The sequence below is a fragment of the Oncorhynchus kisutch genome, unplaced genomic scaffold, assembly GCF_002021735.2.
Source record: "Oncorhynchus kisutch isolate 150728-3 unplaced genomic scaffold, Okis_V2 Okis09a-Okis19a_hom, whole genome shotgun sequence".
Lineage (NCBI taxonomy): Eukaryota > Metazoa > Chordata > Actinopteri > Salmoniformes > Salmonidae > Oncorhynchus > Oncorhynchus kisutch.
In genome coordinates this window covers 14,010,122-14,071,069 of record NW_022261985.1, presented here as the reverse complement: position 1 = coordinate 14,071,069, position 60,948 = coordinate 14,010,122, and the positions used below count along the sequence as shown (strand labels likewise).

Genomic DNA, 60,948 nt, shown 5'->3' with positions numbered 1-60,948 from the left:
TGTTCTATCTGTGTTCAGATAATTTGATTGATTTGCCTGAAATATCCTGCTGCTCTGGCGTGCCCTCTGACGGTAGGTCGGTGCATGGGCTTCATTACAGGTCACATGCAGAGAAACAGTAGCAGCGTCGATTTTCCGAAGATCCCCGATTCGGAGCTCGACTTTCCGGAAGATCCGGGTACTGGGCTTCATTCCGTTACAGGTCACATGAAGAGAAACAGCAGCAGCGTCGATTTTCCGAAGATTCCCGATTCGGAGCTCGACTTTCCGGAAGATACGGGTACTCGGCTTCATTACATTACAGGTCACATGAAGAGAAACAGCAGCAGCGTCGATTTTCCGAAGATTCCCGATTCGGAGCTCGACTTTCCGGGAAGATCCGGGTACTGGGCTTCAACCTCAACATAACAGCAATGGCGGAGGCAGCAGCTACAGCGGCTCCAGCAATACCAGGAGCCTGGACCAAACACGTCACCTGCAGGTAACGACAAGACCCGGGAATCAATTTAGCACCACTATGTTGATGTTGCCCATGGTTTGTAACCAAAACGCCGGGGGTTTTGGCCGTTTGTTAAGCGACTTTACAACGCCGTCTTTTGTGCTCCGGTAGCAAGCCCAGCTGTGTTTTGTTGTGATACAGGCAGCCGATGGTAAAACTGGTTCGTCCTGCAGTTGAGACATTATTAACTAGAGAGATATTCCCCCATACGATTCAAAGTGATACACAGTGACATCCGCAATGGCAACACAAAAGGAAAACGCATGGAGACCCAGCGGCAAACAGACACTGAATTCAATATAATTAAAATCAGAAAATGGTTTAATATGATAATATTTATCAGCCAAACACTGAAATGATTCCGGGGGGGGGATGTGTAAATATGGTTGGATATTTCGCAGAGCTCTCATTCCTCGACCAAAGCTAAAATGCGGTAGAGACAACCAGCTAACTAGCTAGAATTATATAAGTCAGTGTTTTACTGTTTTACTGAACGCCAGTTCTGTAATAGTGCTACTGTGTTTACTAGCTATCCACTGGTCTTTTAATTCCGCTGGATATTACTTGTAGTTACACCAATGGAGTATTGAGTCAAAGCTCCTGAAATATTGGTATAATTTAGGCCTTTATTTTGTCGCAAGTGATAAAAAAAATAATAATATTGATAAACAGGAAGAATTGTTTCTAGTCTTCATATTCCCACAGTAACGTTTTACAACGAGCATCATCGTTTGGTTCAAAAGCTACATTCAGGCAGTTTGTTTGAACACCTCTGTTGTAATCGATGTGAAATAACTTTAGCAGACATTTTTCTATTTTGTCTTTCCATTTCGCAGGTATTTCAACAGAGCAGATTTCAAATCATTTGTGTGATTTTTGTTTTGTTTTTTGTCTTTGGTTTCTTCGCAGGTATTTCATGCATGGGCTTTGCAAAGAAGGCATCAACTGTCGATATTCTCATGATCTCAACACCAGTCAACCAGCTGCAGCTATGATTTGCAAGTTCTTTCAGAAAGGAAACTGTGTGTTCGGCGACCGGTGCAGGTAAACCTTATTTAAAGTTTAATATGTTCCTTGTGGGTGGTGGGCCGCAGCAAGCTGCCTTGTAGGTGGTGGGCCATAGCAAGCTGCCTTGTAGGTGGTGGGCCGTAGCAAGCTGCCTTGTAGGTGGTGAGCCGTAGCACGCTGCCTTGTAGGTGGTGGGCCATAGCAAGCTGCCTTGTAGGTGGTGGGCCGTAGCAAGCTGCCTTGTAGGTGGTGGGCCGTAGCACGCTGCCTTGTAGGTGGTGGGCCGTAGCAAGCTGCCTTGTAGGTGGTGGGCCGTAGCAAGCTGCCTTGGAGGTGGTGGGCCACAGCAAGCTGCCTTGTAGGTGGTGAGCCTTAGCACGCTGCCTTGGAGGTGGTGGGCCACAGCAAGCTGCCTTGGAGGTGGTGGGCCGTAGCAAGCTGCCTTGTAGGTGGTGGGCCGTAGCAAGCTGCCTTGTAGGTGGTGGGCCGTAGCACGCTGCCTTGTAGGTGGTGGGCCGTAGCACGCTGCCTTGTAGGTGGTGGGCCGTAGCACGCTGCCTTGTAGGTGGTGGGCCGTAGCAAGCTGCCTTGTAGGTGGTGGGCCGTAGCACGCTGCCTTGGAGGTGGTGGGCCACAGCAAGCTGCCTTGTAGGTGGTGAGCCGTAGCACGCTGCCTTGGAGGTGGTGGGCCACAGCAAGCTGCCTTGTAGGTGGTGAGCCGTAGCACGCTGCCTTGGAGGTGGTGGGCCACAGCAAGCTGCCTTGGAGGTGGTGGGCCGTAGCAAGCTGCCTTGTAGGTGGTGGGCCGTAGCAAGCTGCCTTGTAGGTGGTGGGCCGCAGCAAGCTGCCTTGTAGGTGGTGGGCCGTAGCATGCTGCCTTGTAGGTGGTGGGCCGCAGAAAGCTGCCTTGGAGGTGGTGGGCTATAGCATGCTATCTGCTTTAGTTTTTGAGATTATAGAACTCTGCCAAGTTGTGCTGAGAGATTTGGTGCTTTTTGACGTCGGGTTCAGATATTTACATGAAATATAATTATAAAATAATGGCGTTAGAATTATATTAGAGCTTTTTAATGGAAATTCCAAAGCCCAAAATAGTGAACATTCAATTGCCAAAACATTACAAATATTCCATTGTCTCTAAGTTCCACATTGGGAAGACGTCAATGAAATTATAAATATTTCAGTTTTGTATATTACTTAGTTGTCTTTTAATGACTTATTTTTCCTTAAAGTAGCCTGATCACCTCATCTCTGTTCAGGCAGTAGCAGCCAGCCAGGCCGTCTAACTTTGTCCTGCCCACACTGCACACACTGCACTGTCTGTAGTCTGTACTCATTCTACTTAGCTAGCCTGCCCACACTGCACTGTCTGTAGTCTGTACTCATTCTACTTAGCTAGCCTGCCCACACTGTACTGTCTGTAGTCTGTACTCATTCTACTTAGCTAGCCTGCCCACACTGTACTGTCTGTAGTCTGTACTCATTTTACTTAGCTAGCCTGCCCACACTGTACTGTCTGTAGTCTGTACTCATTCTACTTAGCTAGCCTGCCCACACTGTACTGTCTGTAGTCTGTACTCATTCTACTTAGCTAGCCTGCCCACACTGTACTGTCTGTAGTCTGTACTCATTCTACTTAGCTAGCCTGCCCACACTGCACTGTCTGTAGTCTGTACTCATTCTACTTAGCTAGCCTGCCCACACTGTACTGCCTGTAGTCTGTACTCATTCTACTTAGCTAGCCTGCCCACACTGTACTGCCTGTAGTCTGTACTCATTCTACTTAGCTAGCCTGCCCACACTGCACTGTCTGTAGTCTGTACTCATTCTACTTAGCTAGCCTGCCCACACTGCACTGTCTGTAGTCTGTACTCATTCTACTTAGCTAGCCTGTCCACACTGTACTGCCTGTAGTCTGTACTCATTCTACTTAGCTAGCCTGCCCACACTGCACTGTCTGTAGTCTGTACTCATTCTACTTAGCTAGCCTGTCCACACTGTACTGTCTGTAGTCTGTACTCATTCTACTTAGCTAGCCTGCCCACACTGCACTGTCTGTAGTCTGTACTCATTCTACTTAGCTAGCCTGTCCACACTGTACTGTCTGTAGTCTGTACTCATTCTACTTAGCTAGCCTGTCCACACTGTACTGTCTGTACTCATTCTACTTAGCTAGCCTGCCCAAGTATGGCTGCAGAGTTGTCTGAAAATCATTTTACTAGTTCTTCATAGTAGATCAGTTATATTTTCACAAAGTGTCTCTGTCCCTGTCGTTGTTGTAAGTTTCTCTCTCATGTGCTCTGAGTGTATCTAGCCCAACGTAGCAGGTGTAGAAAGTGTATCCCGTCCAAAGATCTGTAAATAATGATGAGATGCTCATGTCCCCTGGCCCTAACAATGGCAGTCATTGTCCCAAAGGCAGGAAGGCAAGCTGACAAGCTTAGATCCAAAATAAGCCCATAGAAAGTCATTATTTTGCCAAGAGTAAAACCTCTCGCTTCGCCTCTTTCTCTCTGATCACTCTCTGAGTCGGGAAAAAAAAATGGAGCAATGAATTATGGTCATTGTAGGTAATTAACACATTTCTGCGCTGAACTAGGTTGGATATTTGCTTAATGAAAACTACCACTTCCTACATCGTTCCTAACTTGATTTCCCGGATTTTTCTCAAATGATTTGATTTCTCTCTAGAGAAACTGCGTGTTGGGCTCACAAACACCAGAACGAAATGGAATTCAAGTCATTGAATCAATGTCGGTCAATTTGTTTAAAAAAAATAAAAAAGAATGAAAACGTCATGTTGGTTAACCACTCAGCACTACTGTGGAGGGAGGAGCTTGTTTTGACATTTTGTGTATATTTATTTATTCTGAACACATTTCTGTTTGGCAAAGTCCATTTTTGCAAATTATTTCAAAGTACTTAAGTTCGCTAGCTGGACAGGCAAACGCCGCGGAGTACTAAACTTTAAACCAATCAGAACTTGTGTACTTTCCATGGTACTACGTCTACCAATCACGGAAGGTGGTATCGAGGTCTTGGATGGCAGGGAGCTCTGTCCCAGTGATGTACTGGGCTGTATACACTACCCTCTGACACCGCCTGGTATAGAGGTCCTGGGTGGCAGGGAGCTCTGCCCCAGTGATGTACTGGGCTGTATACACTACCCTCTGACACCGCCTGGTATAGAGGTCCTGGATGGCAGGAAGCTCGGTCCCAGTGATGTACTGGGCTGTATACACTACCCTCTGACACCGCCTGGTATAGAGGTCCTGGGTGGCAGGGAGCTCTGCCCCAGTGATGTACTGGGCTGTATACACTACCCTCTGACACCGCGCCTTGCGGTCGGATGCCAAGAATTATATAGACCGTTCGTATTGCATTCTGCATACTTCAAGTGCACTCAAACCGATATCTTATTTCAGTCTTTGGGAGCTTCAGTTAACACACTGACAGCCGATCAAAGGCTGTGTTTACATCTTAGATGCAGGCCGTAGGATACAGTATGTTTAGTATTGACTGAGACGGCAGTAGGATACAGAATGTTTAGTATTGACTGAGACGGCAGTAGGATACAGAATGTTTAGTATTGACTGAGACGGCAGTAGGATACAGTATGTTTAGTATTGACGGCAGTAGGATACACTATGTTTAGTATTGACTGAGACGGCAGTATGTTTAGTATTGACGGAGACGGCAGTAGGATACAATATGTTTTAGTATTGACGGAGACAGCAGTAGGATACAGTATGTTTAGTATTGACGGCAGTAGGATACAGTATGTTTTAGTATTGACTGAGACTGGTCAGTCAGCTTTTCTTCTGAGAACAGTTAGCAGGCTATATAGTGGAATTCTCTTCCCGGGGAATCATCTGACACCTAAGAACGCAACGCCACGAAACGCCACAGCGGTTTCCTAATGTCAACATGTTATTCACGTTGCTTGCACGCGCACACACACCCATACGGGGGATCAGCCAGGCTAGAGATCATTAAGGGCCCTAGTAATGGGACAACATCTGCCGTCATATCAGCCTATATTGCCCTGATGGAGACATGGATTACCCAGAGCGCACTGCGCCTCCAGCTGCTGTTTCTTCATCTGACTATGTCATGGCGGTTTTGGCACAGGGCTACTCATTTCTCCTAAGTGGAGATTCTCTCACCTGTCCATCTCCTCCTCATTTTAAATGCCATCACTGTCACTTGTCCTCTGAAGCTTGACATTATCTATCGCCCCCCTGAGGGGTATCCCAGGAAGCCATATAGAGCTACTTAGAAAACCTTCCCAGCTTCAGTGACCTTCACATTCCAGGCCAGGATCCATCCGTACTACGACAGTTACCTTCACGTTCCAGGTCAGGCTTCACCCGTACTACGACAGTTACCTTCACGTTCCAGGTCAGGCTCCATCCGTACTACGACAGTTACCTTCACGTTCCAGGTCAGGCTTCATCCGTACTACGACAGTTACCTTCACGTTCCAGGTCAGGCTTCATCCGTACTACGACAGTTACCTTCACGTTCCAGGTCAGGCTTCATCCGTACTACGACAGTTACCTTCACGTTCCAGGTCAGGCTTCATCCGTACTACGACAGTTACCTTCACGTTCCAGGTCAGGCTTCATCCGTACTACGACAGTTACCTTCACGTTCCAGGTCAGGCTTCATCCGTACTACGACAGTTACCTTCACGTTCCAGGTCAGGCTCCATCCGTACTACGACAGTGACCTTCACGTTCCAGGTCAGGCTCCATCCGTACTACGACAGTTACCTTCACGTTCCAGGTCAGGCTCCATCCGTACTACGACAGTTACCTTCACGTTCCAGGTCAGGCTCCATCCGTACTACGACAGTTACCTTCACGTTCCAGGTCAGGCTCCATCCGTACTACGACGGCCTGCCGCTAAACTCTCCCAGCAGGCTTGTAACTACGTCCATGTGGCACGTGGCGAGTCGAACGCCAAACGATGCTGAGACAGCCAATCCATGGGTGGGTGGCACGTTTTTCATTTGTGCCGAAAGTAAAAAGTTATTGTTAATTCAGCAGGCTATGGTGTGAGGCAGGCTATGGTGTGAGGCAGGCTATGGTGTGAGGCAGGCTATGGTGTGAGGCAGGCTATGGTGTGAGGCAGGCTATGGTGTGAGGCAGGCTATGGTGTGAGGCAGGCTATGGTGTGAGGCAGGCTATGGTGTGAGGCAGGCTATGGTGTGAGGCAGGCTATGGTGTGAGGCAGGCTATGGTGTGAGGCAGGCTATGGTGTGAGGCAGGCTATGGTGTGAGGCAGGCTATGGTGTGAGGCAGGCTATGGTGTGAGGCAGGCTATGGTGTGAGGCAGGCTATGGTGTGAGGCAGGCTATGGTGTGAGGCAGGCGTGAATCAGGCTATGGTGTGAAGCAGGCTTTGGTGTGAGGCAGGCTATGGTGTGAGGCAGGCTATGGTGTGAGGCAGGCTATGGTGTGAGGCAGGCTATGGTGTGAAGCAGGCTATGGTGTGAAGCAGGCTATGGTGTGAAGCAGGCTATGGTGTGAGGCAGGCTATGGTGTGAGGCAGGCTATGGTGTGAGGCAGGCTATGGTGTGAGGCAGGCTATGGTGTGAGACAGGCGATGGTGTGAAGCAGGCTATGGTGTGAAGCAGGCTATGGTGTGAAGCAGGCTATGGTGTGAAGCAGGCTATGGTGTGAAGCAGGCTATGGTGTGAAGCGGGCTCTTAGAAGTGGCATCTTTATTGTCGGTACTGCTATCTTTGGTGTGCTTATCTTATCCATGTACAAGCGCTTCTTTTCCTACACCTTTTCCGATATTAAGTCATGCAAAAGTGTTAGATTGCATGAAGTTTTAAAATGTGTTCTGTCATTACAAAATGTGTGATGTTATATATTATTCATGACTAACACCAAAAAAAAAATTAAGGGGATGCAATCTTGCAATCTTTGCAAGCGGGAGGTAATCAGATTTGAATTGGTCCTCAACTCGCGGGTCAGTCATTTTATTCAGGGTAAGTGGAGTTAGCCGTGTGTTAACCTGCCCCAGAGCAGGTTAGATCTGAAGAATACGTTTCTATGGCAACGCTAAAAGTTAAGACACTTTCGGATGACCGGTTATCCTGAGTTGAACTCCGTTGCCTCGCTAACTCCTCAAACCTGCTTCGTAGGATACCCCTCTGGTGCTCTTGCCGAGTTCCTCAATGAGCTTGACATCTTGATGAGCTCATTTCCTGACGATGGCTCACCACTGGCGGCAGTGTAGCCTAGTGGTTAGACCGTTGGACTTAACATTATCTGAGTATTGAGTTCAAACCCCCGAGCTGACAAGGTACAAATCTGTCGTTCTGCCCCTGAACAGGCAGTTAACCCACTGTTCCTAGGCCGTCATTGAAAATAAGAATTTGTTCTTAACTGACTTGCCTGGTTAAATAAAGGTTAAATCAAAATAAAACTCATCGTACTTGGTAACTTCAACCCTTCCGACGGCTGACTTCAATTCATTTCCTTCCCCCGGTTTCTTTCCAGTCCTTTCCTCTTTGACGTCACCCTTTCCCAGTCACCTCCCAGTCACCTCCCAGTCACCTCCCAGTCACCTCCCAGTCACCTCCCACTCACAAGGCCGGCAATACACTCTTGACCTCATCTTCACTAGAGGCTGATCGCCTGCTAATCTCACTGCAACCCCCCTCCGATATGTCTGATCACCACTACTTTGTCTCCTTTCCATCTCTCCCCCAGCCACTACCCATTCAGACCCATATGGTCATGCAATGCCACATCTCCTATACTCTCTTCCTTCTGCTAAATGCTTCTCCCTCTTGTCTCCTGACTCTGACTCTTCGGCCCTACTCTTCTTTGTTAGACTCTCTGTCCCCTTTCTTCCTGGCCCGACCACCGGCTGAGTGACTCACTGCGCGCAGCTGAGCGGAAATGGTGGAAAATTGACCTTCTGGAGGGCCTATCATCCTTCCACTCTACTTTCTCCTCCTCTGTTTACGCTGCTAAAGCTGCTTTTTATCACTCTACATTTCAAGCTTCTTCCTTCAACCCTGAAACTCTTCTCCACTTTCTCCTCCCTCTCTGTGGAGGACTTTGTCAACCACTTTGAAAAAAAATGGTTGACAACATCCGCTCCTCATTCACTCAGCCTGCTGAGTCCAGTGGTCCTACTCACATAGATCTCCCCTCAAGAAACCAACACTCGTCAGGACAGTGGGATAAATGTGACGTGTTGTCTCACCTAACTATCTGGAGATGAATGTACTGACTATGACTGAGATATGTGGTTGACCCATCTAGCTATCTGGAGATGAATGCACTGACTAGGACTGGTCCACCTAGCTATCTGGAGATGAATGTACTGACTGACTGGTCCACCTAGCTACCTGGAGATGAATGCACTGACTGTGACTGGTCCACCTAGCTATCTGAAGGTGAATGTACTGACTATGACTGGTCCACCTAGCTATCTGGAGATGAATGCACTGACTATGACTGGTCCACCTAGCTATCTGAAGGTGAACGCACTGACTATGACTGGTCCACCTAGCTATCTGAAGGTGAATGCACTGACTATGACTGGTCCACCTAGCTATCTGAAGGTGAATGCACTGACTATGACTGGTCCACCTAGCTATCTGGAGGTGAATGCACTGACTATGACTGGTCCACCTAGCTATCTGAAGGTGAATGCACTGACTATGACTGGTCCACCTAGCTATCTGAAGGTGAATGTACTGACTATGACTGGTCCACCTAGCTATCTGGAGATGAATGTACTGACTATGACTGGTCCACCTAGCTATCTGGAGATGAATGCACTGACTATGACTGGTCCACCCTAGCTATCTGGAGATGAATGTACTGACTAGGACTGGTCCACATAGCTATCTGGGGATGAATGTATTGACTAGGACTGAGATATGTGGTTGTCTCACCTAGCTATCTGGAGATGAATGCACTGACTATGACTGGTCCACCTAGCTATCTGGAGATGAATGTACTGACTATGACTGGTCCACCTAGCTACCTGGAGATGAATGCACTGACTGTGACTGGTCCACCTAGCTATCTGAAGGTGAATGTACTGACTATGACTGGTCCACCTAGCTATCTGGAGATGAATGCACTGACTATGACTGGTCCACCTAGCTATCTGAAGGTGAACGCACTGACTATGACTGGTCCACCTAGCTATCTGAAGGTGAATGCACTGACTATGACTGGTCCACCTAGCTATCTGAAGGTGAATGCACTGACTATGACTGGTCCACCTAGCTATCTGGAGGTGAATGCACTGACTATGACTGGTCCACCTAGCTATCTGAAGGTGAATGCACTGACTATGACTGGTCCACCTAGCTATCTGAAGGTGAATGTACTGACTATGACTGGTCCACCTAGCTATCTGGAGATGAATGTACTGACTATGACTGGTCCACCTAGCTATCTGGAGATGAATGCACTGACTATGACTGGTCCACCCTAGCTATCTGGAGATGAATGCACTGACTAGGACTGGTCCACCTAGCTATCTGGAGATGAATGTACTGACTATGACTGAGATATGTGGCTGTCCCACCTAGCTATCTGAAGATGAATGTACTGACTATGACTGTGATATGTGGTTGTCCCACCTAGCTATCTGGAGATGAATGCACTGACTATGACTGGTCCACCTAGCTATCTGAAGGTGAATGTACTGACTATGACTGGTCCACCTAGCTATCTGGAGATTAATGTACTGACTAGGACTGTGATATGTGGTTGTCCCACCTAGCTATCTGAAGGTGAATGTACTGACTATGACTGGTCCACCTAGCTATCTGAAGGTGAATGTACTGACTATGACTGGTCCACCTAGCTATCTGAAGGTGAATGTACTGACTATGACTGGTCCACCTAGCTATCTGAAGGTGAATGTACTGACTATGACTGGTCCACCTAGCTATCTGAAGGTGAATGTACTGACTATGACTGGTCCACCTAGCTATCTGAAGGTGAATGTACTGACTATGACTGGTCCACCTAGCTATCTGAATGTGAATGTACTGACTATGACTGGTCCACCTAGCTATCTGAAGGTGAATGTACTGACTATGACTGGTCCACCTAGCTATCTGAAGGTGAATGTACTGACTATGACTGGTCCACCTAGCTATCTGAAGGTGAATGTACTGACTATGACTGGTCCACCTAGCTATCTGAAGGTGAATGTACTGACTATGACTGGTCCACCTAGCTATCTGAAGGTGAATGTACTGACTATGACTGGTCCACCTAGCTATCTGAAGGTGAATGTACTGACTATGACTGGTCCACCTAGCTATCTGAAGGTGAATGTACTGACTATGACTGGTCCACCTAGCTATCTGAAGGTGAATGTACTGACTATGACTGGTCCACCTAGCTATCTGAAGGTGAATGTACTGACTATGACTGGTCCACCTAGCTATCTGAAGGTGAATGTACTGACTATGACTGGTCCACCTAGCTATCTGAAGGTGAATGTACTGACTATGACTGGTCCACCTAGCTATCTGGAGGTGAATGTACTGACTATGACTGGTCCACCTAGCTATCTGGAGGTGAATGTACTGACTATGACTGGTCCACCTAGCTATCTGGAGGTGAATGTACTGACTATGACTGGTCCACCTAGCTATCTGGAGATGAATGTACTGACTAGGACTGGTCCACATAGCTATCTGGGGATGAATGTATTGACTAGGACTGAGATATGTGGTTGTCTCACCTAGCTATCTGGAGATGAATGTACTGACTAGGACTGGTCCACCTCGCTATCTGAAGATGAATGTACTGACTATGACTGTGATATGTGGTTGTCCCACCAAGCTATCTGGAGATGAATGTACTGACTATGACTGGTCCACCTAGCTATCTGAAGGTGAACGTACTGACTATGACTGGTCCACCTAGCTATCTGGAGATGAATGTACTGACTAGGACTGGTCCACATAGCTATCTGGGGATGAATGTATTGACTAGGACTGAGATATGTGGTTGTCTCACCTAGCTATCTGGAGATGAATGTACTGACTAGGACTGGTCCACCTCGCTATCTGAAGGTGAATGTACTGACTATGACTGGTCCACCTAGCTATCTGAATGTGAATGTACTGACTATGACTGGTCCACCTAGCTATCTGAAGGTGAATGTACTGACTATGACTGGTCCACCTAGCTATCTGAAGGTGAATGTACTGACTATGACTGGTCCACCTAGCTATCTGAAGGTGAATGTACTGACTATGACTGGTCCACCTAGCTATCTGAAGGTGAATGTACTGACTATGACTGGTCCACCTAGCTATCTGAAGGTGAATGTACTGACTATGACTGGTCCACCTAGCTATCTGAAGGTGAATGTACTGACTATGACTGGTCCACCTAGCTATCTGAAGGTGAATGTACTGACTATGACTGGTCCACCTAGCTATCTGAAGGTGAATGTACTGACTATGACTGGTCCACCTAGCTATCTGAAGGTGAATGTACTGACTATGACTGGTCCACCTAGCTATCTGAAGGTGAATGTACTGACTATGACTGGTCCACCTAGCTATCTGAAGGTGAATGTACTGACTATGACTGGTCCACCTAGCTATCTGAAGGTGAATGTACTGACTATGACTGGTCCACCTAGCTATCTGAAGGTGAATGTACTGACTATGACTGGTCCACCTAGCTATCTGGAGGTGAATGTACTGACTATGACTGGTCCACCTAGCTATCTGGAGGTGAATGTACTGACTATGACTGGTCCACCTAGCTATCTGGAGATGAATGTACTGACTAGGACTGGTCCACATAGCTATCTGGGGATGAATGTATTGACTAGGACTGAGATATGTGGTTGTCTCACCTAGCTATCTGGAGATGAATGTACTGACTAGGACTGGTCCACCTCGCTATCTGAAGATGAATGTACTGACTATGACTGTGATATGTGGTTGTCCCACCAAGCTATCTGGAGATGAATGTACTGACTATGACTGGTCCACCTAGCTATCTGAAGGTGAACGTACTGACTATGACTGGTCCACCTAGCTATCTGAAGGTGAATGTACTGACTGGAAGCCTCTCTAGATAAGAGGGATGACTAAAATGTAAAACATTAGCCTGGTCCCAGATGTTTGAGGTCTTGCCAACTCCTATGGTTTGTCGTTACAATGACCGTTGGAGTGGGCAGGATTGTCCAAACCGACCAGGCTAGCTAGGTCAACATGACAATTACCCAACAACTCAAAAACACTCCATCAAATCAAACACCCATATTTACATTGTGTTCTGAGGAAGTCAGACTGCCCTACAATGTCTCTTACTGTGTAAATAATCTTGGGTTGTAATTCTATGCGGCGTTGTTGTGTTACTCCTAGGAATGTTTGCCCAAGCAAGGCCTTTCCTGGTGTTATCTGTTTTAAAAACAAAATGGCAGGCTTGGAAATGGGATTGAGACTGAAATGGCGCAGAGTAAACATGTTTAATTGTGCCGAGTTGAGATACTCCTTTGAGTAATCGTATGTATTATGTCAAGTGAGTTTTGTAATGGGCTAGCAGGTACGAGTAAACATTTTAAATGGACTACTATTTGCATATATATATTTTTTTAAACAATAGGCTAAATCAATGATATCCAGGAGCCACGATGCTGTCAAGTGTGGGAGTCCTAGCCTACGTCACATCCTAAGAAATCTCACTGAAAACTCATTCCCACCACAGTTGTTTGTAGACTTCTCATTGAGTCTTTAAACCAGAACACGAGTTCAACCAGTTCATTCAGACAGCGTCTCTCTCCTATTGGTCTGCTTTTAGCAGCATCCCCATAGTTACCATCCCATAGTTACCACTGCTAGCATTCTCCCAGGTCAACTGTCTGTTTAGGGAATTGTCTGTGTCCCCAAAAAGGCTCCCTTTTCCCCTATTAAGTGCACTACTTTTGACCCAGGGTCCTTATCAAATGTAGTGCACTATATCGGGATTAAGGGTGTTCTATTTGGGATGCACTCAATTTGCTTTTGTTAGCCGTCTAGCCTAGATGGTAATAACAAGGATTTACATAGGCTGCTATGTATGGACTGACTCTGTGAGCATTTACCTTCTAGCCTTCCCACTGAGACGGCTTAGACCAGAACCGGTGTGGCATTGACCTGTTGTTGTTATGTAACTAGACCCACTGAGACGGCTTAGACCAGAACCGGTGTAGCATTGACCTGTTGTTATGTAACTAGACCCACTGAGAGGACTTAGACCAGAACCGGTGTGGCATTGACCTGTTGTTGTTATGTAACTAGACCCACTGAGATGGCTTAGACCAGAACCGGTGTGGCATTGACCTGTTGTTATGTAACTAGACCCACTGAGACGGCTTAGACCAGAACCGGTGTGGCATTTACCTTCTAGCCTTCCCCCTGAGACGGCTTAGACCAGAACCGGTGTGGCATTTACCTTCTAGCCTTCCCCCTGAGACGGCTTAGACCAGAACCGGTGTAGCATTGACCTGTTGTTATGTAACTAGACCCCCTGAGACGGCTTAGACCAGAACCGGTGTAGCATTGACCTGTTGTTGTTATGTAACTAGACACACTGAGAGGACTTAGACAAGAACCGGTGTAGCATTTACCTTCTAGCCTTCCCCCTGAGACGGCTTAGACCAGAACCGGTGTAGCATTTACCTTCTAGCCTTCCCCCTGAGACGGCTTAGACCAGAACCGGTGTAGCATTGACCTGTTGTTATGTAACTAGACCCACTGAGACGGCTTAGACCAGAACCGGTGTGGCATTGACCTGTTGTTGTTATGTAACTAGACCCACTGAGACGGCTTAGACCAGAACCGGTGTGGCATTGACCTGTTGTTGTTATGTAACTAGACCCACTGAGACGGCTTAGACCAGAACCGGTGTGGCATTGACCTGTTGTTATGTAACTAGACCCACTGAGACGGCTTAGACCAGAACCGGTGTGGCATTGACCTGTTGTTATGTAACTAGACCCACTGAGACGGCTTAGACCAGAACCGGTGTGGCATTGACCTGTTGTTATGTAACTAGACCCACTGAGACGGCTTAGACCAGAACCGGTGTGGCATTGTGCTGCTGCTGTTGGTATGTGAAGGAATATTACTCCGCCAGTCGGTCCATATGATGGGGGTGTTGGGGATGTATCAGCCCTCATTATTCCATAGGGGGGCTAGAGGAGGGATGAAGAAGATGGAGGAACGGGAGGGGGGGGTGGAGGGAGGGAGGAAGGGGAGGGGGGGGTGGAGGAGGGAAGAAGTGGAAGGGGGGTTTAGGAGGGAGGAAGAAGAGGGGTAGTGGAGGGAGGGAGGAAGGAGAGGGGTAGTGGAGGGAGGAAGGAAGGAGAGGGGTAGTGGAGGGAGGAAGGAAGGAGAGGGGTAGTGGAGGGAGGAAGGAAGGAAGGAGAGGGGTACTGGAGGGAGGAAGGAAGGAGAGGGATAGTGGAGGAAGGAGAGGGGTAGTGGAGGAAGGAGAGGGGTAGTGGAGGAAGGAGAGGGGTAGTGGAGGAAGTAGAGGGGAGGGAGGAAGGAGAGGGGTAGTGGAGGGAGGAGAGGGGTAGTGGAGGGAGGAAGGAAGGAAGGAAGGAGAGGGGTACTGGAGGGAGGAAGGAAGGAGAGGGGTAGTGGAGGAAGGAGAGGGGTGAGTGGAGGAAGGAGAGGGGTAGGGAGGAAGGAGAGGGGTAGTGGAGGGAGGAGAGGGGTAGTGGAGGGAGGAGAGGGGTAGTGGAGGGAGGAAGGAAGGAAGAAGGGGTAGTGGAGGGGAGGAAGAAGGAAGGAGAGGGGTAGTGGAGGGGGGAGAAGAGGAAGGAATGGAGGAGGGGTATGTAGGTGGAGGAAGGAAGGAAGGAAGGAGAGGGGTAGTGGAGGGAGGAAGGAAGGAAGGAAGGANCCCCCTGAGGGGTATCCCAGGAAGCCATATAGAGCTACTTAGAAAACCTTCCCAGCTTCAGTGACCTTCACATTCCAGGCCAGGATCCATCCGTACTACGACAGTTACCTTCACGTTCCAGGTCAGGCTTCACCGTACTACGACAGTTACCTTCACGTTCCAGGTCAGGCTCCATCCGTACTACGACAGTTACCTTCACGTTCCAGTCGCGGCTTCCATCCGTACTACGACAGTTACCTTCACGTTCCAGGTCAGGCTCATCCGTACTACGACAGTTACCTTCACGTTCCAGGTCAGGCTTCATCCGTACTACGACAGTTACCTTCACGTTCCAGGTCAGGCTTCATCCGTACTACGACAGTTACCTTCACGTTCCAGGTCAGGCTTCATCCGTACTACGACAGTTACCTTCACGTTCCAGGTCAGGCTTCATCCGTACTACGACAGTTACCTTCACGTTCCAGGTCAGGCTCCATCCGTACTACGACAGTGACCTTCACGTTCCAGGTCAGGCTCCATCCGTCTACGACAGTTACCTTCACGTTCCAGGTCAGGCTCTCCGTCTACGACAGTTACCTTCACTTTGTTTCCAGTCAGGCTCCATCCGTACTACGACAGTTACCTTCACGTTCCAGGTCAGGCTCCATCCGTACTACGACGGCCTGCCGCTAAACTCTCCGCAGGCTTGTAACTACGTCCATGTGGCACGTGGCGAGTCGAACGCCAAACGATGCTGAGACAGCCAATCCATGGGTGGGTGGCACGTTTTTCATTTGTGCGAAAGTAAAAGTTATTGTTAATTCAGCAGGCTATGGTGTGAGGCAGGCTATGGTGTGAGGCAGGCTATGGTGTGAGGCAGGCTATGGTGTGAGGCAGGCTATGGTGTGAGGCAGGCTATGGTGTGAGGCAGGCTATGTTGAGGCAGGCATATGGGGTAGGCAGGCTTATGTGTGAGGCAAGGCTTATGATGTGAGGCCAGGCTATGGTGTGAGGCAGGCTAATGATGTAGGCAGGCTATGGTGTGAGGGCAGGCTATGGGTGTGAATCAGGCTATGTGTGAGGCAGGCTATGGTGTGAAGCAGCTATGGTGTGAAGCAGGCTATGTGTGAAGCAGGCTATGGTGTGAAGCGGCTATGGTGTAAGCGGGCTCTTAGAAGTGGCATCTTTATTGTCGGTACTGCTATCTTTGGTGTGCTTATCTTATCCATGTACAAGCGCTTCTTTTCCTACACCTTTTCCGATATTAAGTCATGCAAAAGTGTTAGATTGCATGAAGTTTTAAAATGTGTTCTGTCATTACAAAATGTGTGATGTTATATATTAATGATGTTATATATTAAAAAAAATTTTATCAGTCATCTTCCTCAAATTAAGGGGATGCAATCTTGCAATCTTTGCAAGCGGGAGGTAATCAGATTTGAATTGGTCCTCAACTCGCGGGTCAGTCATTTTATTCAGGGTAAGTGGAGTTAGCCGTGTGTAACCTGCCCCAGAGCAGGTTAGATCTGAAGAATACGTTTCTATGGCAACGCTAAAGTTAAGACACTTTCGGATGACCGGTTATCCTGAGTTGAACTCCGTTGCCTCGCTAACTCCTCAAACCTGCTTCGTAGGATACCCCTCTGGTGCTCTTGCCGAGTTCCTCAATGAGCTTGACATCTTGATGAGCTCATTTCCTGACGATGGCTCACCACTGGCGGCAGTGTAGCCTAGTGGTTAGACCGTTGGACTTAACATTATCTGAGTATGGAGTTCAAACCCCCGAGCTGACAAGGTACAAATCTGTCGTTCTGCCCCTGAACAGGCAGTTAACCCACTGTTCCTAGGCCGTCATTGAAAATAAGAATTTGTTCTTAACGACTTGCCTGGTTAAATAAAGGTTAAATCAAAAAAAACTCATCGTACTTGGTAACTTCAACCCTTCCGACGGCTGACTTCAATTCATTTCCTTCCCCCGCTTTCTTTCCAGTCCTTTCCTCTTTGACGTCACCCTTTCCCAGTCACCTCCCAGTCACCTCCCAGTCACCTCCCACTCACAAGGCCGGCAATACACTCTTGACCTCATCTTCACTAGAGGCTGATCGCCTGCTAATCTCACTGCAACCCCCTCCGATATGTCTGATCACCACTACTTTGTCTCCTTTCCATCTCTCCCCCAGCCACTACCCATTCAGACCCATATGGTCATGCAATGCCACATTCTTCGCCCTCTCTCTCTATCCCACTACTCTCTCCTTTTCTCTCCTATACTCTCTTCCTTCTGCTAAATGCTTCTCCCTCTTGTCTCCTGACTCTGACTCTTCGGCCCTACTCTTCTTTGTTAGACTCTCTGTCCCCTTTCTTCCTGGCCCGACCACCGGCTGAGTGACTCACTGCGCGCAGCTGAGCGGAAATGGTGGAAAAATTGACCTTCTGGAGGGCCTATCATCCTTCCACTCTACTTTCTCCTCCTCTGTTTACGCTGCTAAGCTGCTTTTTATCACTCTACATTTCAAGCTTCTTCCTTCAACCCTGAAACTCTTCTCCACTTTCTCCTCCCTCTCTGTGGAGGACTTTGTCAACCACTTTGAAAAAAAATGGTTGACAACATCCGCTCCTCATTCACTCAGCCTGCTGAGTCCAGTGGTCCTACTCACATAGATCTCCCCTCAAGAAACCAACACTCGTCAGGACAGTGGGATAAATGTGACGTGTTGTCTCACCTAACTATCTGGAGATGAATGTACTGACTATGACTGAGATATGTGGTTGACCCATCTAGCTATCTGGAGATGAATGCACTGACTAGGACTGGTCCACCTAGCTATCTGGAGATGAATGTACTGACTGACTGGTCCACCTAGCTACCTGGAGATGAATGCACTGACTGTGACTGGTCCACCTAGCTATCTGAAGGTGAATGTACTGACTATGACTGGTCCACCTAGCTATCTGGAGATGAATGCACTGACTATGACTGGTCCACCTAGCTATCTGAAGGTGAACGCACTGACTATGACTGGTCCACCTAGCTATCTGAAGGTGAATGCACTGACTATGACTGGTCCACCTAGCTATCTGAGGTGAATGCACTGACTATGACTGGTCCACCTAGCTATCTGGAGGTGAATGCACTGACTATGACTGGTCCACCTAGCTATCTGAAGGTGAATGCACTGACTATGACTGGTCCACCTAGCTATCTGAAGGTGAATGTACTGACTATGACTGGTCCACCTAGCTATCTGGAGATGAATGTACTGACTATGACTGGTCCACCTAGCTATCTGGAGATGAATGCACTGACTATGACTGGTCCACCCTAGCTATCTGGAGATGAATGTACTGACTAGGACTGGTCCACATAGCTATCTGGGGATGAATGTATTGACTAGGACTGAGATATGTGGTTGTCTCACCTAGCTATCTGGAGATGAATGCACTGACTATGACTGGTCCACCTAGCTATCTGGAGATGAATGTACTGACTATGACTGGTCCACCTAGCTACCTGGAGATGAATGCACTGACTGTGACTGGTCCACCTAGCTATCTGAAGGTGAATGTACTGACTATGACTGGTCCACCTAGCTATCTGGAGATGAATGCACTGACTATGACTGGTCCACCTAGCTATCTGAAGGTGAACGCACTGACTATGACTGGTCCCACCTAGCTATCTGAAGGTGAATGCACTGACTATGACTGGTCCCACCTAGCTATCTGAAGGTGAATGCACTGACTATGACTGGTCCACCTAGCTATCTGGAGGTGAATGCACTGACTATGACTGGTCCACCTAGCTATCTGAAGGTGAATGCACTGACTATGACTGGTCCACCTAGCTATCTGAAGGTGAATGTACTGACTATGACTGGTCCACCTAGCTATCTGGAGATGAATGTACTGACTATGACTGGTCCACCTAGCTATCTGGAGATGAATGCACTGACTATGACTGGTCCACCCTAGCTATCTGGAGATGAATGCACTGACTAGGACTGGTCCACCTAGCTATCTGGAGATGAATGTACTGACTATGACTGAGATATGTGGCTGTCCCACCTAGCTATCTGAAGATGAATGTACTGACTATGACTGTGATATGTGGTTGTCCCACCTAGCTATCTGGAGATGATTGACTATGACTGGTCCACCTAGCTATCTGAGGTGAATGTCTGACTATGACTGGTCCACCTAGCTATCTGAAGGTGAATGTACTGACTATGACTGGTCCACCTAGCTATCTGAAGGTGAATGTACTGACTATGACTGGTCCACCTAGCTATCTGAAGGTGAATGTACTGACTATGACTGGTCCACCTAGCTATCTGAAGGTGAATGTACTGACTATGACTGGTCCACCTAGCTATCTGAAGGTGAATGTACTGACTATGACTGGTCCACCTAGCTATCTGAAGGTGAATGTACTGACTATGACTGGTCCACCTAGCTATCTGAAGGTGAATGTACTGACTATGACTGGTCCACCTAGCTATCTGAAGGTGAATGTACTGACTATGACTGGTCCACCTAGCTATCTGAAGGTGAATGTACTGACTATGACTGGTCCACCTAGCTATCTGAAGGTGAATGTACTGACTATGACTGTGCTTCTCCACCTGCATTGCTTGCTGTTTGGGGTTTTAGGCTGGGTTTCTGTACAGCACTTTGAGATATCAGCTGATGTACGAAGGGCTATATAAATAAATTTGATTTGATTTGACTGGTCCACCTAGCTATCTGAAGGTGAATGTACTGACTATGACTGGTCCACCTAGCTATCTGAAGGTGAATGTACTGACTATGACTGGTCCACCTAGCTATCTGAAGGTGAATGTACTGACTATGACTGGTCCACCTAGCTATCTGGAGGTGAATGTACTGACTATGACTGGTCCACCTAGCTATCTGGAGGTGAATGTACTGACTATGACTGGTCCACCTAGCTATCTGGAGGTGAATGTACTGACTATGACTGGTCCACCTAGCTATCTGGAGATGAATGTACTGACTAGGACTGGTCCACATAGCTATCTGGGGATGAATGTATTGACTAGGACTGAGATATGTGGTTGTCTCACCTAGCTATCTGGAGATGAATGTACTGACTAGGACTGGTCCACCTCGCTATCTGAAGATGAATGTACTGACTATGACTGTGATATGTGGTTGTCCCACCAAGCTATCTGGAGATGAATGTACTGACTATGACTGGTCCACCTAGCTATCTGAAGGTGAACGTACTGACTATGACTGGTCCACCTAGCTATCTGAAGGTGAATGTACTGACTGGAAGCCTCTCTAGATAAGAGGGATGACTAAAATGTAAAACATTAGCCTGGTCCCAGATGTTTGAGGTCTTGCCAACTCCTATGGTTTGTCGTTACAATGACCGTTGGAGTGGGCAGGATTGTCCAAACCGACCAGGCTAGCTAGGTCAACATGACAATTACCCAACAACTCAAAAACACTCCATCAAATCAAACACCCATATTTACATTGTGTTCTGAGGAAGTCAGACTGCCCTACAATGTCTCTTACTGTGTAAATAATCTTGGGTTGTAATTCTATGCGGCGTTGTTGTGTTACTCCTAGGAATGTTTGCCCAAGCAAGGCCTTTCCTGGTGTTATCTGTTTTAAAAACAAAATGGCAGGCTTGGAAATGGGATTGAGACTGAAATGGCGCAGAGTAAACATGTTTAATTGTGCCGAGTTGAGATACTCCTTTGAGTAATCGTATGTATTATGTCAAGTGAGTTTTGTAATGGGCTAGCAGGTACGAGTAAACATTTTTAAATGGACTACTATTTGCATATATATATTTTTTAAACAATAGGCTAAATCAATGATATCCAGGAGCCACGATGCTGTCAAGTGTGGGAGTCCTAGCCTACGTCACATCCTAAGAAATCTCACTGAAAACTCATTCCCACCACAGTTGTTTGTAGACTTCTCATTGAGTCTTTAAACCAGAACACGAGTTCAACCAGTTCATTCAGACAGCGTCTCTCTCCTATTGGTCTGCTTTTAGCAGCATCCCCATAGTTACCATCCCATAGTTACCACTGCTAGCATTCTCCCAGGTCAACTGTCTGTTTTAGGGAATTGTCTGTGTCCCCAAAAAGGCTCCCTTTTCCCCTATTAAGTGCACTACTTTTGACCCAGGGTCCTTATCAAATGTAGTGCACTATATCGGGATTAAGGGTGCTATTTGGGATGCACTCAATTTGCTTTTGTTAGCCGTCTAGCCTAGATGGTAATAACAAGGATTTACATAGGCTGCTATGTATGGACTGACTCTGTGAGCATTTACCTTCTAGCCTTCCCACTGAGACGGCTTAGACCAGAACCGGTGTGGCATTGACCTGTTGTTATGTAACTAGACCCACTGAGATGGTTTAGACCAGAACCGGTGTGGCATTGACCTGTTGTTATGTAACTAGACCCACTGAGACGGCTTAGACCAGAACCGGTGTGGCATTGACCTGTTGTTATGTAACTAGACCCACTGAGACGGCTTAGACCAGAACCGGTGTGGCATTGACCTGTTGTTATGTAACTAGACCCCTGAGACGGCTTAGACCAGAACCGGTGTGGCATTTACCTTCTAGCCTTCCCCCTGAGACGGCTTAGACCAGAACCGGTGTAGCATTTACCTTCTAGCCTTCCCCCTGAGACGGCTTAGACCAGAACCGGTGTAGCATTGACCTGTTGTTATGTAACTAGACCCCCTGAGACGGCTTAGACCAGAACCGGTGTGGCATTTACCTTCTAGCCTTCCCCCTGAGACGGCTTAGACCAGAACCGGTGTGGCATTTACCTTCTAGCCTTCCCCTGAGACGGCTTAGACCAGAACCGGTGTAGCATTGACCTGTTGTTATGTAACTAGACCCCCTGAGACTGCTTAGACCAGAACCGGTGTAGCATTGACCTGTTGTTGTTATGTAACTAGACACACTGAGAGGACTTAGACAAGAACCGGTGTAGCATTTACCTTCTAGCCTTCCCCCTGAGACGGCTTAGACCAGAACCGGTGTAGGCATTTACCTTCTAGCCTTCCCCCTGAGACGGCTTAGACCAGAACCGGTGTGGCATTGACCTGTTGTTGTTATGTAACTAGACCCACTGAGACGGCTTAGACCAAGAACCGGTGTGGCATTGACCTGTTGTTGTTATGTAACTAGACCCACTGAGACGGCTTAGACCAGAACCGGTGTGGCATTGACTGTTGTTGTTATGTAACTAGACCACTGAGACTGCTTAGACCAGAACCGGTGTGGCATTGACCTGTTGTTGTTATGTAACTAGACCCACTGAGACGGCTTAGACCAGAAACCGGTGTGGCATTGACCTGTTGTTATGTAACTAGACCCACTGAGACGGCTTAGACCAGAACCGGTGTGGCATTGACCTGTTGTTATGTAACTAGACCCACTGAGACGGCTTAGACCAGAACCGGTGTGGCATTGACCTGTTGTTATGTAACTAGACCCACTGAGACGGCTTAGACCAGAAACCGGTGTGGCATTGTGCTGCTGCTGTTGGTATGTGAAGGAACATTACTCCGCCAGTCGGTCCATATGATGGGGTGTTGGGGATGTATCAAGCCCTCATTATTCCATATGGGGGCTAGAGGAGGGAGGAAGAAGAGGGAGGGAGGAAGGGGGAGGGGGGTGGAGGGAGGGAAGAAGTGGAAGGGGGGTTTAGGAGGGAGGAAGAAGAGGGGTTTAGGAGGGAGGAAGGAAGGAGAGGGGTAGTGGAGGGAGGAAGGAAGGAGAGGGGTAGTGGAGGGAGGAAGGAAGGAGAGGGGTAGTGGAGGAGGAAGGAAGGAGAGGGGTAGTGGAGGGAGGAAGGAAGGAGAGGGGTAGTGAGGGAGGAAGGAAGGAGAGGGGTAGTGGAGGGAGGAAGGAAGAGAGGGGTAGTGGAGGGAGGAAGGAAGGAGAGGGGTAGTGGAGGGAGGAAGGAAGGGAGGAGGGGGGTAGGAGGGAGGAAGGAAGGAGAGGGGTAGTGGAGGGAGGAAGGAAGGAAGGAGAGGGGTAGTGGAGGGGAAGGAAGGAGAGGGGTAGTGGAGGAGGAAGGAAGGAGAGGGTAGTGGAGGGAGGAAGGAAGGAGAGGGGTAGTGGAGGGAAGGAAGGAAGAGAGGGGTAGTGGAGGGAGGAAGGAAGGAGAGGGTTAGTGGAGGAGGAAGGAAGGAGAGGGGTAGTGGAGGGAGGAAGGAAGGAGAGGGGTAGTGGAGGGAGGGAGGAAGGAAGGAGAGGGGTAGTGGAGGGAGAAGGAAGGAGAGGGGTAGTGGAGGGAGGAAGGAAGGAGAGGGTAGTGGAGGGAGGAAGGAAGGAGAGGGGGGTAGTGGAGGGAGGAAGGAAGGAGAGGGGTAGTGGAGGGAGGAAGGAAGGAGAGGGGTAGTGGAGGGAGGAAGGAAGGAGAGGGGTAGTGGAGGGAGGAAGGGAAAGGAGAGGGTAGTGGAGGGAGGAAGGAAGGAAGGAAGGAAGGAAGGAGAGGGGTAGTGGAGGAGGAGAAGGAAGGAGAAGGAAGGAGAGGGGTAGTGGAGGGAGGAAAAAGGAAGGAAGGAAGGAAGGAGAGGGGGAGTGGAGGGAGGGAGGAAGGAAGGAAGGAGAGGGGTAGTGGAGGGAGGAAGGAAGGAAGGAGGAAGGAAGGAGAGAGGGTAGTGGAGGGAGGAAGGAAGGAAGGAAGGAAGGAAGAGAGGGGTAGTGGAGGAAGGAAGGAAGGAAGGAGAGGGTAGTGGAGGGAGGAAGGAAGGAAGGAAGGAAGAAGGAAGGGGTAGTGGAGGAGGAAGGAAGGAAGGAAGGAAGGAGAGGGGTAGTGGAGGGAGGAAGGAAGGAAGAAGGAAGGAAGGAGAGGGGTAGTGGAGGGAGGAAGGAAGGAGAGGGTAGTGGAGGGAGGGAAGGAAGGAAGGAAGGAAGGAGAGGGGTAGTGGAGGGAGGAAGGAAGGAAGGAAGGAAGGAGAGGGGTAGTGGAGGGAGGAGGAAGGAAGGAAGGAGAGGGTAGTGGAGGGAGGGAGGAAGGAAGGAAGGAAGGAAGGAGGGAGGGAGGAAGGAAGGAAGGAAGGAAGGAGAGGGTAGTGGAGGGAGGAAGGAAGGAAGGAAGGAAGGAGAGGGGTAGTGGAGGGAGGAGGAAGGAAGGAAGGAAGGAGAGGGGGTAGTGGAGGAGGAAGGAAGGAGAGGGGTAGTGGAGGAAGGAAGGAAGAAGGAGAGGGGTAGTGGAGGAAGGAAGGAAGGAGAGGGGTAGTGGAGGGAGGAAGGAAGGAAGGAAGGAGAGGGGTAGTGAAGGAAGGAGAGGGGTAGTGGAGGGAGGGAGGGAGAAGGAAGGAAGGAGAGGGGTAGTGGAGGGAGGAAGGAAGGAAGGAAGGAGAGGGGTAGTGGAGGGAGGAAGGAAGGAGAGGGGAGTGGAGGGAGGAAGGAAGGAAGGAAGGAAGGAGGGGGGGAGTGGAGGGAGGGAAGGAAGGAGAGGGGGGTAATGAAGGAAGGAAGGAAGGAAGGAAGGAAGGAGGGAAGGAAGAAGGAGAGAGGTGTAGTGGAGGGAGGGAGGAAGGAAGGAGAGGGGTAGTGGAGGAAGGAAGGAAGGAGAGGGGTAGTGGAGGGAGGGAGGAAGGAGGAAGAAGAGGGGTAATGAAGGGTCTGTACAGTGGTCTGTACACTCTGTTTTTAATGTTGACATCTTGACACTTCCTTCATAGCAGTGGTCTGTACTCTCTCTCTTTTTAATGTTGACATCTTGACACTTCCTTCATAGCAGTGGTCTGTACACTCTCTGTTTTTAATGTTGACATCTGAAAACATGCTAGTCTGAGAACATGTTATGTAAACGTTAGTTATAGTCTACACAGATGTATATAGGATCCCAACTGAGTAGTATAGTGTGTCGACTGTTACTATATTTATAGGGGACAATGCACACGAATCAATTTTACAATAATATAACATCCATGTAAGTGTGCCCGGGGTTAGCCAAAAGCTAATTAGCATCCGTAGTCCCTGGGCAGGTAAGGGCCTTTACACAGCCACAATACAACATACCATTACATCCAATAATATATCATTCTAACGACATCAACAACAACAAGAGTCGTCCTACGTATGAGGAACCACAGCACAGGTTTGGATTGATGTTGAGCTATGTTTTCAATATAACAACAAACACAATAATCAATGCAGCTTCTCAAGTCCATGGGCATCGCATTCTACATATTGTAGCTCTAACAGAGAATACCCATGTTTACCGTGTGGAAAAGGGACAAGGCGATCCCCTCTAGTTACTGCCCTTGTATTCCTGGTGGGGCTTTCCTTCAGCATGATATACTGGCATAGAGGTGGAGGGGGCAAACACCATGCAGGATCTAGAAGACGAGGGCTTTCCTTCAGCGTGCAGGATCTAAAAGACAAGGGCTTTCCTTGATATGGCAGGATCTAGAAGACGAGGGCTTTCCTTCAGCGTGCAGGATCTACAAGACAAGGGCTTTCCTTCAGAGTGCAGCAGATCTAGAGACAAGGGCTTTCCTTCAGCGTGATATAGAGGTGGAGGGGCCAACACCATGCAGGATCTAAAAGACGAGGGCTTTTCCATCAGCGTGATATAGAGGTGGAGGGGGCAACACCATGCAGGATCTAAAAGACAAGGGCTTTCGTTCAGCATGCAGGATCTAAAAGACAAGGGCTTTCGTTCAGCGTGATATACCGGCATAGAGGTGGAGGGGGCAACACCATGCAGGATCTAAAAGACAAGGGCTTTCGTTCAGCGTGATATACCGGCATAGAGGTGGAGGGGCAAAACCATGCAGGATCTTAAAGAGGCTTTCATCTAATCTATATACTGCTTATTAAAGCTATCCAGACATATACCAATTATGTTTGTAAATGTTATGACAATAGTGGTAACTGTTTTTGGTTTGTGATCAAAAATCTGAAGTGTTTTGTTTCTGTAGAGTGATTCAATTGGTTGTCACATGCTGGTCACAAGCAGAAACATCACAGCAGGCCGAAGGAAAGGCAGAGGAAGGAAAGGCCTTTTTATTCGAACCTAAAGTTGGATAATCCGTAACCGTGTTGACCACCACCTTCGTCACATGTTTCTTACAAGTCGGAGTCCAAAAGGACGGCGAGAGAAGTTAGACTTTCAGGTTCTTCCCCCATCTCAACCAGAACGTCCGGTCTTGTCGATTTTTATTAAAATGGCGGTTAAGAATTAGTCATCCATTTTTTTATATATTTTTTAGAAACATGTACCATAGCTTTAGTTAACTTGTTAACAACTAGTTTTTTTTTTGTGTACATACAGAACTGTATCGTCACATACATCTGCATGTTAAGAACAAATTCTTATTTACAATGACGGCCTACCTACCTTGTCAGCTCGGGGGATTCGATCTAGCAACCTTTCGGTTACTAGACCAACCTGCCGCCCCTATATACCGGTGTGTAGACTACTACTACATTGATGCTAGTCATTTAGCAGACGCTCTTATCCAATTTACAGTAGAGGGCTTTACATTATCATACTGGCCCCCCACCGTGGGAACCGAACCCACAACCCTGGCATTGCAAGCGCTATGCTCTTCCAACTGAGCTACACGGGACCACCTCCTCTGTTGGGATTCTATATAGCTGTGTGTAGACTAGTACTCTGTTGGGATTCTATATAGCTGTGTGTAGACGAGTCCCCTGTTGGGATTCTACACACAGGTGTATAGACTACTTCTGAGCAGTAGTAGCAGTCTACACAGGTATATAGAATCCCAATGTAGTAATAGTTATAACATTGGGGTCCCACAAGGGTCAATATTAGGCCCCCTTCTGTTTACCATCTATATAAAATGATCTCCAACAAGTTAACTAGTTATATTTTAATATTTTGTATTTATTTCAAATGTATGTCAATAGTGAAAGGTTCTGAGGGAGCTACGGTGAAGCTTTGTCTTCAATTAAAAGTTGTTTGTAAAGATGAGTTCAGTTCCCTGCAAGAGAACCTTAACATTGAATCATTTAAATTATTATTTTCTCTCGTCTTTCTCTGCCTCTGACCTGTCTCATTTGCTCTCTGACCTCCCTTTCTCCCACTTCTCCCACTTCTTCCCTCTCTCCCACTTCTTCCCTCTCTCCCACTTCTCCCTCTCTCCCCCTTCTCCCTCTCTCTCCCTTCTCCCTCTCTCCCTTCTCTCTCCCTTCTCCCTCCCTTCTCCCTCCCTCCCCCCTTTCTCTCTCTCTCTCTCTCTCTCTCTCTCCAGGTTTGAACACTCTAAAGAAGAAGTGCCTGGGCCCAAGCTGTTGCTGCCACCCCCTGCCTCCGCCCTTCTCACTCCTACGTCCCTCGCCGCCAGCGCTCCAGCCCCCGTTCCCAGTGGATCGGCGGGTGGTGAGTCGGCAGACGGCCCAGAGAACCCTCATGGATCAGGCGCAGGGGACTGGGTTATGGCGGCAGAGTTTGTACCAGGCCAGCCATACTATTGTGGAAGGGGTAAGTGTGTCTAGGAACCTTGTGACAGAGCCTACTTGTACATAATTACACATTATTATTCTTATTGAAATGATTAAGTTAATGTGCCTTAACATGTAACACGTACCGATAGCAAGGTGCAGCCTGTCTGGTCCAGTCATTCAACGCGGTGATCTTTACCACGTCGTGATTGTTGTCACACTGGCTGGTCCTCATTCAGGACCCAGGCTGCTAAAGCTTCTCTTAACCCCAGAGCCATGTTGTCTCAATGTGATCAATTAATCGTGCAGCCCTACTGGCTTCTACAAGGTTCGAAAGCGTTCCACAGGGATGCTGGTCCATGTTGACTCCAATGCTTCCCACAGTTGTGTCAAGTTGGCGGATGGTCCTTTGGGTGGGTGGACCGTTCTTGACACACATGGAAACTGTTGAGCTTGGAAAAACCCAGCAGCGTTGCAGTTCTTGACACAAACCGGTGCGTCTGGCACCGACCATACACCCTGTTCCAAAGGCACATAAAATATGTTGTCTTGCCCCATTCACCCTCTGAATGGCACACACACAATCCGTCTCAATTGTCTCAAGGCTTAAAAAAAATAGTTCTTTAACCTTTCTCCTCCCCTTCATCTACATCGATTTGAAGTGGATTAACAAGTGACATCAATAAGGGATCGTAGCTTTCACCTGGATTCACCTGGTCAGTCTATGTCATGGAAAGAGCAGGTGTTCATAATGTTTTGTACAGTGTGTATAGGGAATAGGATGCTGTTTGGGACTGGTGTCCTTAGCTAGCTCAACTGTGGAAGTGGAGGGGAGAGCAACGCTACGGTCAAAAANGGAAGGAAGGAAGGAAGGAGAGGGGTAGTGGAGGGAGGAAGGAAGGAAGGAAGGAGGGAGGGGGGTTGGTCGGTGGAGGAGGAAGGAAGGAGAGGGGGTAGTGATAGGAAGGAAGGAAGGAAGGAAGGAAGGAGAGGGTAGTGGGGGGGGAGGGAGGGGAAGAAGGAGAGGGGTAGTGGAGGAAGGAAGGAAGGAGAGGGGTAGTGGAGGGAGGGAGGAAGGAGGAAGAAGAGGGGTATGAAGGGTCTGTACAGTGGTCTGTACACTCTGTTTTTAATGTTGACATCTTGACACTTCCTTCATAGCAGTGGTCTGTACATTCTCTCTTTTTACTGTTGAAATCTTCGACACTTCCTTCATGAGCAGTGGTCTGTTACAACTCTGTTTTTAATGTTGACATCTGAAAACATGCTAGTCTGAGAAACTGTTATGTAAACGTTAGTTTATAGTCTACACAGATGTATATAGGATCCCAACTGAGTAGTTAGTATAGTGTGTCGACTGTTACTATATTTATAGGGACAATGCAACACGAATCACTTTTACAATAATATAACATCCATGTAAAGTGTGCCCGGGGTTAGCCAAAAGCTAATTATCATCCGTAGTCCCTGGGCAGTAAGGGCCTTTACACAGCCACAAACAACATACCATTACATCCAATAATATATCATTCTAACGACATCAACAACAACAAGGAGTCGTCCTACGTATGAGGAACCACAGCCACAGGTTTGGATTGATGTTGAGCTATGTTTTCAATATAACAAAAACACAATAATCAATGCAGCTTCTCAAGTCCATGGGCATGCATTCTACATATTGTAGCTCTAACAGAGAATACCCATGTCTACCGTGTGGAAAAGCGGACAAGGCGATTCCCCTCTAGTTACTGCCCTTGTATTCCTGGTGGGGCTTTCCTTCAGCATGATATACTGGCATAGAGGTGGAGGGGGCAACACCATGCAGGATCTAGAAGACGAGGGCTTTCCTTCAGCGTGCAGGATCTAGAAGACGAGGGCTTTCCTTCAGCGTGATATAGAGGTGGAGGGGGCAACACCATGCAGGATCTAAAGACAAGGGCTTTCCTTCAGCGTGCAGGATCTACAAGACAAGGGCTTTCCTTCAGAGTGCAGGATCTAGAAGACAAGGGCTTTCCTTCAGCGTGATATAGAGGTGGAGGGGGCAAACACCATGCAGGATCTAAAAGCTGAGGGCTTTCCTTCAGCGTGATATAGAGGTGGAGGGGCAACACCATGCAGGATCTAAAAGACGAGGGCTTTCCTTCAGCGTGATATAGAGGTGGAGGGGGGCAACACCATGCAGGATCTAAAAGACAAGTGGCTTTCGTTCAGCATGCAGGATCTAAAGACAAGGGCTTTCGTTCAGCGTGATATACCGGCATAGAGGTGGAGGGGGCAACACCATGCAGGATCTTAAAGAGGCTTTCATCTAATCTATATACTGCTTATTAAAGCTATCCAGACATATATCAATTATGTTTGTAAATGTTATGACAATAGTGGTAACTGTTTTTGGTTTGTGATCAAAAATCTGAAGTGTTTTGTTTCTGTAGAGTGATTCAATTGGTTGTCACATGCTGGTCACAAGCAGAAACATCACAGCAGGCCTCCAGAGGAAGGAAAGGCCTTTTTATTCGAACCTAAAGTTGGATAATCCGTAACCGTGTTGACCACCACCTTCGTCACATGTTTCTTACAAGTCGGAGTCCAAAAGGACGGCGAGAGAAGTTAGACTTTCAGGTTCTTCCCCCATCTCAACCAGAACGTCCGGTCTTGTCGATTTTTATTAAAATGGCGGTTAAGAATTAGTCATCCATTTTTTTATATATTTTTTAGAAACATGTACCATAGCTTTAGTTAACTTGTTAACAACTAGTTTTGTTTTTTAGTGTACATACAGAACTGTATCGTCACATACATCTGCATGTTAAGAACAAATTCTTATTTACAATGACGGCCTACCTACCTTGTCAGCTCGGGGGGATTCGATCTAGCAACCTTTCGGTTACTAGACCAACCTGCCGCCCCTATATACCGGTGTGTAGACTACTACTACATTGATGCTAGTCATTTAGCAGACGCTCTTATCCAATTTACAGTAGAGGGCTTTACATTATCATACTGGCCCCCCACCGTGGGAACCGAACCCACAACCCTGGCATTGCAAGCGCTATGCTCTTCCAACTGAGCTACACGGGACCACCTCCTCTGTTGGGATTCTATATAGCTGTGTGTAGACGAGTCCCCTGTTGGGATTCTACACACAGGTGTATAGACTACTTCTGAGCAGTAGTAGCAGTCTACACAGGTATATAGAATCCCAATGTAGTAATAGTTATAACATTGGGGTCCCACAAGGGTCAATATTAGGCCCCCTTCTGTTTACCATCTATATAAAATTATCTCCAAGTTAACTAGTTATATTTTAATATTTTGTATTTATTTCAAATGTATGTCAATAGTGAAAGGTTCTGAGGGAGCTACGGTGAAGCTTTGTCTTCAATTAAAAGTTGGGTTTAAGATGAGTTCAGTTCCGTGCAAGAGAACCTTAACATTGAATCATTTAAATTATTATTTTCTCTCGTCTTTCTCTGCCTCTGACCTGTCTCATTTGCTCTCTGACCTCCCTCTCTCCCACTTCTCCCACTTCTCCCTCTCTCCCACTTCTCCCTCTCTCCCACTTCTCCCTCTCTCCACTTCTCCCCTCTCTCCCACTTCTCCCTCTCTCCCCCTTCTCCCTCTCTCCCCCTTCTCCCTCTCTCCCTTCTCCCTCCCTCCCTTCTCTCTCCCTTCTCCCTCCCTCCCCCCTTCTCCCTCCCTCCCCCCTTTCTCTCTCTCTCTCTCTCTCTCTCTCCAGGTTTGAACACTCTAAAGAAGTGCCTGGGCCCAAGCTTTTGCTGCCACCCCCCTGCCTCTGCCCTTCTCACTCCTACGTCCCTCGCCGCCAGCGCTCCAGCCCCCGTTCCCAGTGGATCGGCGGGTGGTGAGTCGGCAGACGGCCCAGAGAACCCTCATGGATCAGGCGCAGGGGACTGGTTTATGGCGGCAGAGTTTGTACCAGGCCAGCCATACTATTGTGGAAGGGGTAAGTGTGTCTAGGAAGCTTGTGACAGAGCCTACTGTACGTAATTACACATTATTATTATTATTATTCTTATTGAAATGATTAAGTTAATGTGCCTTAACATGTAACGCGTACCGATAGCAAGGTGCAGCCTGTCTGGTCCAGTCATTCAACGCGGTGATCTTTACCACGTCGTGATTGTTGTCACACTGGCTGGTCCTCATTCAGGACCCAGGCTGCTAAAGCTTCTCTTAACCCCAGAGCCATGTTGTCTCAATGTGATCAATTAATCGTGCAGCCCTACTAGCTTCTACAAGGTGTCGAAAGCATTCCACAGGGATGCTGTCCCATGTTTACTCCAATGCTTTCCCACAGTTGTGTCAAGTTGGCTGGAATGTCCTTTGGGTGATGGACCATTCTTGACACACATGGGGAAACTGTTGAGCTTGGAAAAACCCAGCAGCGTTGCAGTTCTTGACACAAACCGGTGCGCCTGGCACCTACTACCATACCCCTGTTCAAAGGCACATAAATATGTTGTCTTGCCCCATTCACCCTCTGAATGGCACACACACAATCCGTCTCAATTGTCTCAAGGCTTAAAAAAATAGTTCTTTAACCTTTCTCCTCCCCTTCATCTACATCGATTTGAAGTGGATTTAACAAGTGACATCAATAAGGGATCGTAGCTTTCACCTGGATTCACCTGGTCAGTCTATGTCATGGAAAGAGCAGGTGTTCATAATGTTTTGTACAGTGTGTATAGGGAATAGGATGCTGTTTGGGACTGGTGTCCTTAGCTAGCTCAACTGTGGAAGTGGAGGGGAGAGCAACGCTACGGTCAAAATGACACCATGTTACTACGGTCAAAATGACACCCTGTTACTACGGTCAAAATGACACCCTGTTACTACGGTCAAAATGACACCCCTGTTACTACGGTCAAAATGACACCCTGTTACTACGGTCAAAATGACACCCTGTTACTACGGTCAAAATGACACCCTAGTTACTACGGTCAAAATGACACCCTAGTTACTACGGTCAAAATGACACCTGTTACTACGGTCAAAATGACACCCTAGTTACTATGGTCAAAATGACACCCTAAGTTACTATGGTCAAATGACACCCTAAGTTACTATGGTCAAAATGACACCCTAAGTTACTATGGTCAAAATGACACCCTAAGTTACTATGGTCAAATGACACGCTAGTTACTATGGTCAAAATGACACCCTAGTTACTATGGTCAAAATGACACCCTAAGTTACTATGGTCAAAATGACACCCTAAGTTACTATGGTCAAAATGACACCCTAAGTTACTATGGTCAAAATGACACCATAGTTACTATGGTCTTAATCCGTGCGCTCTGTACAGAATAGAGTTCCATTTGAGAGGCAGATGGTGTCCTTAGCTAGCCCAACTGCTGACCGGGTGAGTTTGTGCCAGTCTGTCAGGGTGTCCTCAGCTTCGGCCACTGATATGCCAACAGTGCCAGTCGCTGCCAACTTCTGCCATGGTGTGGACACGGTGTGAAATGAAAGCCTTTATGGATGATTGAATGTAGCGATCTTTGTTTGTCCCTCCTGTCTCCCTGTAGGATGGACATGATGTACTGTCAGTGAGTCAATAAGACACTTTCAGTTTGTTCCCTCCTGTCTCCCTGTAGGATGGACATGATGTACTGTCAGTGAGTCAATAAGACACTTTCAGTCTGTCCCTCCTGTCTCCCTGTAGGATGGACATGATGTACTGTCAGTCAGCTACTAAGTCAGTACTTTTGGCCCCTGTGGGCACCGGTCAGAGGGATGGCTCTATATAGGAAAATGGGGCCATCTTGGAATACACCCCTTTCTGTTTGGTCTGCTGCCAAATGCTCCCCAATCCAGTCTCCCACTGAACAGGTGTATTTTTATCAGAGAGAGAGAGAGAGGCAGGCGGAGAGGGAGGGAGGGAGAGAGGGGAGGCGGAGAGGGAGAGAGGGGAGAGGGAGAGAGAGAGAGGCAGGCGGAGAGGGAGGGAGGGAGAGGGAGGGAACTCTTTTCTGGTTGATTTTGTTTCCTTTTGGGGGCATTTTAGCATCTTTTATTTACAAGTTGGTTTATAGACCACCAGACTCATGAGGTAAATAAATGACACCATTTTGTTGGCGCCAAGTCGATGACTGTTTCCATGTGTCTTAATAATGGTGTGTGTCTGGCTCGCTCACCTCTCTCTCTCTCTCTCTCTCCTTTTTGCTCACCTCTCTCTCTCTCTCCTTTTTGCTCACCTCTCTCTCTCTCTCCTTTTGCTCACCTCTCTCTCTCTCTCCTTTTTGCTCACCTCTCTCTCTCTCTCTCTCCTTTTTGCTCACCTCTCTCTCTCTCTCCTCTCCTTTTTGCTCACCTCTCTCTCTCTCTCTCTCCTTTTTGCTCACCTCTCTCTCTCTCTCCTTTTTGCTCACCTCTCTCTCTCTCTCCTTTTTGCTCACCTCTCTCTCTCTCTCTCCTTTTTGCTCACCTCTCTCTCTCTCTCCTTTTTGCTCACCTCTCTCTCTCTCTCTCCTTTTTGCTCACCTCTCTCTCTCTCTCCTTTTTGCTCACCTCTCTCTCTCTCTCTCCTTTTTGCTCACCTCTCTCTCTCTCTCTCTTTTTGCTCCTCTCTCTCTCTCTCCTTTTTGCTCACCTCTCTCTCTCTCTCCTTTTTGCTCACCTCTCTCTCTCTCTCTCCTTTTTGCTCACCTCTCTCTCTCTCTCTCCTTTTTGCTCTCTCTCTCTCTCTCTCTCTCCTTTTTGCTCACCTCTCTCTCTCTCTCTCCTTTTGCTCACTCTCTCTCTCTCTCTCTCCTTTTTGCTCACCTCTCTCTCTCTCTCTCCTTTTTGCTCACCTCTCTCTCTCTCTCTCTCCTTTTTGCTCACCTCTCTCTCTCTCTCCTTTTTGCTCACCTCTCTCTCTCTCTCTCCTTTTTGCTCACCTCTCTCTCTCTCTCTCCTTTTTGCTCACCTCTCTCTCTCTCTCTCCTTTTTGCTCACCTCTCTCTCTCTCTCTCCTTTTTGCTCACCTCTCTCTCTCTCTCTCCTTTTTGCTCACCTCTCTCTCTCTCTCTCCTTTTTGCTCACCTCTCTCTCTCTCTCCTTTTTGCTCACCTCTCTCTCTCTCTCTCTCCTTTTTGCTCACCTCTCTCTCTCTCTCTCTCCTTTTGCTCATCTCTCTCTCTCTCTCTCTCCTTTTTGCTCACCTCTCTCTCTCTCTCTCTCCTTTTTGCTCACCTCTCTCTCTCTCTCTCTCCTTTTTGCTCACCTCTCTCTCTCTCTCTCTCCTTTTTGCTCACCCTCTCTCTCTCTCTCTCTCCTTTTTGCTCACCTCTCTCTCTCTCTCTCTCCTTTTTGCTCAACTCTCTCTCTCCTCTCTCCTTTTTGCTCACTTCTTCTCTCCTCTCCTCGTCCTTTTTGCTCCCCTCTCTCTCTCTCTCCTTTTTGCTCACCTCTCTCTCTCTCTCTCTCTCCTTTTTGCTCACCTCTCTCTCTCTCGCCCTCTCTCTCGCCTCTCTCTCGCCTCTCTCTCGCCCTCTCCTCTTCCACCTCCCTCGTCAGACCTGGTGAAGTCTGAAGGGTCGGGGATGAGTCCTCTGATGGAGCGAGAGAAAGACCCGGCGGGAGACGATAAGGAGTTGAGGAAGACTCTGTGTCCCTACGCCGCCATGGGGGAGTGTCGCTACGGACTTAACTGTGCCTAATCTCCACGGTGACCGTGTGTGACATGTGCGGTCTGCAGGTGCTCCACCCCTCCAACGACGCACAGCGATCAGAACACACAAGGTAACGGTCCTGTCGACACACGCCCCTCCATCAGAACACACCTGTACCTGTCAACCCACGCCCCTCCATCAGAACACACCTGTACCTGTCAACCCACGCCCCTCCATCAGAACACACCTGTACCTGTCGACACACGCCCCTCCATCACAACACACCTGTACCTGTCAACCCACGCCCCTCCATCAGAACACACCTGTACCTGTCAAACACACGCCCCTCCATCAGAACACACCTGTACCTGTCAACACACGCCCTCCATCAGAACACACCAATCAAGATGCATTTGTGAGGCGTTAGGATTAATGTAACTCAGCTGTGTGGTACTTAGTCTCCATGTTTTATATAATACGGTCTCCGTGTTTTATATACTACCGGTCTCTGTGTTTTATATACTACCGGTCTCCGTGTTTTATATACTACCGGTCCTCCGTGTTTTATATACTACCGTCTCCGTGTTTTATATACTACCGGTCTCCGTGTTTTATATACTACCGGTCTCCGTGTTTTATATACTACCGGTCCTCCGTGTTTTTATATCTACCGGTCTCCGTGTTTTATATACTACGCGGTCTCCGTGTTTTATATACTACCGGTCTCCGTGTTTATATACTACCGGTTCCCGTGTTTTATATACTACCGGTCTCCGTGTTTTATATACTACCGGTCTCCGTGTTTTATATACTACCGTCTCCGTGTTTTATATACTACCGGTCCCCGTGGTTTTATATACTACCGGTCTCCGTGTTTTATATACTACGGTCTCCGTGTTTTATATACTACCGGTCTCCGTGTTTTATATACTACCGGTCTCCGTGTTTTATATACTACGGTTCCGTGTTTTATATACTACCGTCCTCCCGTGTTTATATACTACCGGTCTCCGTGTTTTTATATACTACCGGTCTCCGTGTTTATATACTACCGGTCTCGTGTTTTATATCTACCGGTCTCCGTGTTTTTATATACTACCGGTCTCCGTGTTTTATATACTACCGGTCTCCGTGTTTTATATACTACCGGTCTCCGTGTTTTATATACTACCGGTCTCCGTGTTTTATATACTACCGGTCTCCGTGTTTTATATACTACCGGTCTCCGTGTTTTATATACTACCGGTCTCCGTGTTTTATATACTACCGGTCTCCGTGTTTTATATACTACCGGTCTCCGTGTTTTATATACTACCGGTCTCCGTGTTTTATATACTACCGGTCTCCGTGTTTTATATACTACCGGTCTCCGTGTTTTATATACTACCGGTCTCCGTGTTTTATATACTACCGGTCTCCGTGTTTTATATACTACCGGTCTCCGTGTTTTATATACTACCGGTCTCCGTGTTTTATATACTACCGGTCTCCGTGTTTTATATACTACCGGTCTCCGTGTTTTATATACTACCGGTCTCCGTGTTTTATATACTACCGGTCTCCGTGTTTTATATACTACCGGTCTCCGTGTTTTATATACTACCGGTCTCCGTGTTTTATATACTACCGGTCTCCGTGTTTTATATACTACCGGTCTCCGTGTTTTATATACTACCGGTCTCCGTGTTTTATATACTACCGGTCTCCGTGTTTTATATACTACCGGTCTCCCCGTGTTTTATATACTACCGGACTCGTGTTTTAATTACTACCGGTCTCCCGTGTTTTATATACTACCCGGTCTCCCGTGTTTTATATACTACCGGTCTCCGTGTTTTATATACTAACTACCGGTCTGCTTTATATACTACCGGTCTCCGTTTATACCTACCGGTCTCCGTGTTTATATACTACGGTCTCCATCGGTCCTCCGTGTTTATATATACAACCGGTCTCCATCGGTCTCCGTGTTTTATTATACTACCGGTCCACGGTTCGTGTTTTATATACTACCGGTCTCTCATCGGTCCTCCGTGTTTTATACTACTGACCGGTCTCCATCGGTCTCCCGTGTTTTATATACTACCGGTCTCCATCGGTCTCCGTTTTTTATAACTACCGGTCCTCCATCGGTCTCCGTTTTTATATACTACCGGTCTCCATCGGTCTCCGTGTTATATACTACCGGTCTCCATCGGTCTCGCGTGTTTTATTATACTACCGGTCTCCATCGGTCTCCGTGTTTTATATACTACCGGTCTCCATCGGTCTCCGTGTTTTATATACTACCGGTCTCCATCGGTCTCCGTGTTTATATACTACGGTCTCCATCGGTCTCCGTGTTTTTACTATACTACCGGTCTCCATCGGTCTCCGTGTTTTATATACTACCGGTCTCCATCGGTCTCCGTGTTTTTATATACTACCGTCTCCATCGGTCTCCGTGTTTTATATACTACCGGTCTCCATCGGTCCTCCGTGTTTTATATACTACCGGTCTCCATCGGTCTCCGTGTTTTATATACTACCGGTCTCCATCGGTCTCCGTGTTTTATATACTACCGGTCTCCATCGGTCTCCGTGTTTTATATACTACCGGTCTCCATCGGTCTCCGTGTTTTATATACTACCGGTCTCCATCGGTCTCCGTGTTTTATATACTACCGGTCTCCATCGGTCTCCGTGTTTTATATAATACCGGTCTCCGTGTTTTATATAATACCGGTCTCCGTGTTTTATATAATACGGTCTCCCGTGTTTTATATAATACCGGTCTCGCGTGTTTTATATAATGACCGGTCTCCGTGTTTTATATAATACCGGTCTCCGTGTTTTATATAATACCGGTCCGTGTTTTATATAATACCGTCTCGTGTTTATATACTACCGGTCTCCGTGTTTTATATACTACCGGTCTCCGTGTTTAATATACTACCGGTCTCCGTGTTTTATATATACCCGGTCATCCATCGGTCTCCGTGTTTTATATACTAACCGGTCTCCATCGGTCTCCGTGTTTTATATACTACCGGTCTCCATCGGTCTCCGTGTTTTATATACTACGGTCCTCCATCGGTCTCCGTGTTTTATATACTACGGTCTCCATCGGTCTCCGTGTTTTATATACTACCGGTCTCCATCGGTCTCCGTGTTTTATATACTACCGGTCTCCATCGGTCTCCGTGTTTTATATACTACCGGTCTCCATCGGTCTCCGTGTTTTATATACTACCGTCTCCATCGGTCTCCGTGTTTTATATACTACCGGTCTCCATCGGTCTCCGTGTTTTATATACTACCGGTCTCCATCGGTCTCCGTGTTTTATATACTACCGGTCTCCATCGGTCTCCGTGTTTTATATACTACCGGTCTCCATCGGTCTCCGTGTTTTATATACTACCGGTCTCCATCGGTCTCCGTGTTTTATATACTACGGTCTCCATCGGTCTCCGTGTTTTATATACTACCGGTCTCCATCGGTCTCCGTGTTTTATATACTACCGGTCTCCATCGGTCTCCGTGTTTTTATATACTACCGGTCTCCATCGGTCTCCGTGTTTTATATACTACCGGTCTCCATCGGTCTCCGTGTTTTATATACTACCGGTCTCCATCGGTCTCCGTGTTTTATATACTACCGGTCTCCATCGGTCTCCGTGTTTTATATAATACCGGTCTCGCGTGTTTATATAATACCGGTCTCCGTGTTTATATAATACCGGTCTCCGTGTTTTATATAATACCGGTCTCCGTGTTTTATATAATACCGGTCTCCGTGTTTTATATAATACCGGTCTCCGTGTTTTATATAATACCGGTCTCCGTGTTTTATATAATACCGGTCTCCGTGTTTTATATAATACCGGTCTCCGTGTTTTTATATAATACCGGTCTCCCGTGTTTTAATATACTACCGTCTCCGTGTTTTATATACTACCGGTCTCCGTGTTTTATATACTACCGGTCTCCATCGGTCTCCGTGTTTTATATACTACCGGTCTCCATCGGTCTCCGTGTTTTATATACTACCGGTCTCCATCGGTCTCCGTGTTTTATATACTACCGGTCTCCATCGGTCTCCGTGTTTTATATACTACCGGTCTCCATCGGTCTCCGTGTTTTATATACCCGGTCGTCCATCGGTCTCCGTGTTTTATATACTACCGGTCTCCGTGTTTTATATACTACCGGTCTCCGTGTTTTATATACTACCGGTCTCCGTGTTTTATATACTACCGGTCTCCGTGTTTTATATACTACGGTCTCCGTGTTTTATATACTACGGTCTCCGTGGTTTATATACTACCGGTCTCCGTGGTTTATATACTACCGGTCTCCGTGTTTTATATAATACCGGTCTCCGTGTTTTATATACTACGGTCTCCGTGGTTTATATACTACGGTCTCCGTGGTTTATATACTACGGTCTCCGTGGTTTATATACTACGGTCTCCGTGGTTTATATACTACGGTCTCCGTGGTTTATATACTACGGTCTCCGTGGTTTATATACTACGGTCTCAGGTGGTTTATATACTACGGTCTCAGGTGGTTTATATACTACGGTCTCAGGTGGTTTATATACTACGGTCTCCGTGGTTTATATACTACGGTCTCCGTGGTTTATATACTACGGTCTCCGTGGTTTATATACTACGGTCTCCGTGGTTTATACACTACGGTCTCCGTGGTTTATATACTACGGTCCCCGTGTTTATACACTACGGTCTCCGTGGTTTATATACTACCGGTCTCAGTGTTTTACTGTCAGATACTGTATTTATATACTACAAAGTATCCGTGTTCTAGAATTGAGACACTTAACCATTTCCAATGGCTTCATCATTGTTTTGTTATCTGCCCCGTGATGGTTTCTGGTGGTTAACTTGTTTTGGTTTCCCCTCAGGCTTCATAATGCATTATAGTGGTTAGCTATACCTTTAGTACCCTCCCCCCAGGCTTCATAATGCATTATAGTGGTTAGCTATACCTTTAGTATTACCCCAGGCTTCATAATGCATTATAGTGGTTAGCTATACCTTTAGTATTACCCCCAGGCTTCATAATGCATTATAGTGGTTAGCTATACCTTCAGTATTACCCCCAGGCTTCATAATGCATTATAGTGGTTAGCTATACCTTCAGTATTACCCCCAGGCTTCATAATGCATTATAGTGGTTAGCTATACCTTTAGTACCCCCCCCCCCCCCCAGGCTTCATAATGCATTATAGTGGTTAGCTATACCTTTAGTATCCCCCCCAGGCTTCATAATGCATTATAGTGGTTAGCTATACCTTTAGTATCCCCCCCCCAGGCTTCATAATGCATTATAGTGGTTAGCTATACCTTTAGTACCCCCCCCCCCAGGCTTCATAATGCATTATAGTGGTTAGCTATACCTTTAGTACCCCCTCAGGCTTCATAATGCATTATAATGGTTAGCTATACCTTTAGTATTACCCCCAGGCTTCATAATGCATTATAGTGGTTAGCTATACCTTTAGTATTACCCTCAGGCTTCATAATGCATTATAGTGGTTAGTTATACCTTTATCCTCCACCCCCAGGCTTCATAATGCATTATAGTGGTTAGCTATACCTTTATCCTCCACCCCCAGGCTTCATAATGCATTATAGTGGTTAGCTATACCTTTAGTATCCCCCCCCCCAGGCTTCATAATGCATTATAGTGGTTAGCTATACCTTTGTTATTCCTCTTCAGGCTTGCATCGAGGCCCATGAGAAGGACATGGAGCTGTCGTTTGCCATCCAGCGCAGTAAGGACATGCAGTGTGGCGTGTGTATGGAGGTGGTGTTTGACAAGGCCAACCCCAGTGAGAGACGCTTCGGCATCCTGTCCAACTGCTGCCACTGCTACTTGCCTCAAGTGCATCCGCAAGTGGAGGAGCGCCAAGACGTTCGAGAGCAAGATCATCAAGTAAGGATGTCGTTTTTATTATCCCGAGGGACAAGATCATCAAGTAAGGAAGTAGTGTTTATTGTCCCTCGGGACAAGATCATCAAGTAAGGAAGTAGTGTTTATTATCTCGAGGGACAAGATCATCAAGTAAGGAAGTCGTTTTTATTATCCCGAGGGACAATAAATTTTGCAGCGCGTAGTAAAAAATACAATGAACACAATGACAATAAATATCGACCTAAAACCAAAGCAGTGTATGCTGCAGTATGTAGAGGAGACGGCCACTACAGCTTATTGAGGTAGAGGAGACGACCACTACAGCTTGTTGAGGTAGAGGAGACGACCACTACAGCTTGTTGAGGTAGAGGAGACGACCACTACAGCTTGTTGAGGTAGAGGAGACGACCACTACAGCTTGTTGAGGTAGAGGAGACGACCACTACAGCTTGTTGAGGTAGAGGAGACGACCACTACAGCTTGTTGAGGTAGAGGAGACGACCACTACAGCTTGTTGAGGTAGAGGAGACGACCACTACAGCTTGTTGAGGTAGAGGAGACGACCACTACAGCTTGTTGAGGTAGAGGAGACGACCACTACAGCTTGTTGAGGTAGAGGAGACGACCACTACAGCTTGTTGAGGTAGAGGAGACGACCACTACAGCTTGTTGAGGTAGAGGAGACGACCACTACAGCTTGTTGAGGTAGAGGAGACGACCACTACAGCTTATTGAGGTAGAGGAGACGACCACTACAGCTTATTGAGGTAGAGGAGACGACCACTACAGCTTATTGAGGTAGAGGAGACGACCACTACAGCTTATTGAGGTAGAGGAGACGACCACTACAGCTTATTGAGGTAGAGGAGACGACCACTACAGCTTATTGAGGTAGAGGAGACGACCACTACAGCTTATTGAGGTAGAGGAGACGACCACTACAGCTTATTGAGGTAGAGGAGACGACACCTGTTTAGAGTGTTGTGTTGGGTCACGTTCAACTAAACCTCTCTCTCTCTCTTCCCAGGTCCTGTCCCGTCCAACTAAACCTCTCTCTCTCTCTTCCCAGGTCCTGTCCAGAGTGTCGGATAACGTCCAACTTCGTCATCCCCAGTGAGTACTGGGTGGAGGACAAGGAAGACAAGCAGAAACTGATACAGAAATACAAGGATGGCATGGGGTAAGATATGTACTGATGATAGGAGGGGGTAAGATATGTACTGATGATAGGAGGGGGGTAGGATATGTACTGATGATAGGATGGGGGTAAGATATGTACTGATGATAGGAGGGGGTAAGATATGTACTGATGATAGGGGGGGTAAGATATGCACTGATGATAGGAGGGGGGTAAGATATGCACCGATGATAGGAGGGGGGTAAGATATGCACCGATGATAGGAGGGGGGTAAGATATGTACCGATGATAGGAGGGGGGTAAGATATGTACCGATGATAGGAGGGGGGTAAGATATGTACCGATGATAGGAGGGGGGTAAGATATGTACCGATGATAGGAGGGGGGTAAGATATGTACCGATGATAGGAGGGGGGTAAGATATGTACCGATGATAGGAGGGGGGTAAGATATGTACCGATGATAGGAGGGGGTAAGATATGTACCGATGATAGGAGGGGGGTAAGATATGTACCGATGATAGGAGGGGGGGTAAGATATGTACCGATGATAGGAGGGGGGTAAGATATGTACCGATGATAGGAGGGGGGGTAAGATATGTACCGATGATAGGAGGGGGGGTAAGATATGTACCGATGATAGGAGGGGGGGGTAAGATATGTACCGATGGTAGGAGGGGGGTAAGATATGTACCGATGGTAGGAGGGGGGTAAGATATGTACCGATGGTAGGAGGGGGTAGATATGTACTGATAGGAGGGGGTAAGATATGTACTGACGATAGGAGGGGGTAAGATATGTACTGATGATAGGAGGGGGGGGTAAGATATGTACTGATGATAGGAGGGGGGTAAGATATGTACTGATAGGAGGGGGTAAGATATGTACTGACGATAGGAGGGGGTAAGATATGTACTGACGATAGGAGGGGGGGGAGATAGGTACTGATGATAGGAGGGGGGGGTAAGATAGGTACTGATGATAGGAGGGGGGGGTAAGATAGGTACTGATGATAGGAGGGGGGGGTAAGATATGTACTGATGATAGGAGGGGGGGGTAAGATATGTACTGATGATAGGAGGGGGGGGGTAAGATGTACTGATGATAGGAGGGGGGGGGTAAGATGTACTGATGATAGGAGGGGGTAAGATAGGTACTGATAGGGGGTAAGATAGGTACTGATGATAGGAGGGGGTAAGATAGGCACTGATGATAGGAGGGGGTAAGATATGCACTGATGATAGGAGGGGGTAAGATAGGTACTGATGATAGGAGGGGGGTAAGATAGGTACTGGTGATAGGAGGGGGTAAGATAGGCACTGATGATAGGAGGGGGTAAGATAAATACTGATGATAGGAGGGGGGGTAAGATAGGTACTGATGATAGGAGGGGGGTAAGATATGTACTGATGATAGGAGGGGGGGGTAAGATATGTACTGATGATAGGAGGGGGGTAAGATATGTACTGATGATAGGAGGGGGGTAAGATATGTACTGATAGGAGGGGGTAAGATATGTACTGATGATAGGAGGGGGGTAAGATATGTACTGATAGGAGGGGGTAAGATATGTACTGACGATAGGAGGGAGGGGGGGGGGGGTGTAAGATATGTACTGACGATAGGAGGGGGGGGAGATATGTACTGACAATAGGAGGGGGGGGAGATAGGTACTGATGATAGGAGGGGGGTAAGATATGTACCGATGATAGGAGGGGGGTAAGATATGTACCGATGATAGGAGGGGGGTAAGATATGTACCGATGAAAGGAGGGGGGGTAAGATATGTACTGATGATAGGAGGGGGGGTAAGATATGTACTGATGATATGAGGGGGGTAAGATATGTACTGATGATAGGAGGGGGGTAAGATATGTACTGATAGGGGGGGGTAAGATATGTACTGATGATAGGAGGGGGGGGGTGTAAGATATGTACTGACGATAGGAGGGGGGGGGAGATATGTACTGACGATAGGAGGGGGGGGAGATATGTACTGACGATAGGAGGGGGGGGGAGATAGGTACTGACGATAGGAGGGGGGGTAAGATAGGTACTGATGATAGGAGGGGGGGGTAAGATAGGTACTGACGATAGGAGGGGGGTGTAAGATATGTACTGACGATAGGAGGGGGGGGGGGAGATAGGCACTGATGATAGGAGGGGGTAAGATAAATACTGATGATAGGAGGGGGGGGTAAGATAGGTACTGATGATAGGGAGGGGGGTAAGATATGTACTGATGATAGGAGGGGGGTAAGATATGTTACTGATGATAGGAGGGGGGGTAAGATAGGTACTGATGATAGGAGGGGGGGTAAGATAGGTACTGATGATAGGAGGGGGGGGGGGTAAGATAGGTACTGATGATAGGAGGGGGGGGTAAGATAGGTACTCATGATAGGAGGGGGGGGTAAGATAGGTACTCATGATAGGAGGGGGGGGTAAGATAGGTACTCATGATAGGAGGGGGGGTAAAGATAGGTACTGATGATATGAGGGGGGGTAAGATAGGTACTGATGATAGGAAGGGGGGGTAAGATAGGTATCTAGATGATATGAGGGAGGGGGGGGGGTAAGATAGGTACTGATGATAGGAGGGGGGGTAGTCAGGTGCTGGATGATAGAGATGGGGGGGTAAGATAGGTGCTGATGATAGGAGGGGGGGTAAGATAGGTGCTGATGATAGGAGGGGGGGTAAGATAGGTGCTGATGATAGGAGGGGGGGGTAAGATAGGTACTGATGATAGGAGGGGGGGGTAAGATGGGTACTGATGATAGGAGGGGGGGGTAAGATGGGTACTGATGATAGGAGGGGGGGTAAGATGGGTACTGATGATAGGAGGGGGGGGTAAGATGGGTACTGATGATAGGAGGGGGGAGTAAGATAGGATACTGATGATAGGAGGGGGGGGGGTAAGATAGGTACTGATGATAGGGGGGGGGGGGGGTAAGATAGGATACTGGATGATGAGGAGGGGGGGGGTAGATAGGTACTGATGATAGGGGGGGGTAAGATAGGTACTTGATGATAGGAGGGGGGGAGGTAAGATAGGTACTGGATAGGGGTAAGATAGGTCTGTGATGATAGGAGGGGGGTTAAGATAGGTACTGATTGAATGAGGGGGGTAAGGATATTGCACTTTGATACGGGAGGGGGGTAAGATAGGTACTGATGACAGGAGGGGGGGTAAGATATGTACTGATGATAGGAGGGGGTAAGATAGGTACTGATGATATGTTACTGATGATAGGAGGGGTAAGATATACTGATAGGGGGGTAAGATATGTACTGACGGTAGGGGGGGGGGTAAGATATGTACTGACGGTAGGGGGGGGGGGTAAGATAATGTACTGAGGTAGGGGGGGGGGGGTAAGCTATGTACTGACGGTAGGGGGGGGGGGTCGTCTGTCTCTCTGTTCCTCATCTATATCTGTAAATAATCCACTGTCCTCTGCTGACGGTCCTGTCCGTCTCTGTCCCTCAGGACTAAAGCCATGTCGTTTACTTCGACAGGGTCGGGGCAACCTGCCCATTTGGCTCCAACTGCTTCTACAAACACGCCTTCCCTGACGGACGGCTGGAGGAGCCCCAGAGGAGACCAGCAGGGTGCAAACTGGCAGGAACAGGGTAAGACGCTGCTCTGACAAATGTCCTTTCTGGCAGAAATAGATTGAGACCATTTTGGTTTTCCTATGGGGGTTCATACGTTTAACAGACACTGATGTGGCATTTGGACATTTTGTGTTTATGGTCCAGAAGTTTTCAGCCCTATTGTAAACGCTTCCTGTTTCTACTTTCGTAATACCGAAACGAATTCCTGTTTTTTTTTTATTATTCCTGTTCTCCCCTCCAGAACTCGAGGAGGACACCCCTGTGGACCTGTTTTGAAGAGCGGGAGGAGAAGCAGCAGCGACTCTTTGGACAACGAGGACGAGGAGATGGTGACCTTTGAACTGAGCGAGATGCTCCTCATGCTCCTCGCCGCGGGGAAACCGACGACGACGTCACTGACTCGGAGGACGAATGGGACTGTTTCACGAAGAGCTGGACGATATCTACGAGATTTACCTATAGCACCACTCCCTAACGTTAACGTTGAAAACCCCTTATCGTTTTTGACTACTCCTCTTCACCTTTACCGCGCTGTAGAAGGACTGTCTTGTGTGTTTGGACAGTAGCTTCTCTCCTCTGTGTTGTGGCAGTGTCTTTGGGGCAGGCCTTTTGGGGCAGGCCTTTTGGGGCAGGCCTTTTGGGGCAGGCCTTTTGGGGCAGGCCTTTTGGGGCAGGCAGGCCTTTTGAGGCAGGCCTTTTGGGGCAGGCCTTTTGGGGCAGGCCTTTCATTCAGAAATCAACTACATGAAGAAGAAGGAAAAATAATTAACAGATGAAAAAAACTAATGTAAATGAGAAACAGGTGGGTGTAAAACCATTTTTCTAGAAACATCCTGTCCTTGTGAATTTATCTATCCGTGTCAGGTTCATGTAAAAAAATAAAAAATAACAACATAAAAAAAAACAAGGGGAAAAAATTACAAACATTTTTGAAATATCGCTAATAAACAATGTTTATTTGTGGACGTGGGTTTGACTTACCGTTTTTACCCAGGTGATGTTTTTAAGACTTGTTTTTTGTTGTTTCTGTTTTGAGGATGATGCACCAAAACCAACTCTACACAACTATACTTCCTGGTGATGATGTCATGTCTGTGGTGGTCATGGGTATTGTAGTCCTCTGGTCATGCACTGAGTATATTGGGTGGAGGGAGACAAGCAGTCCTGTCGACTTCCTATATTCACATGTACCCTCTTGATTCACTCTCTTTCCCTCCTCCCTCTCCTGAGGGTGGTGGGAACTCCCTCTGTCAGGGAGGGGGACTTCGGGGAACAACTTACAATATCTAAAGTTGTTTGTTTTAAATGGGCCCAAGTCCACTTTCATTTTACCCCCCCCACCCTCCCCGATCGAATTGCAGCTATTATTCAGGAACACCTGTGGTACCTAATGACAAGTCTCTCCTCAGAACCGAGCTGATAGTGACACTCGATGACTCTGTGTCCCTAGTGGCGCCATATTGTGACGATATACTGAGTGGACAAAACATTAGGAACACCTTCCCAATATTGTTGAACCTCATTTCTTCGGGGGGGGAGAATGAGCTCTACCAGGTCTGATCCTTATAGCGTAGGGCTCTAGTGAACTACCAGTGGTCTAGAGAGGGTGCCATTTGGAACACAGTCCGGTCTGGTCACTACTACTTCTCTTTGAACTCCCATTAGAATGCACTATATATTATGATTTCTTATTGTTTTTCTATGGTCCACAACCATCCATCATGACTTGAAATTAAAGTTTATTATCAAAGTTAGCAGGGTTGCTTTACTGAGTGGAATTCATTATTGATCATTAAACGTGTGCTCTGATATTATGGCTTGTAGTACCACGTGTGTCTATATATACGTTTTGGAATTTCACTTCCATTTCTACATGGTGGTTCTATGTGATCTGTTGTGTTACCCAGAATGCATTATTTTGTTACCCAACTAACTCAAGTCCCTACTCGGGGGGGGGGGGGGGGAGAGAAACAGTCATTCAAGGTTTAGCATTCTCTGCCGTGCTTTGTCCTCACTCTGAAGGTCTGTTGCCGTCCCAGCCAATCAACCTCAGCATGTTTAATGACATGTCTGTTGCCGGTGGGGAATTGATGTGACATTGGGGGGGGGGACGTTGGTCCTTATTACTGTTTTCTCTCTGCTGTCATTCTGAATGTCTTATGTTCCAGAATCCACCTCTGTTCCATATAGTGAACTATCTATTACCTGGGTCCTGTGGATCATAGTTAAAAGTAGCGTAGTTCACTACAGGGAGCAGAGTGGGATGGAGCCTGGGTAACTGAGGTTCTGGATACATGGAGCCTGGGTAACTGAGGTTCTGGATACATGGAGCCTGGGTAACTGAGGTTCTGGATACATGGAGCCTGGGTAACTGAGGTTCTGGATACATGGAGCCTGGGTAACTGAGGTTCTGGCTACATGGAGCCTGGGTAACTGAGGTTCTAGATACATGGAGCCTGGGTAACTGAGGTTCTGGATACATGGAGCCTGGGTAACTGAGGTTCTGGATACATGGAGCCTGGGTAACTGAGGTTCTGGATACATGGAGCCTGGGTAACTGAGGTTCTGGCTACATGGAGCCTGGGTAACTGAGGTTCTAGATACATGGAGCCTGGGTAACTGAGGTTCTGGATACATGGAGCCTGGGTAACTGAGGTTCTGGATACATGGAGCCTGGGTAACTGAGGTTCTGGATACATGGAGCCTGGGTAACTGAGGTTCTGGCTACATGGAGCCTGGGTAACTGAGGTTCTAGATACATGGAGCCTGGGTAACTGAGGTTCTGGATACATGGAGCCTGAGTAACTGAGGTTCTGGATACATGGAGCCTGAGTAACAGGTTCTGGTAGTCCATTTAACAGGGTGGGATGAAGCCTGGGTAACTGAGGTTCTGGTAGTCCATTTAACAGGGTGGGATGAAGCCTGGGTAACAGGTTCTGGTAGTCCATTTAACAGGGTGGGATGGAGCCTGGGTAACTGAGGTTCTGGTAGTCCATTTAACAGGGTGGGATGAAGCCTGGGTAACAGGTTCTGGTAGTCCATTTAACAGGGTGGGATGAAGCCTGGGTAACTGAGGTTCTGGTATTCCATTTAACAGGGTGGGATGGAGCCTGGGTAACTGAGGTCCCGGTGTTCTGGACACAAATGGAGACACCAGTAGTCCATTTACTCTACTGGAGGATTCAGCTAGAAATGCTCCAGACCAGAGGGCTAGACTAGCTCTGGTCCAGGGTGTCTTCAGGCTGCTATCTCATTATAGATATAGATAGTGATGGATGGTGAGAGCACAACGATGCCCTGCACCAGAGCTATAGGGCTAGAGTCTCTACTTCCTGTCACCTCTAGACATGGAGCCTCAACTTCCTGTCACCTCTAGACATGAAGCCTCTACTTCCTGTCACCCTCTAGACATGGAGCCTCTACTTCCTGTATGACACCTCTAAAGAGGTGATGGAATTATAACTAATTATTCCTGGCTCCTCACTTTATAAATAGCCTTGCCTATCAATTGCCAGGCACTCCTATAATACCAAGGGATTTTGCTTAACAAATCCTAGGGATAGATCAACCGTTATATCAACAGTATGATTCGTGTCCAATGTTGCGGAATTATTGGGAAAGGAGTCTCAATTTAAAAATTCTGGAAAGCTCAAATGAACAAAACGATTGGTGATACGCATCTGCACACAGCAATAATTCCGTCCACCGCATTTCATTCCAGTGGGAGAGAAGATCCATGCCTTGGTTTACGCCACGCCCCCTATCGCTCTCCAACCTAAAAGCAAAGACAGTACAGTAGGAAGACGGGTAGAAACTGCTTCTCCAATAGAAATCTCCGATCACGCTTGTAGGCGATGTCATGGCAATGTTGGCAAACTAGGCGCATGCGGAAAAATTACGTCATTGTGCACGCCGTCAAATTAAAGGCACTCCTTCAATATAAAGTCATTTTTTAAGGAAAATTAAAACGTGTCAGTTTGTCACTTTCACGAAGTTGGAGTGACAACACGTTCAACTACTTAAGACATTGGCTCGAATATAGGTGGTGCCTTTAGATTTTGAGAAAGTTAACTAAGGAAGAATTTTTCACGTCTCTCAGCCCTCAACACTGGCTTGTTCCCGGAAGTATCGCGATATTGCGCCTCTGGGTTTAGAAACTCTGTGCTAAAAGCATCTATCACTACCAAACCAGGGAAGAAAAAGAAAAGAGGAGAGAAAGGGAAGCGAACGCGCAAATACATGCATACAATGATAGCAGAAATTGGTGCCGCCGACAATCCCAAGGCCAGCTCCAGCTATCCCCAACCCCAAGCAGCTGTGATCTGCCCGGACTCACCGGTTTCATTCGCCCCGGACTACGGAGTCGGACAGCTGTTCATACGTAGCGCCTCGTCCAGGAGGGACACACAGACGTCCGCGGGGAGCATCAACCCAGACGAGAGCTCCATCAAGCCGCTGGTATCCGGAGTATCCTCCGCTATTACAGACGCCTATATCATGACCTCTGAGGAATTCATGCAGACCGCTCCCTTGTTCGGCCAGAGGTCCAAGAGGAACGTTCTCTACAAGATCCTGTGTTTCCTCATTCTGATATTCCAAGGAGGCATTCTAGATTTCTACCTCATTATCTTCACGGATCTGTACTGGTGTTCGTGGATCGCCACGGATCTGGTAGTGATCTCTGGCTGGGGGATCTTCTTCATGAAGAACGCCAGGAGCAAGAGAGAGCGGGCGTGTGGGTTCCACCAAAAGAACTCTATATTCGGCTGTAACCTCGGCGAGTTTACCTACGCCTACCTGGCCTGGTTAATCTACGTGATCGCCTGCACCCCTAAAATAGTCCTCATTCTAGAGACTTCGATATTAGATCTCATCGCGCTCAAAGTTCCGTTCGGTGTAACCGGATTTAAGATTATCATGTTGCTCTCGGTCCCGTTACTCTACTGTCTCGTCAATTCTATCACCGAGGACCAGAACGGAGCTACGCGCCACCGGTCCCAAAGCTGCTTCATAACCACCTGTCTGGACCTCGCAGACTGCTTTACCCTGGTGGAGTTGTTTCTGAAGAACGAGATACCGACGGTCTATTTAAAATACACGGTCATCTCGGTGTATTTCATCGCACTGGGCGTCCCAGTGGTGTGGTTATACGAGTTGACAGCCTCCGAGATGCGCTGTCGCTGGGTCTGGGCTAGGTTCCTGGTCGGTGTGTTGGTCAACGCCCCACTTCTGGTGGTGCGGTGTTTCCAGGTGTATGTTCACAAGATGCCCGTCTCAGTGTTCATGTTCAAGAATATGTTCTTCCTGGCCTGTAAGTGTCTGGAGCTGATAGAACAGTGTTTCACATTGCGGGGAGTCAGGAGGTTCGGTGAGGGAAGCAACCCGGCGCAGTTCTCTCACTGTGTCTCAGAGAACGAGATGTGTCCCCATGGATATGTCAACACCCTGGCGGTTACCACGCAGTCATAGGCCCGGCTTGGATCTCACCCTGGCCGTCACCACCTAGACCTAAAACGTCCTGGATTTTATTTGATCCCCCTGGAGGGTGGAAGGCACATGAGTGATGCTGAAGGAAGAATTTTGAGGGACAGGGATACGCCCTTAAACGGCACCCTATGCCCTATATAGTGCACTACTTTTGACCAGGGCTCATAGGGTTCTGATCAAAAGGAGTGCACTATATAAGGAATAGGGTGCCAATGAGGATGCACACCCACAGGTGTCAATCAACGACAGCCTTATTGACGATTTTGTCATTTATTCAGATGTGAACATTTGATAACAACAGGTGCTAAAGAATCATTATGCATCAACTACACCTGCTTAAGATCTGGCCATTTGCCAACCTGGCAGACCTGGCCACTGGCCAATCTGGCAGACCTGGCCACTGGCCAACGATTGTAGTTTTGAAATGGGAGTCTTGGATATGGTGTCAATGTCGATGTAAAGTCATGTTTTACATTGGTGAAGTCTTGTCTCTCAATCTGTGAAACTTCCAAATAGCATTTCCTAATCAATGAATAGATGGAAACCTTGTGATAATATAGATACCTAATTAGTCTGTAATTGCGGTATACGTAATGAATATCATGTTTAATCATGTCCTCTCATTTCCTAAACTATTTTGGGGGGAATATTTCTTGTTATCAATATAAATCAATTGATATTTCTTAAAGAATTTGACATCACTATGTGTATTTTACAATGTGTCATGATGATATGAGATGGAGCAGGCAGCTATAGAACAACCTCTTTATTATACTGTTACTCTGTCTGTCCGTGTCTCTGTCTGGCTGTGTCTCTCTCTGTCTGTCTGTCTGTCTGGCTGTCTGTCTGGCTGTGACTCTGTCTGTGTCTGACTGTGTCATGATGATATGAGATGGAGCAGGCAGCTATAGAGCAACCTCTTTATTATACTGTGTCTCTGTCTGTCTGTCTGTCTGTCTGTCTGTCTGTCTGTCTGTCTGTCTGTCTGTCTGTCTGTCTGTCTGTCTGTCTGTCTGTCTGTCTGTCTGTCTGTCTGTCTGTCTGTCTGTCTGTCTGTCTGTCTGTCTATCTGGTCTGTCTGTCTGTCTGTCTGGTCTGTCTGTCTGTCTATATGTCTGTCTATCTGGTCTGTCTGTCTGTCTGTCTGTCTGTCTGTCTCTCTCCCTCTCCTTAAGACAAGACCTACCTCTGCATCCAGTCAATATCGTCTGTCTGTCTGTCTGTCTGTCTGTCTGTCTGTCTGTCTGTCTGTCTGTCTGTCTGTCTGTCTGTCTGTCTGTCTGTCTGTCTGTCTGTCTGTCTGTCTGTCTGTCTGTCTGTCTGTCTGTCAACATGTGTACTGACAGTCTTGACTGATGGAATTTATACAGTGTCAGCCTTGCCAATTTTGTCACCCAGAAATGAACGGAGCTTCAAAAAAGTGAATATAAATGTGATATCGTTTCGATCAAACATGATGAGACAATCTGCTCCAAGGTGCTATGAAGGAATGTGTAGCTGTGGAATCAGATGGGTGTGGCGTTGATATGCGTAATCAGATGGGTGTGGCGTTGATATGCGTAATCAGATGGGTGTGGCGTTGATATGCGTAATCAGATGGGTGTGGCGTTGATATGCGTAATCAGATGGGTGTGGCGTTGATATGCGGAATCAGATGGGTGTGGCGTTGATATGCGGAATCAGATGGGTGTGGCGTTGATATGCGGAATCAGATGGGTGTGGCGTTGATATGCGGAATCAGATGGGTGTGGCGTTGATATGCGGAATCAGATGGGTGTGGCGTTGATATGCGGAATCAGATGGGTGTGGCGTTGATATGCGGAATCAGATGGGTGTGGCGTTGATATGCGGAATCAGATGGGTGTGGCGTTGATATGCGGAATCAGATGGGTGTGGCGTTGATATGCGGAATCAGATGGGTGTGGCGTTGATATGCGGAATCAGATGGGTGTGGCGTTGATATGCGAGGTGTTTGACATCCTATTGCCGGAACTCTGGATTTAAAAAAAAACACACAAAAAAACCACTGCTATTATTACCTAACAGAAGACCCTTATGTGCATGAGAGAAATATAGGTCACTGTGCAACCAATAGAACAGGGTTGAGAGAATGCAGGAATTACAGACAGATCGGAGAATAAATCACGATCGTAAACACTTGTCATCTCAAAATGTAGGTCTCTGTTTCTCCTCATAGATCTTCTCATACAGTGAAAAACACCAAAATGATGTTTGATAAAAAAAGTGCCCAAATACATATTGGTAATGACCGCAGTCTGCAGAGAAGACACTATTGTACAGTTATGTAACATCAGCCGCCATCTTGTATTTACTGTGTTACAAAAAGTAGTATCTTTAGTTTCCAGTGCCTCGCCCTCTGGTCATTAAAATAGATCTTGGATGTGATATAATTCATTCAACCTAAAGGTGATCTGTGACATTTCCTGTTCCTGTTTGTCCTTCACTTTCTTTTCTTCCTGATGGGGGGGAAAAAAGGGTGAGCTGAATATAGCCTGAGTTCCAGTCTGTAATGTGCCATCATGCCAGCTCCTTGTTACTCAGCCGGGCCAAACTGTTTGTGTTGTATGGAGTTGGCTAGAACACCAACTGATCTGAGACCAGGCTATGATGAAGATGCAGGTAGGTGATGAATAGGAATGAAAAAAACACTTAAGAAAAAAAAAGTGCCTTTTTGAGTGCAGTGTGAAGTGAACAGGATTGTTGATGGGTTCCTTCGTGAAGTGTTGTGGAATAAAAGGAAATTATATTTTATCAGATAAAGTCAAATTAGGATATTTATATTGAGGGATTGAACTGAGGTGTCCTTCTACCTAGCCTTATGTTGGCTGATGGGACTGAGGTGTCCTTCTACCTAGCCTTATGTTGGCTGATGGGACTGAGGTGTCCTTCTACCTAGCCTTATGTTGGCTGATGGACCTGAGGTGTCCTTCTACCTAGCCTTATGTTGGCTGATGGGACTGAGGTGTCCTTCTACCTAGCCTTATGTTGGCTGATGGGACTGAGGTGTCCTTCTACCTAGCCTTATGTTGGCTGATGGGACTGAGGTGTCCTTCTACCTAGCCTTATGTTGGCTGATGGACCTGAGGTGTCCTTCTACCTAGCCTTGTGTTGGCTGATGGGACTGAGGTGTCCTTCTACCTAGCCTTATGTTGGCTGATGGGACTGAGGTGTCCTTCTACCTAGCCTTATGTTGGCTGATGGGACTGAGGTGTCCTTCTACCTAGCCTTATGTTGGCTGATGGGACTGAGGTGTCCTTCTACCTAGCCTTATGTTGGCTGATGGGACTGAGGTGTCCTTCTACCTAGCCTTATGTTGGCTGATGGGACTGAGGTGTCCTTCTACCTAGCCTTATGTTGGCTGATGGGACTGAGGTGTCCTTCTACCTAGCCGTATGTTGGCTGATGGGACTGAGGTGTCCTTCTACCTAGCCTTATGTTGGCTGATGGGACTGAGGTGTCCTTCTACCTAGCCTTATGTTGGCTGATGGGACTGAGGTGTCCTTCTACATAGCCTTATGTTGGCTGATGGGACTGAGGTGTCCTTCTACCTAGCCTTATGTTGGCTGATGGGACTGAGGTGTCCTTCTACCTAGCCTTATGTTGGCTGATGGGACTGAGGTTGTCCTTCTACCTAGCCTTATGTTGGCTGATGGGACTGAGGTGTCCTTCTACCTAGCCTTATGTTGGCTGATGGAACTGAGGTGTCCTTCTACCTAGCCTTATGTTGGCTGATGGGACTGAGGTGTCCTTCTACCTAGCCTTATGTTGGCTGATGGGACTGAGGAGTCCTTCTACCTAGCCTTATGTTGGCTGATGGGACTGAGGTGTCCTTCTACCTAGCCTTATGTTGGCTGATGGGACTGAGGTGTCCTTCTACCTAGCCTTATGTTGGCTGATGGGACTGAGGTGTCCTTCTACCTAGCCTTATGTTGGCTGATGGACCTGAGGTGTCCTTCTACCTAGCCTTATGTTGGCTGATGGGACTGAGGTGTCCTTCTACCTAGCCTTATGTTGGCTGATGGGACTGAGGTGTCCTTCTACCTAGCCTTATGTTGGCTGATGGACCTGAGGTGTCCTTCTACCTAGCCTTATGTTGGCTGATGGGACTGAGGTGTCCTTCTACCTAGCCTTATGTTGGCTGATGGGACTGAGGTGTCCTTCTACCTAGCCTTATGTTGGCTGATGGGACTGAGGTGTCCTTCTACCTAGCCTTATGTTGGCTGATGGACCTGAGGTGTCCTTCTACCTAGCCTTGTGTTGGCTGATGGGACTGAGGTGTCCTTCTACCTAGCCTTATGTTGGCTGATGGGACTGAGGTGTCCTTCTACCTAGCCTTATGTTGGCTGATGGGACTGAGGTGTCCTTCTACCTAGCCTTATGTTGGCTGATGGGACTGAGGTGTCCTTCTACCTAGCCTTATGTTGGCTGATGGGACTGAGGTGTCCTTCTACCTAGCCTTATGTTGGCTGATGGGACTGAGGTGTCCTTCTACCTAGCCTTATGTTGGCTGATGGGACTGAGGTGTCCTTCTACCTAGCCTTATGTTGGCTGATGGGACTGAGGTGTCCTTCTACCTAGCCTTATGTGGCTGATGGGACTGAGGTGTCCTTCTACCTAGCCTTATGTTGGCTGATGGGACTGAGGTTGTCCTTCTACTAGCCTTATGTTGGCTGATGGGAACTGAGGTGTCCTTCTAACCTAGCCTTATGTTGGCTGATGGGACTGAGGTGTCCTTCTACCTAGCCTTATGTTGGCTGATGGGACTGAGGTTGTCCTTCTACCTAGCCTTATGTTGGCTGATGGGACTGAGGTGTCCTTCTACCTAGCCTTATGTTGGCTGATGGACTGAGGTGTCCTTCTACCTAGCCTTATGTTGGCTGATGGGACTGAGGTGTCCTTCTACCTCGCCTTATGTGGTGAGGGAATGAGTGTTCCTTACCTTTGTCACTGAGGTGTCCTTCTACCTAGCTTTGGCTGATGGGACTGAGGTGTCCTTCTACCTAGCCTTATGTGGCTGATGGAACTGAGGTGTCCTTCTACCTAGCCTTATGTTGGCTGATGGGACTGAGGTGTCCTTCTACCTAGCCTTATGTTGGCTGATGGGACTGAGGTGTCCTTCTACCTAGCCTTATGTTGGCTGATGGGACTGAGGTGTCCTTCTACCTAGCCTTATGTTGGCTGATGGGACTGAGGTGTCCTTCTACCTAGCCTTATGTTGGCTGATGGGACTGAGGTGTCCTTCTACCTAGCCTTATGTTGGCTGATGGGACTGAGGTGTCCTTCTACCTAGCCTTATGTTGGCTGATGGGACTGAGGTGTCCTTCTACCTAGCCTTATGTTGGCTGATGGGACTGAGGTGTCCTTCTACTACCTAGCCTTATGTTGGCTGATGGGACTGAGGTGTCCTTCTACCTAGCCTTATGTTGGCTGATGGACTGAGGTGTCCTTCTACCTAGCCTTATGTTGGCTGATGGGACTGAGGGTGTCCTTCTACCTAGCCTTATGTTGGCTGATGGGACTGAGGTGTCCTTCTACCTAGCCTTATGTTGGCTGATGGGACTGAGGTGTCCTTCTACATAGCCTTATGTTGGCTGATGGACTGAGGTGTCCTTCTACCTAGCCTTATGTTGGCTGATGGGACTGAGGTGTCCTTCTACCTAGCCTTATGTTGGCTGATGGGACTGAGGTTGTCCTTCTACCTAGCCTTATGTTGGCTGATGGGACTGAGGTGTCCTTCTACCTAGCCTTATGTTGGCTGATGGGACTGAGGTGTCCTTCTACCTAGCCTTATGTTGGCTGATGGGACTGAGGTGTCCTTCTACCTAGCCTTATGTTGGCTGATGGGACTGAGGTGTCCTTCTACCTAGCCTTATGTTGGCTGATGGGACTGAGGTAGTCCTTCTACCTAGCCTTATGTTGGCTGATGGGACTGAGGTGTCCTTCTACCTAGCCTTATGTTGGCTGATGGGACTGAGTGTCCTTCTACCTAGCCTTATGTTGGCTGATGGGACTGAGGTGTCCTTCTACCTAGCCTTATGTTGGCTGATGGGACTGAGGTGTCCTTCTACCTAGCCTTATGTTGGCTGATGGGACTGAGGTGTCCTTCTACCTAGCCTTATGTTGGCTGATGGGACTGAGGTTGTCTTCTACCTAGCCTTATGTTGGCTGATGGGACTGAGGTGTCCTTCTACCTAGCCTTATGTTGGCTGATGGGACTGAGGTGTCCTTCTACCTAGCCTTATGTTGGCTGATGGGACTGAGGTGTCCTTCTACCTAGCCTTATGTTGGCTGATGGGACTGAGGTGTCCTTCTACCTAGCCTTATGTTGGCTGATGGGACTGAGGTGTCCTTCTACCTAGCCTTATGTTGGCTGATGGGACTGAGGTGTCCTTCTACCTAGCCTTATGTTGGCTGATGGGACTGAGGTGTCCTTCTACCTAGCCTTATGTTGGCTGATGGGACTGAGGTGTCCTTCTACCTAGCCTTATGTTGGCTGATGGGACTGAGGTGTCCTTCTACCTAGCCTTATGTTGGCTGATGGGACTGAGGTGTCCTTCTACCTAGCCTTATGTTGGCTGATGGGACTGAGGTGTCCTTCTACCTAGCCTTATGTGGCTGATGGGACTGAGGTGTCCTTCTACCTAGCCTTATGTTGGCTGATGGGACTGAGGTGTCCTCTACCTAGCCTTATGTTGGCTGATGGGACTGAGGTGTCCTTCTACCTAGCCCTATGTTGGCTGATGGGACTGAGGGTCCTTCTACCTAGCCTTATGGCTGATGGGACTGAGGTGTCCTTCTACCTAGCCTTATGTTGGCTGATGGGACTGAGGTGTCCCTTCTACCTAGCCTTAGTTGGCTGATGGGACTGAGGTGTCCTTTCACCTAGCCTTATGTTGGCTGATGGGACTGAGGTGTCCTTCTACCTAGCCTTATGTTGGCTGATGGGACTGAGGTTGTCCTTCTACCTAGCCTTATGTTGGCTGATGGACTGAGGTGTCCTTCTACCTAGCCTTATGTTGGCTGATGGGACTGAGGTGTCCTTCTACCTAGCCTTATGTTGGCTGATGGGACTGAGGTGTCCTTCTACCTAGCCTTATGTTGGCTGATGGGACTGAGGTGTCCCTTCTACCTAGCCTTATGTTGGCTGATGGGACTGAGGTGTCCTTCTACCTAGCCTTATGTTGGCTGATGGGACTGAGGTGTCCTTCTACCTAGCCTTATGTTGGCTGATGGGACTGAGGTGTCCTTCTACCTAGCTTATGTTGGCTGATGGGACTGAGGTGTCCTTCTACCTAGCTTATGTTGGCTGATGGGACTGAGGTGTCCTTCTACCTAGGCCTTATGTTGGCTGATGGACTGAGGTGTCCTTCTACCTAGCCTTATGTTGGCTGATGGGACTGAGGTGTCCTTCTACCTAGCCTTATGTTGGCTGATGGGACTGAGGTGTCCTTCTACCTTAGCCTTATGTTGGCTGATGGGACTGAGGTGTCCTTTCTACCTAGCCTTATGTTGGATGATGGGACTGAGGTGTCCTTCTACCTAGCCTTATGTTGGCTGATGGGACTGAGGTGTCCTTCTACCTAGCCTTATGTTGGCTGATGGGACTGAGGTTGTCCTTCTACCTAGCCTTATGTTGGCTGATGGACTGAGGTGTCCTTCTACCTAGCCTTATGTTGGCTGATGGGACTGAGGTGTCCTTCTACCTAGCCTTATGTTGGCTGATGGGACTGAGGTGTCCTTCTACCTAGCCTTATGTTGGCTGATGGGACTGAGGTGTCCTTCTACCTAGCCTTATGTTGGCTGATGGGACTGAGGTGTCCTTCTACCTAGCCTTATGTTGGCTGATGGGACTGAGGTGTCCTTCTACCTAGCCTTATGTTGGCTGATGGGACTGAGGTGTCCTTCTACCTAGCCTTATGTTGGCTGATGGGACTGAGGTGTCCTTCTACCTAGCCTTATGTTGGCTGATGGGACTGAGGTGTCCTTCTACCTAGCCTTATGTTGGCTGATGGGACTGAGGTGTCCTTCTACCAGCTAGTTGGTGATGGACCTGAGGGGTCTTCTCCTAGCCTATGTTGGCTGATGGGACTGAGGTGTCCTTCTACCTAGCCTTATGTTGGCTGATGGGACTGAGGTGTCCTTCTACCTAGCCTTATGTTGGCTGATGGGACTGAGGTGTCCTTCTACCTAGCCTTATGTTGGCTGATGGGACTGAGGTGTCCTTCTACCTAGCCTTATGTTGCTGATGGGACTGAGGTGTCCTTCTACCTAGCCTTATGTTGGCTGATGGGACTGAGGTGTCCTTCTACCTAGCCTTATGTTGGCTGATGGGACTGAGGTGTCCTTCTACCTAGCCTTATGTTGGCTGATGGGACTGAGGTGTCCTTCTACCTAGCCTTATGTTGGCTGATGGGACTGAGGTTGTCCTTCTACCCTAGCCTTATGTTGGCTGATGGGACTGAGGTGTCCTTCTACCTAGCCTTATGTTGGCTGATGGGACTGAGGTGTCCTTCTACCTAGCCTTATGTTGGCTGATGGGACTGAGGTGTCCTTCTACCTAGCCTTATGTTGGCTGATGGGACTGAGGTGTCCTTCTACCTAGCCTTATGTTGGCTGATGGGACTGAGGTGTCCTTCTACCTAGCCTTATGTTGGCTGATGGGACTGAGGTGTCCTTCTACCTAGCCTTATGTTGGCTGATGGGACTGAGGTGTCCTTCTACCTAGCCTTATGTTGGCTGATGGGACTGAGGTGTCCTTCTACCTAGCCTTATGTTGGCTGATGGGACTGAGGTGTCCTTCTACCTAGCCTTATGTTGGCTGATGGGACTGAGGTGTCCTTCTACCTAGCCTTATGTTGGCTGATGGGACTGAGGTGTCCTTCTACCTAGCCTTATGTTGGCTGATGGGACTGAGGTGTCCTTCTACCTAGCCTTATGTTGGCTGATGGGACTGAGGTGTCCTTCTACCTAGCCTTATGTTGGCTGATGGGACTGAGGTGTCCTTCTACCTAGCCTTATGTTGGCTGATGGGACTGAGGTGTCCTTCTACCTAGCCTTATGTTGGCTGATGGGACTGAGGTGTCCTTCTACCTAGCCTTATGTTGGCTGATGGGACTGAGGTGTCCTTCTACCTAGCCTTATGTTGGCTGATGGGACTGAGGTGTCCTTCTACCTAGCCTTATGTTGGCTGATGGGACTGAGGTTGTCCTTCTACCTAGCCTTATGTTGGCTGATGGGACTGAGGTGGTCCTTCTACCTAGCCTTATGTTGGCTGATGGGACTGAGGTGTCCCTTCTACCTAGCCTTATGTTGGCTGATG

The 60,948-nt window shown here is 47.8% G+C and overlaps 1 protein-coding gene and 1 pseudogene across 1 annotated transcript; both read left to right on the top strand.

The window, feature by feature from the left end:
- The first annotated feature begins 217 nt into the window (after positions 1–217).
- Positions 218–42,573, top strand: LOC116360576 (probable E3 ubiquitin-protein ligase makorin-1; annotated as a pseudogene).
- A 7,350-nt stretch (positions 42,574–49,923) lies between these two features.
- LOC116360510 (transmembrane protein 121B-like) lies at positions 49,924–54,286 on the top strand. Its single transcript, XM_031815186.1, has one exon. The coding sequence runs from the start codon at positions 50,361–50,363 to the stop codon at positions 51,588–51,590; it is 1,230 nt and encodes a 409-aa protein (XP_031671046.1). The 5' UTR covers positions 49,924–50,360; the 3' UTR covers positions 51,591–54,286.
- The last annotated feature ends 6,662 nt before the right edge of the window (positions 54,287–60,948 follow it).

Bases quoted from the DNA above. Each gene is read 5' to 3' on its own strand.
- LOC116360510 (XM_031815186.1), top strand. From the start codon at position 50,361: ATGCATACAATGATAGCAGAAATTGGTGCCGCCGACAATCCCAAGGCC.